The sequence below is a fragment of the Poromitra crassiceps genome (assembly GCF_964638095.1).
Source record: "Poromitra crassiceps genome assembly, chromosome: 11".
Taxonomy (NCBI): domain Eukaryota; kingdom Metazoa; phylum Chordata; class Actinopteri; order Beryciformes; family Melamphaidae; genus Poromitra; species Poromitra crassiceps.
The window spans coordinates 51,709,944-51,782,032 of NC_139643.1; the positions used below are offsets into that span (position 1 = coordinate 51,709,944).

The 72,089-nt window shown below is 45.5% G+C and overlaps 4 protein-coding genes and 1 pseudogene across 6 annotated transcripts in view; all 5 read left to right on the forward strand.

The window, feature by feature from the left end:
- The first annotated feature begins 19,803 nt into the window (after positions 1–19,803).
- tmem106bb (transmembrane protein 106Bb) lies at positions 19,804–29,440 on the forward strand. Its single transcript, XM_083646330.1, has 8 exons — positions 19,804–19,834; positions 20,748–20,962; positions 22,294–22,357; positions 22,775–22,934; positions 24,556–24,696; positions 24,793–24,842; positions 25,914–25,967; positions 26,078–29,440. Exons 2-8 carry the CDS (start codon positions 20,764–20,766, stop codon positions 26,217–26,219), a joined length of 810 nt encoding a protein of 269 aa, XP_083502456.1. The 5' UTR covers positions 19,804–19,834; positions 20,748–20,763; the 3' UTR covers positions 26,220–29,440.
- Positions 29,441–38,846: 9,406 nt separating this feature from the next.
- LOC310785106 (serologically defined colon cancer antigen 8 homolog pseudogene) lies at positions 38,847–40,698 on the forward strand (annotated as a pseudogene). Its single transcript has 2 exons — positions 38,847–38,864; positions 39,223–40,698. The product of its transcript is annotated as a serologically defined colon cancer antigen 8 homolog pseudogene (transcript).
- A 3,137-nt stretch (positions 40,699–43,835) lies between these two features.
- Positions 43,836–55,195, forward strand: LOC310784542 (eosinophil peroxidase-like). Of its 2 annotated transcripts, XM_083645530.1 has the most exons (17): positions 43,836–43,911; positions 44,155–44,223; positions 44,406–44,493; positions 45,830–46,005; positions 46,729–46,861; positions 48,757–48,886; positions 48,972–49,178; positions 50,018–50,396; positions 50,544–50,704; positions 50,808–51,069; positions 51,834–52,004; positions 52,405–52,642; positions 53,194–53,420; positions 53,545–53,579; positions 53,831–53,878; positions 54,431–54,475; positions 54,527–55,195. In XM_083645530.1, the coding sequence occupies exons 2-16, from the start codon at positions 44,157–44,159 to the stop codon at positions 54,443–54,445; spliced, it is 2,337 nt and encodes a 778-aa protein (XP_083501656.1). In that variant the 5' UTR covers positions 43,836–43,911; positions 44,155–44,156; the 3' UTR covers positions 54,446–54,475; positions 54,527–55,195. The 2 variants fall into 2 exon arrangements, with proteins under 2 accessions (XP_083501656.1, XP_083501655.1); XM_083645529.1 differs by having other exon boundaries at positions 54,431–55,195.
- Positions 55,196–56,698: 1,503 nt separating this feature from the next.
- On the forward strand, positions 56,699–58,798 carry LOC310785107 (uncharacterized protein; the record flags this gene model as incomplete). Its single annotated transcript, XM_083646092.1, has 1 exon — positions 56,699–58,798. One exon carries the CDS (start codon positions 56,699–56,701, stop codon positions 58,796–58,798), a length of 2,100 nt encoding a protein of 699 aa, XP_083502218.1.
- Positions 58,799–69,948: 11,150 nt separating this feature from the next.
- Positions 69,949–72,089, forward strand: part of nxph1 (neurexophilin 1) — a gene marked incomplete at both ends in the record, with an annotated part of 71,421 nt that continues 69,280 nt past the window's right edge. The window contains one exon of the mRNA XM_083646093.1: positions 69,949–70,005. Within this exon, the coding sequence (XP_083502219.1) occupies positions 69,949–70,005 (57 nt within the window). The remainder of the gene's footprint in view (positions 70,006–72,089) is intronic.

Below are 72,089 nucleotides of genomic sequence, written 5' to 3' on the forward strand. Positions count from 1 at the left end.
TTAGAACTACAATGGTAGGGTGAACAGGGTGGGTGAACGCGTGTGACAGAGTGGACTCATTTTCCTTATCTCATCTTCCACATGCTTGGCTTGATTGATTGATTCCTAATTGCACAAACAGCGCGGTCGGTCAGAGCGGAGCTCCGCCTTTTGTCCCGCCCTGCTGCACCCCCCCCCCCCCCCCCCCCCTCGCCTCCACTCCAGCTTCCATCAAAGCACTAATTCAATTCCTTCAGCAGCAAATTAATACCATTAGCGGGACGTTTGCAACTAAACACGTTGGCCCAGCGTGGCTCTCTGGTCCCCTGTGGACGTTGGAGAGATGCTGATGTTGTAAAGCCAGTCGGTCCTGGGCTGGGCTGCAAATCACCAGCTGTCAGCTCCCTGAGTCCCACACCCAAAGATCTGACTGCATTGATTTCTGATACAGCTCAGAGAGGAGTCCCACACCAACACATCTCACTCTATTGATTTCTGGGGATGGGTAAATGAAATTGACAAAGTAACAATAAATCTTTGCTTGACACAATCCAGAAAGTTGCAGTTTTTTTAAATATACGGTAATAATAATAATGATAATAATAATAATGATAATGATAATAATAATAATGATGATGATAATAATAATAATAATAATAATAATAATAATATATAGTATATTGCACTGGCTATGGGAAAATCTGTATAAATGCACATTTGGACCTGACACCATGTTGTAACTTGTATAGAAGTAGTAAAGCCTAGCAGTAAAGTGTTTTGAGGGCCGGGTCAGAGAAGTTTGAAGAAAGCCAAGGCTACAAAGTGTTAATTACAGTGGTCGTTAGATTAGCCCTAACGAGGTTGAAGGAACGAGGCGGACTTGTTTTTCATCTTCCCTCCATGCTTTCCCTACCCCTCCCTCTCCCCTCCCCCAACCAGCGCTGCACCCCAACCCCGCCCCCGCGACCCCCAGGATCTTCGGGGCTCTACCAATGAGAGCTCTACAGTGCTATTCCTTCCCAGAGACAAGAACCCCCCAGGTCTGCTGCCCCCCCCCCCCAGCTTGTCACGCTGCTTAACACCAATCACATGCTCGGCCCCTGAATGATTCCACATCACAGAGTTTGGCAAAGCCAATACCGTGTGTGTTTTCATGGCCATGCCCCCTGGGCATGAGCCAATACCGTGTGTGTTTTCATGGCCACGCCCCCTGGGCATGAGCCAATACCGTGTGTGTTTTCATGGCCACGCCCCCTGGGCATGAGCCAATACCGTGTGTGGGTTTTCATGGCCACGCCCCCTGGGCATGACCCCTGGGCATGGCAACATTCTGCCTGCTGAAGTCATGCCCGCAGACAACATTGAGACACCATATGCCAACACATCGCCATGTAGATGTTCTTCTGATACTATGGTGTGAGGTTCTACATCTTCTGATACTACGGTGTGAGGTTCTACATCTTCTGATACTACGCTGTGAGGTTCTACATCTTCTGATACTACGCTGTGAGGTTCTACATCTTCTGATACTACGGTGTGAGGTTCTACATCTTCTGATACTACGCTGTGAGGTTCTACATCTTCTGATACTACGCTGTGAGGTTCTACATCTTCTGATACTACGGTGTGAGGTTCTACATCTTCTGAGCTTTGATTCCATGTCAAACAGGAGGATCGAGGCCCAGTGGATGTGCAGACCAACCTGCTTTGGGATGAAATGAAATCAGTTCAGCATCATGTGAACTCAGATTACATGATATTCCTAGAGAGCAAATATGCTGATGAAACTATCTGCAGGGGGCTTTACGTTGTGAATTCATACTAGCTACGTGGAGATCAATGGAAACATACCAACACAGCGGTTCCTTCATGAAATGGTACACCCTGTACAATGAAGGAATGGATGTGAAGGAACAAATAGCAGATGGTTACGTGGCTTCTTCATCCCCACTGGGCTTCACAGCAACATGAACTAAATCAGGTCATGAAAAGGAAGATGGCTGACGTTCTGCCACCCCTGAGTATCATTTCTGCTCTGGAGTTACACCACTGGAGAGAGATGTGTGTGTGTGTGTGTGTGTGTGTGTGTGTGTGTGTGTGTGTGTGTGTGTGTGTGTGTGTGTGTGTGTGTGTGTGTGTGTATGTGTGTGTGTGCGTGTGCGTGTGTGTGTGTGTGTGTGCGTGTGTGTGTGTGTGGGATGGGGGGCGGGGTGAAAGAAGGCCAACTCCAACAGCAAAGCATCTTCTGCTGGAGGTTCCAGCCCACTCCTTCACTCCTTCACTCCTTCACTCCTTTCCTCTCTCGGCTACGAGCAAAGTTAGAAGGTGAAATCAATATAAAGTCATAGTAAAAATGATAGAAGGATCCAGATGCTTCACAACGTCAGACCCTATTCACACAGCAGTGTTGTGAAATCACACAAGATCAACTTGCTGAAATCACTGATGCAACTGGTACAGTACTGTACAGCTGTGTCAAATTAAAGTTGTACAGTTTGTCACCTCCTAAATTTAGCAAAGCAAAACTTGAAGACTGCATACAAATGTAATCCAAGTACAGAAACCTGGATTCATGCAGGATTGTGTCTGCAGCAGAATATAATGGCAGATTCATGGGATCAAAATCACCAACGATCTCCACAATTGTTATGATGGTGTGCAAGCAAACAGGACCAGAGGTAAACCTCCTCTCAGATCCTCTTCCACTGCTACATATCATCAGCTTGTCATGCTACAGCCTTGCCGGGGTTCTTTTGTGATAAGGGTTTGCAATTTACTTTTTCCCCTCCACCTGACTCGTCCACTTCCCCTCCACCTGACTTCCCCTCCACCTGACTCGTCCACTTCTATCAGTTGGCGATTTTCTACATTTCCCAGAATGACTTGAATCCCCAGACCAGGGCATGTTTATATCCTTTGTTGTTTGATTGTTTGTGTTGCTCCATGATTGATTGATTGATTGATTGATTGACCGATTATGATTTTATGATATCCCTGTTTATGTTTACTGTATATTTTACAGTCTTTTACTGTACTTTGCTTTTAACAGGTGCTTTTAATAACATCTAGGGACGGGCATTGCAAATTAGCCTAGGCTACAAATGCTGAGATACATGTGATCCGACGTTGGCAAATGTTATAGAATATATAGAATGATGAGGTTGACGTCGATAAGATGTTCATACTAAACGACAAAAGGAATGGTCATTTTCCACAGCGTGTGACTCCTGCCGGGCAGGAATTCCCACTCAATCAATCTCCGCAGAGGAGGCGTGGAAATGGGAAAGCGCTCGGACACATCCGGGTTAATAGGAGCCAGTTGTTCCTGCGTGTGGTAGGTACACACCGGTAATTGATGTCCACAGTTTGACCGCCTGTTGGATTGGAAACGTCACGCTTGTAACTGGCTCGCGCACTACAATCAGCGTCGTCTATGAAGCCTGACTGACGGGATATGAGAACGCCAGCGAGGGCGGGTGGCAGGGCGGGTGGCAGGGGACAAGAGGTGTTTACGAGAAAGGGAAGATGGCGGTAAAGTGGTGCTACGAGATGAGAGGGGACGATGTGAATTTCCATTCTGCCTCTGATCCGGTCCAGTGGTTTTTTCTATAGGTGGACTTGTGATCTAGTTCTACATGTGATGCACCAAGTGTCCCACGTGTGTTTGTGACAAAGTATGTATTATTCAGGTTCCTCACTGACGGCTGATATTCCCAGAATGTGGGTCAGCCATGTTTTTCAGCTGCAGCCAGGGCTGGAGAGCTGCAGACCCCTCCCACTCCTCTCTATACAGGCCATACAGAGGCAGGGGCACACATTCCCACCCACCAAGCACCAAATGTCGGAAGAAAATGGTCTAATAAATCAAACTTTTTAACTTTTTGAGACAGTAACAGGTAGGTGAGGCACTGATATCTCGGCCGTATATCGGTATCGGCCGATATTGGCCTTGTTGACTGCAATCGGGCATCGGCAACGACTTTCTTCTGTGACTGACAGCCATTCTTGTAACTTCCTGTGCAAAAACTCCCGTGGCTTCACTGGCTTGGCCATCAAAGTTGGGTGCTTGGTCTCAATATGACGCTGGAGTTGACATGGTCTCATACTGTCGTATGCTAGCCTAGCACCTCTTTGCAGAGCGCACACTGACAGGAGAGCATCTAGCACCTCTTTGCAGAGCGCACACTGACAGGCAGGAGAGCATCTAGCACCTCTTTGCAGAGCACACACTGACAGGCAGGAGAGCATCTAGCACCTCTTTGCAGAGCACACACTGACAGGCAGGAGAGCATCTAGCACCTCTTTGCAGAGCACACACTGACAGGCAGGAGAGCATCTAACACCTCTTTGCAGAGCACACACTGACAGGCAGGAGAGCATCTAGCACCTCTTTGCAGAGCACACACTGACAGGGAGGAGAGCATCTAGCACCTCTTTGCAGAGCGCACACTGACAGGCAGGAGAGCATCTAGCACCTCTTTGCAGAGCACACACTGACAGGGAGCATCTAACACCTCTTTGCAGAGCACACACTGACAGACAGGAGAGCATCTAACACCTCTTTGCAGAGCTCACACTGACAGACAGGAGAGCATCTAACACCTCTTTGCAGAGCTCACACTGACAGACAGGAGAGCATCTAACACCTCTTTGCAGAGCACACACTGACAGGCAGGGAGCATCTAGCACCTCTTTGCAGAGCACACACTGACAGGCAGGAGAGCATCTAGCACCTCTTTGCAGAGCACACACTGACAGGGAGCATCTAGCACCTCTTTGCAGAGCACACACTGACAGGGAGGAGAGCATCTAACACCTCTTTGCAGAGCACACACTGACAGGCAGGGAGCATCTAGCACCTCTTTGCAGAGCTCACACTGACAGGCAGGAGAGCATCTAGCACCTCTTTGCAGAGCACACACTGGCAGGGAGCATCTAGCACCTCTTTGCAGAGCACACACTGGCAGGGAGCATCTAGCACCTCTTTGCAGAGCACACACTGACAGGCAGGAGAGCATCTAACACCTCTTTGCAGAGCACACACTGACAGGGAGCATCTAACACCTCTTTGCAGAGCACACACTGGCAGGGAGCATCTAGCACCTCTTTGCAGAGCACACACTGACAGGCAGGGAGCATCTAGCACCTCTTTGCAGAGCACACACTGACAGGCAGGAGAGCATCTAACACCTCTTTGCAGAGCACACACTGACAGGGAGCATCTAGCACCTCTTTGCAGAGCACACACTGGCAGGGAGCATCTAGCACCTCTTTGCAGAGCACACACTGACAGGCAGGAGAGCATCTAGCACCTCTTTGCAGAGCACACACTGACAGGGAGCATCTAGCACCTCTTTGCAGAGCACACACTGGCAGGGAGCATCTAGCACCTCTTTGCAGAGCACACACTGACAGGCAGGGAGCATCTAGCACCTCTTTGCAGAGCACACACTGACAGGCAGGAGAGCATCTAACACCTCTTTGCAGAGCACACACTGACAGGGAGCATCTAACACCTCTTTGCAGAGCACACACTGACAGGCAGGAGAGCATCTAGCACCTCTTTGCAGAGCACACACTGACAGGCAGGGAGCATCTAGCACCTCTTTGCAGAGCTCACACTGACAGACAGGAGAGCATCTAACACCTCTTTGCAGAGCTCACACTGACAGGCAGGGAGCATCTAACACCTCTTTGCAGAGCTCACACTGACAGGCAGGAGAGCATCTAGCACCTCTTTGCAGAGCTCACACTGACAGGCAGGGAGCATCTAACACCTCTTTGCAGAGCTCACACTGACAGGCAGGGAGCATCTAACACCTCTTTGCAGAGCTCACACTGACAGGCAGGGAGCATCTAACACCTCTTTGCAGAGCTCACACTGACAGGCAGGAGAGCATCTAACACCTCTTTGCAGAGCTCACACTGACAGGCAGGGAGCATCTAACACCTCTTTGCAGAGCACACACTGACAGGCAGGAGAGCATCTAGCACCTCTTTGCAGAGCACACACTGACAGGGAGGAGAGCATCTAGCACCTCTTTGCAGAGCACACACTGACAGGCAGGAGAGCATCTAACACCTCTTTGCAGAGCACACACTGACAGGCAGGAGAGCATCTAGCACCTCTTTGCAGAGCACACACTGACAGACAGGAGAGCATCTAGCACCTCTTTGCAGAGCACACACTGACAGGCAGGAGAGCATCTAGCACCTCTTTGCAGAGCACACACTGACAGGGAGGAGAGCATCTAGCACCTCTTTGCAGAGCACACACTGACAGGCAGGAGAGCATCTAGCACCTCTTTGCAGAGCACACACTGACAGACAGGAGAGCATCTAGCACCTCTTTGCAGAGCACACACTGACAGGCAGGAGAGCATCTAGCACCTCTTTGCAGAGCACACACTGACAGGCAGGGAGCATCTAGCACCTCTTTGCAGAGCACACACTGACAGGCAGGAGAGCATCTAACACCTCTTTGCAGAGCACACACTGACAGGGAGCATCTAACACCTCTTTGCAGAGCACACACTGACAGGCAGGAGAGCATCTAGCACCTCTTTGCAGAGCACACACTGACAGGGAGCATCTAACACCTCTTTGCAGAGCTCACACACTGACAGGCAGGAGAGCATCTAGCACCTCTTTGCAGAGCACACACTGACAGGGAGCATCTAACACCTCTTTGCAGAGCTCACACACTGACAGGCAGGAGAGCATCTAGCACCTCTTTGCAGAGAGCACACTGACAGGGAGCATCTAACACCTCTTTGCAGAGCACACACTGACAGGGAGCATCTAACACCTCTTTGCAGAGCTCACACACTGACAGGCAGGAGAGCATCTAACACCTCTTTGCAGAGCACACACTGACAGGCAGGAGAGCATCTAACACCTCTTTGCAGAGCACACACTGACAGGCAGGGAGCATCTAACACCTCTTTGCAGAGCACACACTGACAGGCAGGAGAGCATCTAACACCTCTTTGCAGAGCACACACTGACAGGGAGCATCTAACACCTCTTTGCAGAGCTCACACACTGACAGGCAGGAGAGCATCTAGCACCTCTTTGCAGAGCACACACTGACAGGCAGGAGAGCATCTAACACCTCTTTGCAGAGCACACACTGACAGGGAGCATCTAACACCTCTTTGCAGAGCTCACACACTGACAGGCAGGAGAGCATCTAGCACCTCTTTGCAGAGAGCACACTGACAGGCAGGAGAGCATCTAGCACCTCTTTGCAGAGCTCACACTGACAGACAGGAGAGCATCTAGCACCTCTTTGCAGAGCGCACACTGACAGGCAGGAGAACATCTAACACCTCTTTGCAGAGCACACACTGACAGGCAGGAGAGCATCTAACACCTCTTTGCAGAGCACACACTGACAGGGAGCATCTAACACCTCTTTGCAGAGCTCACACACTGACAGGCAGGAGAGCATCTAGCACCTCTTTGCAGAGCACACACTGACAGGCAGGAGAGCATCTAACACCTCTTTGCAGAGCTCACACTGACAGGCAGGAGAGCATCTAGCACCTCTTTGCAGAGCACACACTGACAGGGAGGAGAGCATCTAGCACCTCTTTGCAGAGCACACACTGACAGGCAGGCAGGAGAGCATCTAGCACCTCTTTGCAGAGCACACACTGACAGGCAGGAGAGCATCTAGCACCTCTTTGCAGAGCACACACTGACAGGCAGGAGAGCATCTAGCACCTCTTTGCAGAGCACACACTGACAGGCAGGAGAGCATCTAGCACCTCTTTGCAGAGCACACACTGACAGGCAGGAGAGCATCTAGCACCTCTTTGCAGAGCACACACTGACAGGGAGGAGAGCATCTAGCACCTCTTTGCAGAGCACACACTGACAGGCAGGAGAGCATCTAGCACCTCTTTGCAGAGCACACACTGACAGGGAGGAGAGCATCTAGCACCTCTTTGCAGAGCACACACTGGCAGGGAGCATCTAGCACCTCTTTGCAGAGCACACACACTGGCAGGCAGGAGAGCATCTAGCACCTCTTTGCAGAGAGCACACTGGCAGGCAGGGGAGCATCGTCGGGCCCAAACGATGTGCCAAATCCAAATGCTAAATAATCAGGGTCATACTTCCTCCGTTTTCTGCTCACACCAGACGCTGTCTCCTCTCTCACTGTAGGTACAAAATATGAACATTTCAGTGACATTTTGCCCCACGGCTGAGGTTTGCTACCAGAGTTTTTCCCCTCTCTTTTCCTCTCCGATTCTTTTCACTGACGTTGTGCCTCCCCTGAAGCTCTCTCGCTCGTGCACTGTGCCTCCCCTGAAGCTCTCTCACTCGTGCACCCTGTGCCTCCCCTGAAGCTCTCTCACTCGTGCACCCTGTGCCTCCCCTGAAGCTCTCTCGCTCGTGCACCCTGTGCCTCCCCTGAAGCTCTCTCGCTCGTGCACTGTGCCTCCCCTGAAGCTCTCTCACTCGTGCACCCTGTGCCTCCCCTGAAGCTCTCTCGCTCGTGCACCCCAGGGGGAGGCACGCCTCACAGTTTGATAAGCGCTGAGCTAGCTTGTATCAGGCTGCGTGAGAGAGATGGTGCTTTGACTGTCATTAATGCTGAAATAATGGTTAAAATGTGTTATTCATACTGGCTACAGGCTCATCTTTTAGAGCACGGTGATGTCATCACACGGTGATGTCATCACATGGTGATGTCATCATAGTGGCTATAGGCTAGGGCTGCCCCCTCCAGGTCGATTGGTCGATTGTTTGGTCGACGTGCTCTTGGTCGACGAGATTCACGTTGGTCGAGCAATCGCTGTTGTTAATAATTTTGTAAAAAGAAAATATATATATATATACCGGTAATACGGTATATATACATGTATATATATATATTTATTTTTTTGCAGGCCATGCCAGGCCACCGGGCTACTATAAACTTTAGTTCCAAGGCCAGCAGTAAACACACGGTAGCATATTTTCATTTTGTTTTAACAGTAACACTTTTGTCATAACAGTAATTTACAAATTCCCCAGTTACTGAATGGGCTGCACAAGATGTTTTGTGCAAGTGAAGTGAAGTTGCATTGTTCAAAAACGACTAAAGTTTCGTTTTAGTATCGTATCGTGGGCATCTGGTGATTCCCACCCCTAGTAGTCAGTACACTGCACAAAATAAGAAAAAAAAGTACACTGCAAAAACTTTTTTTTTTTTTTTTTTTAGACCCCGTTTCGACCAATCGATTGGTCGGAGCTGTGGTCGATTTCTGGTCGACCAGGATAATCTTTGGTCGAGGGCAGCCCTACTATAGGCTCATCTTTTAGAGCATGGTGATGATGTCACCACAAATCCATTAGACAGATTAGAGTATGACTATCATAATGTTGGGAATACAGATGTAGAAATACAACTGGCTCCTCCTTCTAATCTACACTCTCCTAAACAATGGAATTGCATCACAGATGAAAGTGAATGAGCAGCAAAGGACCCTGGGAATAAAAGTCATTAATAATTGAGGTGGTGGCGTCTCCGCTGGGACGCGGGCTGACACCACAATTCCCAAGAGTTTGACGTCACAGCTGCAAATTGAGAAATCATTACTGTCCACAGGTCTGTAAACACGGCCTATGGAGAAGCACTGGAGCTTCCTGATGTGGTGTAAATCTAATTAACAACAGCGCCGCCCGCTGTACGTTTCCATTGATCGGCTTCCACTATTTGAAGAGTCGGCTAATTACTGCAATTTAGTTTTTGCTTTACTCTCTGTGTGACATTAGCAATTAATTCCCCTGCATAGTGAGTCTCCCGCCAGAGTCTCTGGATGCACGATATTATGTAAGAAAGTAAGCAAAGAAGTCTTCGTTATTTGTACAGCGCTTTTCAAAACAAAGTTACTTAAAGTGCTTTACAAAACATGATGAAAGATTATACATACTCGGTACAGTATGAAAATAAACCAAACATGAAGCAAAAACACCAGATAATAACAAAGTAAAAATAGGAGCAATACAATAATACTGATAAAATAAATAAAAACAGAGAGAAATGCTACCCTGCTACATATATATATATATATATATATATATATATAGTTATTTATTTTTTTATTTTTATTTTTCAGATTTCCCCCCATTTGTAGTTTGCCAATTTCCCCTTGCTGGAGAGCCGTAGACTAGCACCATGCTTCCTCCGACACATGCGCAGTTGCCAGCTGCTTCTTTTCAACTGACAGAGGGGAACTTCACCGGCAGGACGTAGCACGTGGGAGGATCACGCTATTCCCACCAGTTCCCTTCCGCCCCGAACAGGCACCACGACCGACCAGAAGAGGCGCTAGTGCAGCGACCAGGCATTTGCACTATATAGTGACATTAGTAATGTCACATAATGCAACGCTGTTTGATCTCACCTGCAATTACCACTCATTGCCATAGGTGTCACCAAAAGAACAAAACTGAAATCTTAGAGATTATCACTTTATACTCAGAACTAAAAAAAAATAAAAAAATCACACGACCCTATGATGTGGATGACGTGGCATCAGTTGACATGTTTGCTGACAACCAAAAAATAAGTGCACCCATGGTGCATCGTTGCACGCTTAATTTATAGTACTATATTATTATGTCTATTGTTTCTCTTTTTGTTTTTTTGCTTTTTCTTGTGAAATATTAAAGAGCTTTCATTGGAAGAACCTGAAAAAAAAGATTGGGGTCACATAGGCATCAAGTGGTTTTAAGGGGTCACAAGCCAAAAAGGTTGAGAACCACTCAATTAGACCAGAAGGTACCTCAATTAATTTGACAATGTAATAATGCTACACTCAGCACCTTTAACACATTTGCAAAATCAGTCAATCCAGTAAAAAAAAAAGCCTTCGAGAAACAATTTGAACAATTTTAAATCCTGGCTGTGTCAATGTGAGAGGTTAATGTAATAGGTGGAAATGGATAATAGTCCTTTCTCTCACTTCTTTTATTCGTAGACTGACATAATTAGGTGGAAGAAAAGACACCTCCTGCTGCTTCTATAGAAATCCCACTCCTTGTTCATTTTTCAATTGGCCCTGTGGAGTAGCCAGGCCTGATCTGGCCCATATCCATACAAATGAAACATGTTAAGCAGCACAGGGATCAGCCAGGCTGCCTGGACTGGCTCACAGTGCAAGATGGACCGGCTCATAGTGAAAGATGGACCGGCTCACAGTGAAAGATGGACCGGCTCACAGTGCAAGATGGACCGGCTCACAGTGAAAGATGGACCGGCTCACAGTGCAAGATGGACTGGCTCACAGTGAAAGATGGACCGGCTAACAGTGCAAGATGGACCGGCTAACAGTGCAAGATGGACCGGCTCATAGTGAAAGATGGACCGGCTCACAGTGAAAGATGGACCGGCTCACAGTGAAAGATGGACCGGCTCACAGTGAAAGATGGACCGGCTCACAGTGCAAGATGGACCGGCTCACAGTGAAAGATGGACCGGCTCACAGTGAAAGATGGACCGGCTCACAGTGAAAGATGGACCGGCTCACAGTGAAAGATGGACCGGCTCACAGTGAAAGATGGACTGGCTCACAGTGCAAGATGGACCGGCTCACAGTGCAAGATGGAGTTGTTTCATTTCAAATTGGAAACGGTGCGCTATCAGTAAATGACAATGACATCTAATGACATTAGATTGCTAAATGCACTGCTGATATTTCGTAGCGTTGTCCTGAAGGGGGCGATAACCCACAGCTCCACACGTACCACTGAGCATGAATCATCTCAGGCAGCACGTTGTCTGCTTTCTTTCTAGCCTACCTCGATGAGGTTAGTTTCTAGCCTACCTCGATGAGGTTAGTTTCTAGCCTACCTCGATGAGGTTAGTTTCTAGCCTACCTCGATGAGGTTAGTTTCTAGCCTACCTCGATGAGGTTAGGGGCGACAGGTGACTCGCCTAGCTGCTTTCTCATGGAGCCCTTGCGTGATCCCATGCATAATATCTCTTACACACTTATGTGGCTAGTAGCACCACGTTGTAATACTGAATAGGGGTGCACCGATCACGTTTTTTTTGCCACCGATGACCGATCGTCCTATTGGAAATATCTGCCCAACCGATCATCGACCGATCACCAATTACCGATCACCGATATATAAACTCCTCAAAAAAAGTTTGGAAACATTCTTTCTCCCCTTTAATAATACCAATTGGCATTGTATTTTATATAGTTGGAAAGCCTGATTAGTGATAGGGCTTTTTTTTTAATTAAAATCATCCGATTTTCAGCCGATCGCATATTTGAGGTCAAAATCGGCCGATACAGATTGCTTGCCGATCGATCGGTGCACCCCTAATACTGAATGTCCAATATATATGTATTCCTTCTTTTCTTTTCCTGTGTCTGAGCCTGTTCGTCTGTCCTGTTTGTGTGTTGTTAAAAAAAATGAAAATAAAATATTGGGAAAAAAAGTTTGGTTAGAGATATCCTCAATCTATCAGGGCAGACCACTTGCATATTACATAGAAAAGAGATTTTCACTTTTATCTTTTGTGTTTAGTGTTTACTTGATGGGCTCTATCTTCCCAAAAGCGCTAATTTAGCGTTTGCGCTCGTTTAACGCCGTTTAACGCCGTGCGCAATGCAAATTGGGGGCGGACACAAGCGCATGCCTGTGATAATTGTACTGGGCATTGGCTGCCCCATGCCAAAGCAGGCATTTCAGAGCTAAAATGTGGGATTGATGGCATTATGCTATCGTCAGCAGTGCGCAATTACTTTGCGCTAAGAGCTTTGAAAAGAACCTCTTACGCGCAAATACCTTGCGCTCTCGTCTAGCGCAACGCAGTGCAAAGTAGAATTCCTTTTTGAGATGTCATTACGCACAGCCTATACATCAAATTATGCTGCTAAAATTGGGTATTAGCAGATAATTCAGTTGGCACCACAGACGATCTGTCAATAAGCTCTCTCTGTCCTCGCACGAGTGAGTACACTCTATTACGCATGGAGAGAATTACAGCATATTGCATGCCTCGTGCAAACAGCCATTGCGAGACGGGAATCTGATTGGTTTTGATTGACGTAATGCCCAGCCTTGTCTGGCCACGCCTGTGAATAATTCTGGTAGTTAAGACCGGCCAAATCCCCTTTGTGCAGACATTTTGGGGCGCAGATGATTTTGGCACAGCTCTAATTTGCGCTTGTGACACGTGCCGTGAACCTTTCCGCATCCCAGCCAAGAATTGCATCCCCAACATATTTCGGGGCTGTTTTAACTTAGAAATCAGGGAGGTCACGTCTACCACACAATTATATCACTTTTAAACAGTTACATTTCTGTATAAATGATTACAAGTAGCTCCCGTGAGGTGGGGATGCTTTTTTTTGCTGCTCGGCGGGGGAGCAAAACTCGGCAGAACACCTGGCGGACGGCGCAAGGTGGAATGCTATCTTCCGTGCCTTAAGGCACGCGCAAACAGTGCGCAAAGCGCTATTAGGGGATAGCGCCTGTCGGAAGATAGAGCCCGTAGTGTTTTATGCAACATTATCAAGTCCAATTACTTCCCAAAACTCACCAGTCACTTTCAGTATTTTACACGTCAATGAGATTTTAAAAACAGTAAATGACTTCTAAATTATTTTTTTTGCATCCTTTTTATTGTCTGAATTTGTGTTGTTTTAGGTACGCATATCTTCTAGGCTATTTGTCATTTTTGGTTTTTTTTCACTTTATACATTTTTATTTATCCAGGAAAGAACTTGTTTTAATAAAGTGCTAATAAAAAAGCTAGAAATTAGCACACAAAGCTAGAAATGAGCTAGAAATATTTCTAATATTCATAATAGTTATTATGAATGATGGGTGAGTACAGGTACCTGCGAGTTTGGATGGCAGAGCAGACAAACCTGGCAGCCATTGCAAAACATTTACCCGCATCTTGGCTGCTGTTACTTTCTCTCCTTCCATAATACATGCAAATGCATGGATATACTGTAACAACGCCATACACTCCCAAGTCCCCCCCTACCCACACACACGCACACACGCACGCACACACACATGCACACACACACACACACGCACACACACACACACACACACACACACACACACACACACACACACACACACACACACACACACACACGTACACACACACACACACACACACACAGAGACACACACACACACACACACACACACACACACAGTCTTTGTGCTAAGGTGGGGGAGGGTACCCTGTCCCTGCACCTCCACGTGAAGGTGAGGAGATATCTGCTGTCACAGCACTTTCACAGAGAAACACGCTCAGACGAGGCTCTGCTCTCCAACACTGCCTCTCTTACAATCACAATCATCTCCTATGATGCTCAATGGAAATGACCAAGGACGGCAATTTCAGTATAAGGACCAATCAGTAGCTAATCACACTAAGCACCGCCTTTAACTTCTGATTGCAGCTCATCAAGGCCACTTGAGGGCGCTACACTTCTCGTCTTGCAGTGTAGAGGTCAAACAGAACATGGAGCTGTAGTATTGATGTGGTCAGAATGATACTTTGAAATAGCACAGCTGCTACTACTATTACTACTAATCTATGATTACAACTCCTTAGAGAGAGATGGAAAGGACTGGCAAGCAGATGTTTCAGTTACTACATTCATTCATGTACTGTTATCATGCTAATAATTACTCATTTGTGTCAATAGTTTGACTATTAATATTAATAACAGACTAGAAATGTTATGTAATTTGGGGGGGGAGGGAATCAAACGCCAATAATAAAGTATATCATGATATTTTGGTGGGACGACAGTCGACAGGTCTACCTATAAAATCTTGGATATTGCGCAAGCCTACCTATATGTCTCCTCCCTGCCTTAATGTATGTTGGGATATGACCCAGAATGAATGGATAGATGAATGGATGGATGAATGGATGGATGGATGAATGCTCATGTATTTTCACAACATGACTGGAGGTTCCAGCTCTGCTGCTACAGTCCACCGGTCTGCCAAACCCCTGGCGAGCACGAGCACAATGCGGCCACACAGCAATTAATCTCAGTCAGGCAGAATGTAGGCACGGACCAGCCAAGTGACCACATGAGTGATGTCAGGCAGAATGTAGGCACGGACCAGCCAAGTGACCACATGAGTGATGTCAGGCAGAATGTAGGCACGGACCAGCCAAGTGACCACATGAGTGATGTCAGGCAGAATGTAGACACGGACCAGCCAAGTGACCACATGAGTGATGTCAGGCAGAATGTAGGCACGGACCAGCCAAGTGACCACATGAGTGATGTCAGGCAGAATGTAGGCACGGACCAGCCAAGTGACCACATGAGTGATGTCAGGCAGAATGTAGGCACGGACCAGCCAAGTGACCACATGAGTGATGTCAGGCAGAATGTAGGCACGGACCAGCCAAGTGACCACATGAGTGATCACACTTGACCACCTCACCAAAACGTGAAGCGACAAAAACAACATGGTGGATTGACTGCTAGACTCTCACGGGCCACAGCTGCTCTTCAGCTGCTGACAAGTGCGCTCATGAAAGGTCCTTACCTCTGGGCTGATGTGATAAGGACTGAGCGCGCTGTCGCATGCTGTGCCACTATGAAATATGACAGCTTTTCACTGCACGACTCAACTAATACTTCCAACTGGTGCCCTGACTGCTCGCATGCTGCTGAAGCAATAACCCCAAAGGTCTTCTTCTGAATCCAGCTCAGCCAGCCATACCAGAGGAGACAGAAGCATCAGTCTGGATGCAAGCCTAGTAGACACACCACAAAAGACTAGAGTCAACAGTGCAGGACTCACCACAAAGACTAGAACCAACAGTGCAGGACTCACCACAAAGACTAGAACCAACAGTGCAGGACTCACCACAAAGACTAGAGTCAACAGTGCAGGACTCACCACAAAGACTAGAACCAACAGTGCAGGACTCACCACAAAGACTAGAACCAACAGTGCAGGTCACACCACAAAGACTAGAACCAACAGTGCAGGACTCACCACAAAGACTAGAACCAACAGTGCAGGTCACACCACAAAGACTAGAACCAACAGTGCAGGACTCACCACAAAGACTAGAACCAACAGTGCAGGACTCACCACAAAGACTAGAACCAACAGTGCAGGACTCACCACAAAGACTAGAACCAACAGTGCAGGACTCACCACAAAGACTAGAACCAACAGTGCAGGACACACCACAAAGACTAGAACCAACAGTGCAGGACTCACCACAAAGACTAGAACCAACAGTGCAGGACTCACCACAAAGACTAGAACCAACAGTGCAGGACTCACCACAAAGACTAGAGTCAACAGTGCAGGACTCACCACAAAGACTAGAACCAACAGTGCAGGACTCACCACAAAGACTAGAAACCAACTGTGCAGGACACACCACAAAGACTAGAGTCAACAGTGCAGGACTCACCACAAAGACTAGAACCAACAGTGCAGGACACACCACAAAGACTAGAGTCAACAGTGCAGGACTCACCACAAAGACTAGAGCCAACAGTGCAGGACTCGCCACAAAGACTAGAGCCAACAGTGCAGGACTCACCACAGAGACTAGAGCCAACAGTGCAGGACTAGCCACACAGACTAGAGTCAACAGTGCAGGACTCACCACAAAGACTAGAGTCAACAGTGCAGGACTCACCACAAAGACTAGAGCCAACAGTGCAGGACTCACCACAAAAACTAGAGTCAACAGTGCAGGACTCACCACAAAGACTAGAACCAACAGTGCAGGACTCACCACAAAGACTAGAACCAACAGTGCAGGACTCACCACAGAGACTAGAACCAACAGTGCAGGACTCACCACAAAGACTAGAACCAACAGTGCAGGACTCACCACAAAGACTAGAACCAACAGTGCAGGACTCACCACAGAGACTAGAACCAACAGTGCAGGACTCACCACAAAGACTAGAACCAACAGTGCAGGACTCACCACAAAGACTAGAGTCAACAGTGCAGGACACACCACAAAGACTAGAGTCAACAGTGCAGGACTCACCACAAAGACTAGAACCAACAGTGCAGGTCACACCACAAAGACTAGAACCAACAGTGCAGGACACACCACAAAGACTAGAACCAACAGTGCAGGACTCACCACAAAGACTAGAACCAACAGTGCAGGACTCACCACAAAGACTAGAACCAACAGTGCAGGACTCACCACAAAGACTAGAGTCAACAGTGCAGGACTCACCACAAAGACTAGAGTCAACAGTGCAGGACACACCACAGAGACTAGAACCAACAGTGCAGGACTCACCACAAAAACTAGAACCAACAGTGCAGGACTCACCACAAAGACTAGAACCAACAGTGCAGGACTCACCACAAAGACTAGAACCAACAGTGCAGGACTCACCACAGAGACTAGAACCAACAGTGCAGGACTCACCACAAAGACTAGAGTCAACAGTGCAGGACTCACCACAAAGACTAGAACCAACAGTGCAGGACTCACCACAGAGACTAGAACCAACAGTGCAGGACTCACCACAAAGACTAGAACCAACAGTGCAGGACTCACCACAGAGACTAGAACCAACAGTGCAGGACTCACCACAAAGACTAGAGTCAACAGTGCAGGACTTACCACAAAGACTAGAGTCAACAGTGCAGGACTCACCACAAAGACTAGAACCAACAGTGCAGGACTCACCACAAAGACTAGAACCAACAGTGCAGGACTTACCACAAAGACTAGAACCAACAGTGCAGGACTCACCACAAAGACTAGAACCAACAGTGCAGGACTCACCACAAAGACTAGAGTCAACAGTGCAGAACACACCAACTTTGCTATCGTCCTGAGTCAGGCGCAAAGCGGGTTTTTTTTGCGTTTAACGCCAGTTTAGCGCCTAAGGCCAGTGGGAAGATAGAGCCCTAGAGCTACAGACGCCCAGACATGGCTGACTGCCGGCTTGGTGTGTCTGGGACTTTACACCTACACTGACTCACACTTTTCTTGGTCTTGTCGGTCTTGGTCCTCCAGGTCTCCACTATTGCAGGTTGACTCAACCCCCCCCCCCCCCCCCCCCCTTCCCCCTCTCTCTGGTGATCCCCCAGTCCCACCCTCTTCCAAATGATTCAACTGATTTGACATCAGTCCCTCCCTCTTCCAAATGATTCAACTGATTTGACATCTGTTATCTGTTACAGAATATGACACCACTCTATATCAAACGGACATTGATTTGCTCTGGTGGGTTCATGGCAGAGGAATCTTCTGGCTCACCCAAGGGTGCAGAGACGGGGCTACAGCACTAATGAGCCCCCTGTCTCACAGTGGAGACATCCCCTCCATTAACAGCAGCAGTCCTACATTCCACACATACTGCATGTTTTTCTTCACTTTTAATCACATGTAATAATCACATGGATACTATTTGATTACTGTAACAGAATTAAACAAACTGAAAGGGTTATGACTCAACTGGCTCGATTATAAATTAATGTAAAGAGTTTTCTGTATTGGGCTGAAACTTTCAGGGGGTGTAAAGAGCACCCGTGCAGGTGACTAATGATGTGATGTCATCAGTGATGATGTCATTCTTCCTGGCTGAGGCTAATTAGTTCAGTGGTGATGTAATCAGTGATGATGTCATGTAAATGTCAGTCTTCTCCATTCCAACTGTTTTGGTTCTGTCTCCTGTAGGCTACCTGTAGTACCTGATAGAACTGCCCTCCACAGTTTGGGTTAGCTACTTAGCTACATAACATTGCATAACCTTTCATAACCGATTATGGGCAAATATAGCCTACTGTGCCGTCATGGTCTCTTTATTGCAGCAGCTGTTGATAAAATGCATGTGCAAAAGACACAATTAAGGAGGGATGACTGAGTGAGTGTGAGTAAATAATTAAGGCCCTACTGTGGCATGGTTTGAGGTGCTGGGGGAATACTGGTGTTTTTACCTGTTTTCCAACGTTGCGTCGCAAATGTGAAGATATTCCCATGGTCCTACGCCTACCGATGTCAGCAGTAAAAAACGGTTTAAATCCAGAACCCCTCCTCCGTCTGTGAGACTGCGCCATGTTGGGGCCCAGTTGGGTCCTTGAATTTGATGGAACTGGGCCTGAAAGATCCATGAAAAGTAATTGAATTAGATGTTTAAGTGTGTGAACGTGTGAACCTGATTAAACTGACGGGTTTTGTAGTCGCAGGATGGCCATGTTTCCCAAAGGGAGGAAACTTTATTCTTCTTCTTAATGGCTTTCTGGCCGACTGGATGCCTCGCGGCACTAGGCACGAGCCACCAGGAAGCACAACTTTGACTCAACACTGCCATCACGTGGACCATGTGGTTATCTGGTGATGCATTCAGGGCATACGGAAATAAAACGTCAAAACCACAACAACGTAACGTGGGATTTTTCAGCAAAAGACACACACATTGCAAATGTCAAAAACCAGAAAAAGACAGTTCAGCGAGTAGTTGTATGCTGTTATGAGAGCATGTCACCATGGTAATCACATGGTTTTGTGATGGAAATAACGGTTCGTTCATTCATTTGAAGTGAACGTAGGTACTTGAACAGTCAAGTCAGTAGAAATCACCCCAGACACTGCAGCGTCCATCACTAACCATGTTCCTAGCGTTACTAGCTGAGAGCAGATTTAAACCGTATTTTCTATTCGTATTTACCATCTGAAACCGTGATCGAGGTGAACTCATGGACTGGTGAACTCCATGAGAACTTCGTCTTTCCCATTGTACGTGAACTCAGCACATTCGCGCATGTCTGTTTGTTTTTAGAGGATAAACAAAACTGCATGACCCAGGCATTCACTGCGGTGTGGAAAACACAGAGCGCTCAGGTAATAATACAGAGTGACTATTTAACTCGAGCTAGTCCAAACCATATCATAGTGTTGACTGTTGTATGATATCGTTAGATACATTGGCTATCTGACGCAGTCTAGGTCTAAATAGTGTTACTGTTACCGTTCATCTGTTCACGTTAACGTTAGCTAACACATTCACAGGAGACTGTTAGCTAACAGGTTAGCCTGGTTAAATAACCGACATGCTCCCACGGCTCAAAATGACATTTTACATCTTGTCTGTTTACTTTGCTTCGCTGCATAACTTGTCGTCTGCTGTCAACGAATAGCCCATATATATTAGCAACTTGATGGTGGATACATGGTAAACTGGCTTGCTATGCTAGGCGACTAAAACAGCTTGCATTCTGTAGGCCTAAACTAGGTTAACGGTACAACATACTGCCTACACTGCAGGCAGCGATGCACACAATGAAGGCAAAATCAGCCTAATGAAGTCTAGTGAGTTATAGTTTTGTTTGATCAGAGCCTGTCTGTCCTGCAGACCCACAGGCGCTGTTGTAAACATCTGTGAATTCCAACCTATGGAAACGTCACCTGCCACTAAAACTTCTAAACCTGTTTACTCATTTTCAAACTGATTTATGGTATTCAGATCCCGATGCTCCTACATTTTCTTCTTATTTGTGTTTTAAGATATGGCTTTCAAGTTAATCTCTGACCATGTTTGCTTGATCTTTGCTTGATTGTCACAATGATGAAAGGTGTGGCTCATGTAGGGTTAAGGTATGGAGAGCACCACACCTTGCTTGCCATACCCATGCCATCTGCTAATGACTGCTGTTTGTGTGTGTGTGTGTGTGTGTGTGTGTGTGTGTGTGTGTGTGTGTGTGTGTGTGTGTGTGTGTGTGTGTGTGTGTGTGTGTGTGTGTGTGTGTGTGTACAGTATCTAGGTGTTGGCGATGGGGAAGTCACTGTCCCACCTCACTAAGCAGACATGCCATGATGGGAGTCAGGACAGCATGAGCTCTCCTCTGGGGGACGGCACCCAGCCTGAGGACGGGAAGGGAGGCGACGTCTCCCAGTTCCCCTATGTGGAGTTCACAGGACGGGACAGTGTAACATGTCCCACATGCCAGGGCACGGGGAGGATACCCAGAGGTAAACAGGGGACAAGGCTATCTACAGAGGCTTTCACAGGGCTTTCACATGACACAATGGCACCATTCAGGTCACCTAGACTGAGGTTAAGATAAGATAAGATAAGATAAACTTTATTGTCCCAAGAGGGAAATTTGTCTTGGGCAAAAGTGCTTGTACCAACATCGGTGTAACAGACACAGTAACACAGTCACAGCATTGCACTAAAACACAGGAAAGAGTGCCAGCTAAGGCACAAGATTGCACAGCCCTATTGCACGGTATGTTTAAATCATCCAATCCCTTAGTAAGGGAAGAATAAAATAAGCAATAAAACCATAAAAACAATAAAAAATAATAAAAATCGGCAGCGGATTAGATAAAAGAATAACAGAGTAAAAGAATAAACCATTAAAAATAGGATTAAGAGGTAAGAGAAATAAGACCAAAGTAAGAGCAGTTAAAAACAAAAACAAACATAGGGCTTTAAATACCGCTCCTACTTGGATACCTACCTAACCTTACTGGAGTGTCACACCTGGGGGAAGAGCAGGCTGTTTGTTCAACAGTGCAATAGAGGTGGGGAGAAAGGAGAGCTTATAGCGGTTGCTCCTATGTCTGCTTGCTCTGAACCTTCTCCCAGATGGTAGCAACTCATTCCGAAAATAAAATGTGAGAAGGGTCAGTCAAGACTTTATGAGCCAGGCTGATCACCTTTTTCTCAAAGATGGACTGGAGCGTCGCCGATTCATTCTTTCCAATCACTTGGTTAGGCTTGTGACTGGATGGTTGGCAGCTCAAATCACATGAATGGCAATTGTGGTGAGTGAAGTAAATTTGGAACCCCTCCACTGGATGCGCTCAGTGGTCACCAGTAGAAGATTGGCTGTACTGGACAACTCCCAGTATGAAGAACTACCAGTGTCGGACATTTAAAGAAATATTTGGGGGTCAACTTTTTCCCCGATTGTCTAAAACCTGGGGGCATGTGAAGCAGTGTAGTGCTGTGGGGGAAAACCATAGATAGTTTGCATTCATTTCCCTAGATAAATAATAGATGACCCAAAAAAATACATTTGACCTCCTAGAAAAGTTTAGCCAGTTTAGTTGTCTTGATTTGAAATGTGTCATCTAAGCTGGTGGGAATCAGTTTATCAGTGTATCAATGTGAACTTTGCACTTTGTAAACCTACCGTTAGGTGACATTCTTCCTTAAGGTTGCACAATATTCAGTGCTTAATAAATCAATATCTGTGTGTGATCAGTTGTATAGATAGATATACTTAGTTCCTCCCATAAAACAAAATCAATATAGTTGTTGACTAAACATTGATTGTTTCCTGTTTTTCCAGGCCAGGAAAATCAGCTTGTGGCATTGATTCCATATAGTGACCAAAGGCTCCGGCCCAGACGAACGTAAGTCAATAGAGAGGCAACGTGAACGTCACTTCCTGCTTCAGCACTGTACCAGAGATTTTCTTCCGCAATTTATTTTCCCATAGACATTTTGTAAAATGCTTATAAAAATAATTTTACTTGGTCAAACCAAACGGTTCAGCTATATTTACAATCGGGAGAGACCATAGAACATTTCACTCAGACCAAAACTTAAAAAAACAACAGGGAAAAAATATTTTCCTTAAACCCGCATTTTTTTTACGTTTTGGTCTGAGTGAAATGTTATGCGATCTCTCCTGGCAGGGAATCTACCGCTACACCCGCCGGACGCCCAAAAGGATGTTATTTTGAAATTGAAACTGTAGGAACCCTGCTAACAATCTAGTTTATGTTGTGTGTTTGGTAATGGACTCTGTTTCTCTCTGGCTTCATCAGGAAGTTGTATGTAACAGCGTCAGTCCTGGTCTGCTTGTTACTGTCCATCCTGGCTGTCTTCTTCCTGTTCCCTCGCACCATCGACGTGTCGTATGTGGGCGTGAAGTCAGTGTTCGTCAGCTACGACCAAGAGAGGCGCATTGTCTATCTTAACATCACGGTGAGCTCCTGATCCTCCTTTTGGCCAGTGGGCGTGGAAAGTTCATCAGTTTGAAGTTGGGCCATGACCTGCTTTTCTACAAAACTTTGTGTCAATCCGTTCAGAACTTTTTAGAGATATCCTGCTGAGAAAGACAGCCAGGTTGTGGTAACAGAACCTCCCGGGTAACTCCGTTGGCGGAGGTAATGCACGCATTTTTCGTAAGCAGGCACGCAATTTGACACCCAAGTACGCTGGTACGATGGGTCACTTGAAACTACGCCAAAAGCCGTTGACGCCTGTGAATTCAATTGTGCACGTGCAGTACTAAAGTCTAACAGCAGGTGACATCAGCTATGGGCAGCAGCGTCTTTACAGAGAAGCAAGCGAAGAAGAGCTCGACCAATCACAACGCCAGCTTAACGTTCCCCTTGCCTTCAAAGCGGAAGGAGGAAGATTGACAAATCCCTCTCCCTGTAGCTCTACCAGGAGAGATGGCCATGTCTCCCTGTAGCTCTACCAGGAGAGATGGCCATGTCTCCCTGTAGCTCTACCAGGAGAGATGGCCATGTCTCCCTGTAGCTCTACCAGGAGAGATGGCCATGTCTCCCTGTAGCTCTACCAGGAGAGATGGCCATGTCTCCCTGTAGCTCTACCAGGAGAGATGGCCATGTCTCCCTGTAGCTCTACCAGGAGACATGGCCATCTCTCCCTGTAGCTCTACCAGGAGAGATGGCCATCTCTCCCTGTAGCTCTACCAGGAGAGATGGCCATGTCTCCCTGTAGCTCTACCAGGAGAGATGGCCATGTCTCCCTGTAGCTCTACCAGGAGAGATGGCCATGTCTCCCTGTAGCTCTACCAGGAGAGATGGCCATGTCTCCCTGTAGCTCTACCAGGAGAGATGGCCATGTCTCCCTGTAGCTCTACCAGGAGACATGGCCATCTCTCCCTGTAGCTCTACCAGGAGAGATGGCCATCTCTCCCTGTAGCTCTCCACACTTCCCCACCATACATTTTGTACAGACTGTAATACTGATATTGAATGACATCAGTCATCAAGGAACAGCAGGTCATAATTGAACCTTGAATGATGCATTTTCACAGCAATGTTTATGTATTGGCCAGTGTTGTGACTTGAAAGGGATAAAATTCCAACAAAAATGGCAATTCATATTATTCTGTTATATCATCACATGGCCGTCTTGGTAGAACAATGACAGGTTATTACAATCAGAATGCATGTGACATGATGGTAATATTATGAATACCCGTACGAGCTATATTTGTATATCCCCAGAATGAAAAGTGCTAATGTTGGTGCTCATGTTGGCTGTGTTTTCTAGCAATGGCACTGGCCAGGCTTACTAGAATGTCAACAATTTAAAATTGTTCATACAACATTCATATATTTTTTTGTTGGAACCTGTGAAATTGTGACATGCAAGTCATAACATTTGTGATTACTGCAGCAGAATAAATGGAGCCAATATCGCAATTAATTTTCCTGCCCCACGATATGTATTGTCACCTTTTTTCTATAGCGATATATTGAATATTGATATATCGTCCCATCCCTACTGTATTCATAGCTGTATTCATAGTTGTACTAATCAACTTTTCCAACACCGGTTCTCCATCCAGAACACTCTAAACATCACCAATAATAACTACTACTCGGTGGAGGTGGCCAACATCACAGCCCAGGTGCAGTTCGCCAAGACGGTGATCGGTAAATCTCGCGTCAGCAACATCACAGCCATCAGTCCGCTGGACATGAAACAGGTATGTCTCTGAAATTGCTTCATCTACCAGTTACCATATCTCCATGTGGGTAGAAGTGAGACATTCTTCATTGTTGTTTTCTATTGTCTTTTCCAGATTGATTATACGGTTCCCACTGTCATAGCAGATGAGATGAGCTACATGTAGTAAGTACAGCCTTCAGCAGAGCAACATGCAACACTGGCTACATTTACAAGCTATAGATGCTGCTGGAATTAGACTCAGCCCTGGAAGTACCGGTATACTGATGATACATAGAACAGCTGGACTAGACTTAGCCCTGGAAATATAATGATGATACACAGAACAGCTGACTGAAGATATAGAACAGTTGACTGAAAATGTACTGAGGATACACAGAACAGCTGACTGAAAATATAGAACAGTTGACTGAAAATGTACTGAGGATACACAGAACAGCTGACTGAAAATATAGAACAGTTGACTGAAAATGTACTGAGGATAGACAGAACAGCTGACTGAAAATGTACTGAGGATACACACAACAGCTGACTGAAAATGTACTGAGGATACACAGAACAGCTGACTGAAAATGTACTGAGGATACACAGAACAGCTGACTGAAAATGTACTGAGGATACACACAACAGCTGACTGAAAATGTACTGAGGATACACACAACAGCTACTACTACTGTAGGTAACACACTGACTATCTCACACAACCCCAGGTCAAATAATCCTAACTAGAGGTAAAGAAGGGAATGGTCAGTGCATGGAAAGTGAGTGCTGGTTTTCCTGGGACACATTACACCAGTGATACTCAACTTGCGGCCCTGTGGCAGTGCACCTGAAGGCAACATGCAAGATACCCGCTGAATAAGTGTCCAAATGTTCATGTCATTCTGGCCAATACTCCACTTCTGTTATAGCATTTCAGTCTGGAATATGGAATATCTTTCAATAATCTATGATTTAGCTGCTAAATTGTCAAATACCGCTGTCTGCTCGCTACCCAGGCACTTATGTATGTACTTAACCTAACTAACTATCCGGTGTGCACAACATTGTCAGACTAAACTCCGGCTGACACCCCAAAAACCTACAATCCGCTACAGAAAAATGTATATTGTTTGTTTACTAACTGGCCCCTGGCCTTCTATCATTTCACGAAAGTGGCCCCCGGGCAAAGCAAGTTGAGTATCCCTTCATTACACAGTGCAGCATGCCAACTAAACCTGCTGTGTTGTTTTGCAGTGACTACTGCACTCTGCAGACCATCAAGGTGCACAACATTGTTGTCATGACACAGTGAGTATTAAACAGTTAAAGGGCCATGTTGCTGACTTTCAACCAGCTTGGTATCATTACAAAATCACTAGTATATTATGCAAATGAACAAAGTTGACCCCACCCTGCAGAGTGACCGTCACCACGGTGTACTTCGGCCACGCGGAGCAGGTGTCTCAGGAGATCTACCAGTATGTGGACTGTGGAGGCAACACCACCGCTCTGCGAGGGCTGACCAAGCCCTCCAACATCCTGCATCCTCCTCCCGAGTAATGCCCCACCCCACCCCTGCTCCTCCTCGGGTCCAGCCTGGGTCCCCCAAGCTAGCCCTGCTCCTCCTCGGGTCCAGCCTGGGTCCCCCAAGCTAGCCCACCCCACGCTGCTCCTCCTCGGGTCCAGCCTGGGTCCCCCAAGCTCGCCTGAGATGGTTCACTGTGTTCCCCCTCTTCCACCTACACTAACAAATGAGTGTTGTGACCATGCCAGAAAAAATCCATACTACCAAGATCCCACGGCGAGCAAGAACATCTAGCCTGATGTCAGACTGAATTGTCAACTCGTTGCACTCCATTTCCTTCTTCAGTCTGACATTGCCTCCACTCTAACCCATTTCCATGAGGGATTCAATTTCCCCTAACCAATCACTAGAGACCAAACAGCCCCTAACCAATCACTAGAGACCAAACAGCCCCTAAGCAATCACTAGAGACCAAACAGCCCTTAACCAATCACTAGAGACCAAACAGCCCCTAACCAATCACTAGAGACCAAACAGCCCCTAACCAATCACTAGAGACCAAACAGCGTCCTGGATATAATCCAGTGGATAGAATGCAAAAAAACAACAACAAAACATCTCCCATTTGAATAAATCTCTTCAAAGCAGAGTGCTGTTCAGATTTCAAAGTTAAGTGGGACTTCTCAATTTCAAACGGCCTCGACAGCAGCGTCTATCTTGTCTAGCGGTCGCCATTGTTGTTATTAAGTCCGGGCCGGCGCACCTGACATTCTTTGACTCTGTTCAAAACTCGCCTCCAATCCTTTCCCTTCGAACTATTCCAATCCACATGTTTACGCCCTCTAGAGGTGAAACTTCTCAAATTGAGTATTTCATTGAATCTTTCACAACAGTATCAAAGGTAGTATCACAGCTCTGGTTATGGTGACAACATTGTACCCAATAGATTCCACTCTCCTGCGTTTCTTTGTGTTAGTAAACAAGGTGTTGGATGTGAATGCAAAGTGTGCAGTGATGCTACAGTATATCATGCTTAAGCAAAGAAGTAAGGAGGAAAGACACAGGCTTTGGATCAAATATTCCACTCACATATTTGAAAACTTGATAGAAACCATAATGCACTTTATGAACTAATTTCAAAATGCACATTTCATTGACAAACAATCTTAACGTCGCCATGCCACAGCAGCGAGTTCTACTCGGTTAGCTAAAGGATATCCATACACTGGACAAAGAGAGAGATCTTGCACTAGCACCTCCTCTGGTTGGTTCGGGGCGCCTGTTCAGGGGGAAGTGAACTTGTGGGGAGTAGCATAAAGCTCCCCGCTGTCAGGTGAAAAGATGCGGCTGGCAACTGTACATGTATCAGAGGAAGCATGTGCGTGTGTGTGGCTCTCCCCAGATCGGCAGGAGGGCTCAGTGACCAGGGCAGCAGGGAGAATTGGCCAAATACAAATGGGGGGGAAATCAGAAAAAATAATAATAATAAAAAAAGAAAAGGAGAAATTTTAAATAGTTCTGAGATCAGTTAACTGTCTGACACAGAAAAGTGGATTATCGGAGCGTTAAGATGATGCACTGTGTACCTTGTATAAGCTTAGAGTTCTACAGCTGATCTGTTGAGTATCTCTTTAACTGGTATTGGGCTGTTGGGTGCACTGCTCACTGTAACAGTTTGTTTTCTGCTGTTAGACTTCAAAAGCATCTCTCACTGCAATAATATATATATATATTCCAGTATATATTAACTTATTAGGGATGGGAACATGCTTATCTCACAATACGTTTTGATGCGAGATGCGGGATTCACGATTCAATACAAGCATACGATGTCGTAAATAAAATCTTCAATGGCAACAAAGTCTGAGTGCAACATTAGGTTTATTTCTGAGTGACAAATCTTTCGAGCAATGGCATTGACTTGCTAAAATGTAAACTATTTCTAAATGGCGGAACAAATGCAAATAATATTTGGATGGAGAGCTTGTGAAATTGTGATGGTCAAGTGTCTCATTAGTGATTACTACAGCACAATGTTTTCTGCCCCCGCAAACATATATCACATTTTTCTATTGCGATATATCAAATTTCCATGTATTGTTCCATCCCTAATACTTGTTCCACCTTCCATTTAAAGATGCAAGAAGATCCAGTTCAGCCTTGGTGGGTTTTTAGTGCTCCAGCTCGCAAAATCAGGTGTTCTTCAATCTTCACCCAACATACTGTCAAATGTAGTTCCCCATCCAGCAGCTCATGTTACCGTCAATGATCCTGCGCCATGTTACATTTGATACATTTAGTTTGGGTCATTCCATTGTTTTTTTTCCCCCCCACTAGTAGGAAGTCCGAATTTCCAATTTCCCGACATCTCTGGAATGCAGGGTTAAATTGTGCCCCCCTGCTGAGAGGTGCTTCAGCTACATTATGAGAGACCCTGTGATGTCTACGGCCCAGAGTGAGTTTACATGTTAACCCATTGATACCCGATGCAGCATTTGCGTGTATATCTCTCATTTGTGTGCGTATCCCTTTAAGATGCGATTCGCGGTCTTAAAGGGATACGCACACAAATGCTGCATCAGGTATCAATGGGTTGAAGAATCAGCAGGTTGCTGTCGCTCTGTTGGCCTCTTAGCATGGTGTTCTCCTTTTCCTACCTAATAGCGTTTTGCTTTTACCCCCCTTTGACAAAACTGTTAAAATAAGCGTTTTAAAGGGAGCTTGTGTGTTTTTATCCCCTTTTACTGAAATCACATTGGCATATCAAACCTTGTTTGAGAACTTGGTAAACGTCTTTGATTAGAACTTTATTACCATTTTATATTTTGTACCTACACCAAACTACTGAAGATTTAGATGCAGTACACCGATCTATTTTTCCTTTTGTAAATACTTTGAAATCGTGTACGAAATATCGTCACTAGAACACTAAATTTGTCCTGAAACATCAGCTTCATAAGGTTATTCATACTACATATAACATATAACATTCACACTGTTTTTTCCCCAAGCACTTTATAGTCGTTTAGAGAGTACTGGGATTTAAAGAATACATTAGTGCATCACTTGATTTTTTTTTCTCTAAAAATCTACTTTCAGTGTTTGTTTACAATAACTCCCTACTAATATTTAACAGATGGAAAAGCTATTTTACACTATTATTACTTACTTTTTAACATTTTGTTTGTCATTATTCTGAGTGGTTAAATCACTATTTGTTGTGAGTGTAATGTTTCTGAAAGCATGAATAAAGTTTTTAAACCATGTGATTTATCTACAGAGTGATTTTATGGGTGACCAGATCGCCCTAACAATGAAAGGACATGTTCAGCTGAACTGGAGTGGAATCCAGACAGTGGAAATTTGCTCCTACCTATCAATCACTCTTACAACACTGAATCATAAAAGTAAATGTGTGAATGTTAAAATTGCAGTCATCAGGTTTTCCTCAGTACAGTAGCACTATGACCAGCAGTTATCTGTGTGTTGGTGAACTCTAAAGTAGGCTAGCCTATTCCCGGTGCAGATGGTCCTGCCAGGAGTCTCCAGAGCACATTGACATACCTAATGCCTGTGATACACTAGAAGACTTTGAAAATCTTCACAGATTATGAAAAGACTGGTTCATTCAGATTTGTTATCGCGACTGAAAAAACTGACTGAAATACACAACTGACTCAGACGAGGCAGTAGCCTAATACACTACAAGACTTTTCACTTAGAAATTCAAACATGTTTGATCATCTTTGTGGCTTCAACTGGTGGCAGTTTACACTTGAAGACTAGAAATCTGGAGGCAGTTTACACTAACAGATTAGAAATCTGTACCCAGTATACACTAACAGATTTTGCTGCTGACTGGCACAACAACTGCAGACTAGAGTCAACAAAGACAGACTGAGCCCAACTGGAAATCCTGTGTCAAATCGAGGGGGAAACTCTTGTAGTGTAAACCAGTCATTAGCTGCTGCATGGACCTGATTAAAGCATGGCTTTACCGACAATCAACCCACTTTGTATCATTAATCATCTGGGTAATATAGACAGTTTTAATTTGACAACAATAACAACCGTCACAACCCACCTGAATATCCGGTTTACTTCCTGTATACATAGCTGAGCGCAGGCTGATATTCGGCTCATATTAAATGTTAACGTTAGGCCGTGTCTCCGACAGACACATTAACAAGGTAGCCTATTTCGGTCTTTATGTCTTGTAGTAGTTAGTAGTAGTAGTTGTTGTTGTTGTTGATAGTTGCCATAACAACCACCCCTGTCGGAAAGACGGGGTCATCCCTATGTTCCCCGGGTTCTATATTCCCCGGGTTCTATATTCCCCGTTTTTCAGCAAAAGGGTTCTTTGTTCCCCAGGTTCTATGTTCCCCGTTTTTCAGAAAAAGGGCTCTATGTTCCCCGCTTTCAGAAAAAGGGCTCTATGTTCCCCGCTTTTCACTAAGAGGGTTCTATGTTCCCCGCTTTTCACTAAGAGGGTTCTATGTTCCCCTCTATGTTCCCCGCTATGTTCCCGGGTCCGATGTTTCCCCCGAAATGCCTTCGGTGACGATCGGCTTATACCAAAATTACTAAATGAACTAGCCTAATATAAACTATACACGTTTTAATGAGTGCAACACAAATTAACTTAAATACTTCAACTTAGCTACATGTCTCAGGGATGCATCCACACAGTAACCAAAAGTTATCAGTCTCTGTCTCTGAACCGCGGACAGCATACGCTCTCCTCCCTCAACTCTGACGCTCACCAGACAGCTATTTTCTGAACGTTAGAAATGTAGGCTACTCTCCTCACAAATAAATGTTTCAAGTCATAAAATGGTGTTGGTTTTCTTGTTTTATAGTCTCATAATGAAGTAGGCTACGGGAGGATGAGCTCACAGCAGTTCACAATGCCCTCTGAAAACCACATACAGTCAGTAGCGAACCCTGCCTCTCACACATGGGCCCTCTGACCCGCCCGCATGACAACCCCCCCCCCCCCCCCCATCGTGGAAAAAAAGCGAATTAGGCTACCACTTAATTCGCTTGCGTCCTATGACAATACCATCTCAAAACAACAATAATAATCATCAAATGGTCTCATTTGATGATTATGAATCTTATATGAATCTTATAATGAGCTAAGCCCGGGCGCCAGGATGAAATCAAATGACTCAGGGATTGATTTGAAATAAATAATAAATAGTTCATTTAGTGATTTGGGTATAAGCCGATCGTCACCGAAGGCATTTCGGGGGAAACATCGGACCCGGGAACATAGCGGGGAACATAGAGGGGAACATAGAACCCTCTTAGTGAAAAGCGGGGAACATAGAACCCTCTTAGTGAAAAGCGGGGAACATAGAACCTGGGGAACATAGAACCCTCTTAGTGAAAAGCGGGGAACATAGAACCTGGGGAACATAGAACCCTCTTAGTGAAAAACGGGGAATATAGAACCCGGGGAACATAGAACCCGGGGAACATAGACATGATCCCGGAAAGACGTGCACACGCTGGGTAGGAAGCGTTGTTGTCCCGGAGGCGCTATTTTTTTCCGGATGATGGCGAAGGCATAACCCGCCCCTCTCTGCCTTTGATTGGCCTAGCCTAGCGTCAAACTTCCATCCAAACACATTCGCTTGGCTATCCTGCATTACGTATTACATCTCTTTCTACAGTCAGACCGTCAGACTCAGTGGGTCAGACAGCAGTTACGCTTGCTAGCCTGCATGAAAGACGCCAGTGTGTTTATGTTTTTATAGTCATATCTATGGTTTATAACGCTGCCACTAATCAGAGGCAGAGAGGGCCAGGGGTGGGTTACGCCTTCGCCATCATCCGAAAAAAATATCGCTTCCGGTAAGCTAGCTAGCTAGCTAATGTTAGCTGCTGGTTGTTTGGCTAACTAGCGAATGTTAGCCGTTAGCTAACGTTCGTTAACTAGACAAACACAGACATGCAGAGCTCCAAAAACAGAGCAATTTGTGATTTTGTTACTGTAGTTTCTGCAGAGTAACGTCCATGTACCTTTATGGATTGCATAGGGATCTGACGGATAGTGCAGTAACAGTCAGCAGTTATCCAGGGGGAGGAAGTCGGGGGGAGGAAGTCCATATATGGTCCATCCGGTCATGGGCCACAGGACATTACGTCATCACAGGATAACGCGATTGGCTGGCTCAGATCTGTTCAAATCTGAGCCAGCCAATCGCGTTGTCCTGCGCCGTTTGGGATGTGTATAAAAGGGGGAGAGGAAGGGAGAAGAGGGGAGAGGAAGGGGGGAGGAGAGGGGGAGAAGAGGGGAGAGGAGAGGGGGGGAGAGGGGGAGAACAGGAGAGGGGGAGGGGAGAGGAGGGGAGAGGGGGAGAGGAGAGGAGGAGAGGAGAGGAGGAGAGGAGAGGGGGAGGGGAGAGGAGAGAGGGGGAGAGGAGGGGGGAGGGGAGAGGGGGAGAGGAGAGGAGAGGAGGGGAGAGAGGGAGAGGAGAGGAGGGGGAGGGGGAGAGGAAAGGAGAGGCGAGGAGAGGAGCGGGGAGGGGGAGAGGAGAGGAGAGGAGTGGAGAGGGGGAGAGGAGAGGAGGAGAGCGCCGCCCCGCTGGGCACAGACACCCAGGCTAGCCACCCCAACCTCCAGGCTGCCACCACCCAGGCTAAGTGCCCCTCTGCTGCAAACTCATGTTTCCCTCGTCACCAGTCATGCTGGACATCAGTACAAGACAAGTGTGAGATCCCTCTCATTCCCGCAAATATGTAACGTAGCCTACGTAAATACAGTGTTGTGTAGTGGACAGGTCCGCCCATAAGGGGGGGTAAAGGGGTAAGCTTCGAGGGGCGTCGCCACTAGGGGGGGGGGGGCAAACATTTTTTTTAACACTAAAATATATCTCCCATCCTGAAAATGCGGCAACTAATTTTTTTTTGCAAGGAGTCGAACAAATACACAAAACACAGCAGCAGTAACAAGGCATGCTTGGGCAGGAGTGCTCCTGTGGAAAATAGTGCCATTCTGATGTAATCCCCCATCCGACCAGTGCAGTGAGAGGCAGCAATGTGCCGCAAGGCATCTAGTCTGCCGGAAAGCCAAGAGAAGAAGAAGAAGAAGAACAAGGCAGGCTTGGGGCGGACCATTTTGCTTGGGGCAGCAGTGCAGGGACCATTTATGGTGTAACACACAACAGGTGCAGATAGCAAACAAAACAAGACCGGTGATGGCAAAATGCCAGGAGCAAAACAAAAGTCAGGGTGCCAAAATTGCAAGGCAAAAAAAAAGCAGGAGCAGGCAAGGGCTTTAGTTTAGACCCAAATAATAATCTGTTAACAAACTTTTTTCAGTCAGCTCCGAAAGCTGCAGCGTTGATATGAGTAAAGCGCGTGCTCCCACCCTTCCCCTCTCTTCCCTGTTCTGTGTTTCAGTAACCGCGGCGGCGTCACCACTCACCAGGCATTAATATAATAATATAGAAGTAGTTAGTACTACAATACCAAAGGATATATAGATCTAAATGGAATATAACCTTTTCCATGTGTATTGTTATTCAATTTGTGTGATATCACTTAAATTTGTGTATTTTATCGAGTTTGAATGATCGCTTTTATTCTGAGGGGGGGGGCATAGTGGCTGGACCCTTCCAGGGGCACTGCCATCTCTCTGGGCGGCCCTGGTAGTGGAAGCGATCATCTTGCTCTATAATGACCAGAATGGGTGTTGTTCAAACTGAACATTAATTTCTTCAACATGCTGCAGCAGAAAGGGAGATAAACAGCCGACACTATTTTCGTAGTTATGAAGTAGCCTACTTCCGCCCGCAGCATCGTGACATTGAATGAAAGTATAGGCTATAATGGCTCGTTTGAGATGACTTCTGGCTCGCCTGGGAAGCAGGCGGGAGCAGCCGAGTGCAGTCAGCCAATTAGAGGCAGAGAGGGGCGGGTCATGCCTTCGCCTAGCCTTCGCCATCATGGGAAAAAAAAGATTGCGTCCCGGAGCTAGCCTGAGAGGCTAATAAAAGCTACATGTTACAGAGTAAGCTGACTATCAGTACGTCATTGCACGCATAGGCCTATCTTTACATTTAAACGTTTACATAGCAAAAATAAAAAATAGAAATAGAAGTATATGGAAGCCCACAGTGTTTTCCCCTGAATAGCTGAGAAAGTGGACACTGTCAATAGTTAGCACTGTGAAGCTGATACAATTCAGGTGGCGGTAATGCAACATTTAAGGATGCCAACCGCCATAAAACACAGAAGAAGAAGCTGAGAAAAAGGAAGTGCTGTGGGGTTGCAGCTGGTGAAAACCGTCTATAAGCACATGGGCAGTGTTTACCTTCTCTCTCTGTTTACCTCACAAAAACCTCCTGCAGAAACTCCGCCCCTGCCAGCTGCAAGTCATTAAAGGGGCCATATTATGCATTTCTTAATTTTGTATCATATATATGTTGTTACAATCTTGGATGGTCATATTAAACATGGGCTAAGCTTCAAATAAATATGTGAAAGTGTTTTAATGTTACCCCCATGAACCACCCCTCGCGCCTATGAACTCTCGTAGACGAGATGACATGGATTTATGGCGATTTTGTGCGAGAACCATAATTTTTGTGACGTCAGTAAGGACTTGTTACCCTGGCAACAAAGCGTTGCCGCCGGCCGGCGCGCAGCGCGCGCACGCTAGCTCCCACCCTTCCCCTCTCTTCCCTGTTCTGTGTTTCAGTAACCGCGGCGGCGTCACCACTCACCAGGCATTAATATAATAATATAGAAGTAGTTAGTACTACAATACCAAAGGATATATAGATCTAAATGGAATATAACCTTTTCCATGTGTATTGTTATTCAATTTGTGTGATATCACTTAAATTTGTGTATTTTATCGAGTTTGAATGATCGCTTTTATTCTGAAAAATCCTGACCGGAAGTAAGAAATTCCTGCTCAGAAATTCCTGCTCATTTGACACTGGCTCACCAGGCTCTCTCTAGCCTGGCTGTCTGGGACTAACACAACAGTAGTAGTCTCATGGAATAACGGATTCCAGACCGCAAAAACAAGGAGACGACATGGAAGTGAGCCAGGATGTAGGACTGAAGTGGTAAGTTCTGAAAATATGTGTCTCATTCCAGCATCGGTCCAATGTGCTGCTAGGAAGCGCTAACGTTACTTACCGGCTGGGTAACGTTAGCACTTGCTATTTAGCCTAGCAGCACAGCTGCCTTATAGACATGAACAACCGATGAATGACGAAAGGCACATATTTTCAGAACTTGTAACGTTAGTCCAACTTGCTGACTTCTCCAAGTCCTCATTTTGGTTTGGTCCGTGTAGCCTTTGCTAGGAGAGGCACACTATAGTCACAAGCATTTGGGAAGTTAGCTAACTAGCTACATTAGCTAGTGTGAAGCTCCCGGTGTAACGTTATGGCAGGCCGTGGTAATAGAATCCCTGCTTGGCCAGCCACTGAAGGAAATGTCCGGGTGCAGCCCGGCCTAGCGGAGCTGTAGATAGCTAGGGGGATGTTGATAAATCAATTGATAGCTTGCTTTATGTCCAAGTCACGTTTTTCATCGATGGTCAAATTCGTTTTGACAATCAGTTGCTCGTTGATATAATTGTTTTACAACTACCAAATTTAGTAGCCATAGCAGAGATCGCCTGTCTGTTTCTGTTATGCATGACTATCTATCTATCTATCTATCTATCTATCTATCTATCTATCTATCTATCTATCTATCTATCTTATCTAGATAGATAGATAGATAGATAGATAGATAGATAGATAGATAGATAGTCAGACAGACAGACAGTCTCGCTTCTACAGCGATAGCTCTCTGGGCAGAAGTTTGCAAACGCAAAAACTCCTCGCGCTGCCCACCTGGAGTATTTTCCGGAGGGTGGGGGTTCAGGGACAGGACCTAAAAACAGAGCGTTTCAGACAGAGGGTGAACTGAAGGGGGCAGTGAGAGCCAGTACAAGATAAACAATGAGTTTTTTAAACTATGACTGATGCAATAAGTTACTCTACTGGAGGCCAACAATAAAATAATAATACTGTAACGAAGTAGGTATTCGTCCAAGGAACTGGAGACTTGAAGTTGGTACAGGCTCTTTATTCTTGTCTTCACAATACACGCTCCTAGCAGCTAGCTTCGCTGCTAGCTCTACAACCACCCGGTCAGCTCCCTCGCATAGCCTGACTGCTCCTAGCAGCTAGCTTCACAACGCTAGCTCTAGACGCAACAACCGGTCTGCTCGCCGCATGGCACTGACTGGCTTCCGCCCCGGCCGCTGGTCACATATATCCCCTTCCCCCTAGGAACACACCCACACACATCAGTTCCTAGCTGCGATCCAGACACTTAGGTTGCACATCACATTACACGTCAAACCCCGGATCGCTACATTATCCCCTCTCGACATAGCCAGCTCCCACGCTGGCACCCACAACCCACACATATCCCCCTGTACCAAAACACACCAACCCCATAACATTTTTCCCCCGTCACCACATCAAATTCTAATTCCCACAAACAATTCCTTCTTTCTTCCCAACACCCCCGTCATAATGTCCAGTTTGCATCAGGTACTCCGTAATGTCTAGTTTTCCATTAGGTACCCCCATAATGTCTAGTTTCCCATTAGGCACTCCAAAATGTCTAGTTTTTCATTATTGCCTTTCTTTTTCACACATTTCAATTCAACCCACATTTCCCTTAGCTTTTCTTTTTTAAACCCCATTTCCATCCCCCCTTTTCCCAGCTTCACCAATTCCCCTGAAGCACTCTTTTCGGTCCCCCCTTTTTGTTTGTTCCAATAGCAAATGCACGAACGAGCACCGGATCGACATCCTCGTCCTCCGGTCTCCACTCGCGCCCGTCGACTCTCCAGCTGACCCTGGCGTCGTCCTCCCGGCCTCGCACTCGCTCGTCCTCCCGTCCCGCTCCCCCAGGGGGCGGCGTGTTGAGGACAGCAGGGCGGACACCATCGGCGTCGATCTCCGCCTCGACTTTCTGCAGTGCAGCCGTGGGGGTTGTGTAGCGGCATGGTTGGGCCGGCTCCTCCAGCGTTGACCCCTCTCGCTCCCCCGGGGACACGAGCGCCGCTCCCCCGACTGTAACAGCATTGCAGGTGATGTCGCTCACTTCCCTCTGGCTGTTCAAAACGATCCCCGCTCCAGAGCAGCTAGCCTGGGCCGGCTCAACAGTCACTCTCCTGCCCAGCACAATCGGCTCTGTACTGCCCCGTTGCTCCGCTGCTTGTAGCTCAGGCTGCTCCCCTGGCTGTGTGTCTCTTCCAGCGTTCGCACTCTTAGTGCAGTCTCTAGCTAAATGTTCAGGCGACTGGCAAGCCCAACAAAGCCTCACCTGTCTGCCGCCTGCACGTCTCTCTTCTCCCGCTGTCCCCCGATCTCCGACAGCCTTTGGACACTCTCTGGCTAGATGTCCAGTCTCGCTACATGTCCAGCAGGCTCCCTGCTGTCCATGTCGTTGTCCCGCATACCCGGTCCGTCTCCCGGAACCGCATCGGCACCACCTCGCCACGTGGCCCGGCTCTCTGCAGGTCCAACACAGTCTCTTTCGTGGCTCTTCCGGCCGCTCTCCCCGCTGCATTACCTCCGCGCTCATCAAGTCCACCCGCTGCATGACTTCTCGCAGCGCCCGCATCACCTCCACTGCCCAGGCAGGAGTCTCTTGCACCAGCCGTCCGACCTCTCTCAACACACGGGCCTCCATGCCCGCCAGCATCGAGCTGATCCCCGCCGTCAGCTCTCCTTTCCTCCCGTTCACCGATGGCCATTCTCCGGAGATACTTGATTCTCCGCGCACCATCGCACGTGGTTGCAGCTAGCAGTTAGCAGTTAGCACCCCTGGTAGCTAACTTACTAGCGCCAGTTTGTAGAGCCAAAAAGCCGCACCACCCGTCTCTTTTGCCGTTCCTTCTCACCCTCTCCCCTCTCGGCCGAATCAGAGGCGTTACCGCTTTACTGTCTGGCACCAATGTAACGAAGTAGGTATTCGTCCAAGGAACTGGAGACTTGAAGTTGGTACAGGCTCTTTATTCTTGTCTTCACAATACACGCTCCTAGCAGCTAGCTTCGCTGCTAGCTCTACAACCACCCGGTCAGCTCCCTCGCATAGCCTGACTGCTCCTAGCAGCTAGCTTCACAACGCTAGCTCTAGACGCAACAACCGGTCTGCTCGCCGCATGGCACTGACTGGCTTCCGCCCCGGCCGCTGGTCACATATATCCCCTTCCCCCTAGGAACACACCCACACACATCAGTTCCTAGCTGCGATCCAGACACTTAGGTTGCACATCACATTACACGTCAAACCCCGGATCGCTACAATACATATTAGCAAAATATGGGCCCTTTAAGGCTCGTTAAGGCTCTTGATGCATGCAAAAAATAAAGATAAACAATAACAGCCGCCCTCGGAGCAGATTCTCCCTCTCGAGCAGAACTTCCGTTGTGACGCGTTGTGACGTAAAACGCATCACAACAGTGCACTTTGCCAGAGGAGGAAATGGGAGATCTCCATGAGCAAAACACAGAGAAGGTTAAACACTGGGCTTATATTACCAAGATTATTAATGATACAAAGTGAGTTGATTATCGGTAAAGCCATCCTTTAAGGCCAGCGTCTCCATGTTTGGTTCCATCTCAAAGATGGACTCAACCAATAAGGTAATAAATAATGTTAAAATGACATGTACGTAATACTTCACATTAAATAAGAATAAAGAAGAAAACAAGCAATGAGTTAGCATCTCTTTTATCAGTTATATCCTTGCACACATAAGTTATATCAGACTCAGCACCTCTGAGAGATACTGGATGGGTATGCAGATTTATGACATCACTGATGATGTCACAATTTCTATCTGTTTTAAGTCACTGATGATGTGAGCATCAGTAATGTCATCAGTGGGTGATGTCATTAGTGATGATGTCACCAGTGATGTCACTAGAGCAATTGCAATCTTCTGCTGCTATAGTAGGGCGGGGAAGCCGATAGACTGCAAACCCAACCAAACAAAATCAGAGTATCCGAGAGCTGCCTGGCACTCTGGAGACCTTGAGCTCTGATGGAGAGGAGGTGGAGGGGGGCAGGAGCAGCCCCCTCTCTGCCTCGGGTGTAGAGGACGAGGCGGTGTGGACCCACAGGACACACACTGAGAAGCAACGCAGAGAAATACCTACTCCTCTTTCTCCTTCAAAGAGACATCCTCCATCCAAGAGAGCGCAGGGGGTGGGAACCTCCAGCTTGTCTGACATTCAGACTTACAACCATCCAGAGCGCATCCAACACCTGGAAGCTGAGGTCGACCTCTGCTTGGAGGAGCTGCAGGTGATGAAACAGGAAGGAAGGAAGCAGCTGTCACTCTGTCAGAAGGAGTGCGCTGAGGTCGGAGGTCGTCTGAGACACATGGAGGTGCAGACAGCAGAGAGACTGAAGGCTGACGGAGCTCCCCGTGTGGCCAGACCGTGTCTGAAGTGTGCCCATCACGAAGCCGTCCTGACTGGGACTCACACAAACACGCACGCCCAGGCTATCGACAGGCTCACCAAGGAGCGCGATGAGTTGCTGGTGGCTGTGCGTGCGGTGCGGGCCAGCCAGCAGGAGGCGCAGCTGAGGGAGTGGTCAGCCTGTCAGCAGGTCAAGCAGGCGTTGGAAATGGCCGAGGAAGCAAACCTGCACAAGTCCATGATGGAGGTGCAATGTGAGAAGTTGACGCGGGAGCTGGGTCGCCTGAGGGAGCGGACGGAGCGGGAGGCGCAGGCCCTGCAGGAGAGACTGGCCCAGGCCAGAGAGGAGGCCCGAGGCCAGGCCCGCAAAGACCAGGAGGAGCTGGCACACACAGTGTCCAGTCTCTACCAGCAGGTGGCTGAGTTGGAAGGACAGCTGGACAGATCCAACAGAGAGAAGAGCTCACTGACCAATCGGCTGGAAGATACACTGCGTAAACTGACCAATCAGGAACAAGACAGCACCAAGGTGTGTGTGGATCTGCGTTACCAACTGAGCCAGGCCCGGCTGAAGGGAGAGGAGGCAGAGCGAGAGCTCCGAGAGCTCTGCAGCAAGACCACCAGACAGGCGGGAAAGTCTGCACAGGAAGTGGAGAGGCTGATCTCAGAGCTGTTTGGCTGTCGGCAGCATCTGGAGGCGGTCCAGAAGGACGGGAGCCAATGGCAGGCCAAAGCCCTGAGCCTAACAGAACACCTGTCAAATGCCCAGCGCCAAATGCACCTCACCAGACAGGAGAAGGAGAGTGCAGAGCGCGCTCGCGAGGACCACGTGGCAGCCGTGACCCTGGCGGACGGTCTGCTGAGTTCTCAGAATTCCCTGATCAGGAAGCTGAAGGAAGAGTGTTGCATGCTGGTAGCCAAGCTGGAAGAGCTGACAGGAAACAATAGGAGTGAGCTGAAGCAGCTGTCCCTGGAGAAAGACCACCTGCAGGGGGCAGTGGAGAGTCTGAGCGCTCACGGAAAGGATGCTTATTTCAGCGGTGCTTGGTGAGTTTCCCTCTCGTTTCCCGCCGGGGTGGTGTATGTTCACCCCGCCCACTTGGGAAGCTGAATTACACTGAGCGCACCTAGACACACACACACACACACACACAGCAACATGGATGTGAACCACGGATTAACTGCTCGTTTAACCCATTTATACCTGATGCAGCATTTGTGTGTGTATCCCTTTAAGACCGCGTTAACGCGTTCGCGGTCTTAAAGGGATACGCACACAAATGCTGCACCAGGTATCAACCCATTAGTAATACAGTTTAACTGCCGCTGTCCCTTTTTTACAGTAACAATGAACATGAGCTACATGATGCAGAGTAGTGGTGATCCATGCAGGACTGCAGTGAAGAAGCGCGTTACCTTAGAAGAGCGAGCGACTGATTATAAAGCCGTCCTCTCCCATCAAGTAAGTGACTGTGACTTCAAACTCCTTCAATTTCATCCTGGCCCACATCAGCATCATGGCTGCCATTAAAAGGCCGGTTGTAAATGTAACACGATATGTTTCTAGCCTACTTATCATATTACATAATTGGCTCTGATTCGATTATTATTGGTTTTAGTAACAATAACTTGATAATAATTAGCTCTGAAAGCACAATTATAGGAAAAACAAACAGCCTACAACTCATTAGAATTAGAATTGTATTGTGCAAATTGTATTCTTTGTTAGCTCTCGCGGGCCACATAGAAGGAGGTGCCGGGCCGGATTTGGCCCCCAGGCCTTGAGTTTGACACACGTGATCTAAATAAGCATAATTTCTGTCAATATTGATTCCACAAGAATCACTCGACAGTTCACTGGATTAATGTTGGATTAATGGCTTGAATCTGTTGGGGAAAGTTACTTTTGAAACTAACGAGTTACTTTACTTCATGACTTCTCCTAAATAGTAACTAGTTACTTTACTAAGTTAGTCTTTATTAAAACTAACTACTGGAGTACTTTCAAGTTACTCACTTAAAACCGTGACTTTAAAATACTTTATGCTTATGAGCTCACTCTTATTGTGCAGAACTGAGTCCACAATCGATTGTTATCAAAAGAACAGATGAACCTCTGAAAGGCGAGGGAGCTTCTGCTCACAGCTGATAAGATAAGATCATGAGCCAGAGCCTCAAAACAAACAGCAGAGAGCGCTCACAGTCACAACCAGGGTTGGGCAAGTTACTCAGGAAGTGTCATTAGTTACATAATGATTAATCAGTTAAACTTCATACTTTTTATTTGCCTACCTACCTAGGACAAAAACCCAATCATGTTCTGGCAACGCAGTCTTCTCATATAGCCAGACCTTGTATCACCACACAGTTTTTTTGGCACTGTGCCAGCGCTGAGAAAGTAATGCAGTAACTTGAAGTTGCTTGGATTAGTAACGGTAATATAATTACTTTTTGGGAAATGTAATCCCTTACATAACTAGTTACTGGGGAAAGTAACTAAGTTACTGTAACTAAGTTACTGCACAACACTGCTCACAACATACTGAAGTCCTTTCAATTCTCCAATGCACAGTTTACAGTTCATAATAATGTCCAATCCTTTTCTTCAATCACTTCAAAGTCATGTACATATGTCCAAGTTATGACATTCATCCATGTGTTGCTGGTAATGTAGTGCAATAATTAGTGGCCAGGCCAGCGGCAGGGCCACTGTTTGTATTTGCCAATATTCTTCTTCTATACTTCTTCTTCTTCTTTTTCTTCTTCTTCTGGGAAGTTGGACTTCCCATGCATGAAAATAAACCAAACTGCACAAAGGTCCAGTCCCACGCCAAACTTCGTCGACGCGAAATTTGGCGCCAATAGTCCTGATGTTGTCACTACTTAAAGTTTCAAACTTTGAAAATTCATAACAAAGCAGGCAACTTTCACCGAAATGTGGGCCCAAGTGAGGAGAAACTTTTGTACACTGCAACCTATCGCCAATTATGAAGTCCAAAGACCGCAAAACTGCAAAAACTGTCAAACTAATTAAACTCTACTCCTCCCACATTTTTTCTTCAAACGACACCAAACTTAAGCATCTTCATCGTTAGACTGTCCTACACAAAATATTCAAACAGATTTCCGATTGATCACAAATTGAGCCCACAGCGCATCAAAATGTTCTACTGTAAACTGTACTGTAAACAGCTACTGAAAATTCTTGCTAAATAAAGCTCGATTCTTCACGGAAAAAATTGACAAGATTTTGCTCTCACAGTAGTTGAAGCAATTGTGCATTGTGACATCACTGATGATGTCAGCAGTGGCGGGCCATGACCCATTGCTGCGCGGCAGCTCAAATTTGTGTTGTAATTTTGCCTGAAAATGTAAACATCTTCACATAGCAGGACATAGCACGTGGGAGGATGACGCTATTCCAACGAGTTCCCCTCCCTCCAAACAGGCGCCCCTAACGACCAGAGGAGGCACCACTTCAGCAACCAGGATATTGCATGTTTTGGTGTGGGGATCCTATATGAAGGAAACCCCCAGGGGGCACGGGGACAACATACAAACTCCACACATAAGGCCCTTTTGATGACCCCACCCGGGCGGCGGGCACTCAAGGACATGCGGTCGGGCACGCACTCCTTCAGCGCTCACAGCGTCCCAGGTGGGAATCGAACCCAGGACCTTCTAGCTGTGAGGCGACAGCGCTTACCACTGCACCACCATGCCCCCTGAAAATGTAAAGATCTTATAGGAAAATAAAAGTAATGAAATGCAAGTTTTAGAAGGTAACTCATATATTGCATAAATTTAAAAATGAACGCATCAAGTTACCCGTTACTACAATAATGTAATCTGAGTAGTGTAGGAAATGTAACGCACTGTCCCCAACACACAGTTCATGACTGAGAGTCGGTGAGGCTGAGTGGTGCTTAGCATCAGAGGAAGTATTAGTGCAATGTCTTAACCTGTTGGGCCACACACCACAGAAGATGTGAACATTTCCCTCGGCTTTCTCAAGTCAAGTTTCCAAATCTTTCATTTGCATTTAGATAAAGAACTCGTCTCGGAGCCTCCAACACCCCTTTTGTCCACTAGCTGCCTGCCCAGTATGGTGATGGAATCGAGGAACCACATGGGGGGGGGCAGGAACCGATACTGGGGGCGAGGCCTTAGGCTGTCTATACAGTATGCTATATAACCTGCATCACTCACAGCACGCACAGCCCCAACCTGAAGTTCAGAGGATCTTCAATCTTCAAAGACACAGGTAAGAACATTTTCATATTTCTCTTCTTTTTATCCTATCTCAGTCTCTGGTATACTGTAGTACTTATAGGATAGATCAGTCTCTGGTATACTGTAGTACTTATAGGATAGATCAGTCTCTGGTATACTGTAGTACTTATAGGATAGATCAGTCTCTGGTATACTGTAGTACTTATAGGATAGATCGATCATACCTCCTTGTGAATGGATTTCTCATGTGGAACTCTCTTCCGTGATGTCTCAGAGATGAAGCTGCTGGTCGGTGTCCTCACTCTGGCCACCTGCCTGGTGTCCAGTCACTGCAACCCAACAGGTACATCCTTTATGCAATTACACCTTTCTCAAACTGTTATTCCCAATCATGCCTGAATTTGTAAAGTTATATCACTGCTTCAACATCGACCTACTCTGGTCTCGACCCGACATGGCCTGACTAAAACTTGCTTCAAATCTGTCATATCAACTTCACATATCTCTGTTTCTTTTCATTTGCAGGGGAATCTCTTGGCGGTCCTTTTCTCCAAAGTTGTTTTGAGGAAGCAAAGCAACTTGTGGACGATGCGTACAAGTACTCCAGAGACGTGTGAGTCAACCTTTTACTTTTCTTCATCCTACAGAGTCAACTATTGGATTGTCGTTCTTAAAAAACGTTCTGAAAGCGTACACTGAAAACCTATTTCATGTCGTAGCTACTCTGTAATGTTGCATTCAAACTATTCAGTAGCCTATAATATAATTCCATAGTTTTAGACATTTTAAGAATAAGAAATGGAACTCTTTGAAATGACTTGCAATTTTCACCCATTCACCGCCAATTGATTTGTGAATCCTAATCTTTCACTATCACGAGTCACACACAGTCCTCACGACACGAGAGTAAGTAAGAGTAAAAAAAAGTAGCGTACTTAAAAGTACTCAAAGTACTCGAGTAAAAGTACATTCATGTTCGTTTTGAAATGTTTTATATGTTAATTATTCGGCCAAATACATTTCACACATCCAGCAGATGATGTTAGCAGTGTTAGCTAAGCTGTCTCTGTCTTGTCTTTCATACTGAACAGCTGGTTCAGATGCAGCAGGGATGCTGCTCAGTTTGGAGATTCTCTCCAGACGAGCTGAGCTGCTAGCAGCAACATCACAATCACACACATCCATTTAGCTCTGGCTGCTATCATCAGTGTCACATGAAACTGATGTTTCTGAACTAATGTGACGATGCGGATCATTACAATTTGATCGTCTCTCCACCTGTGTGTAATTCACTTGGCCCGTGTTGAAGCACCACCTGTGTGTAATTCACTTGGCCCGTGTTGAAGCACGACTACAGTTTGGGCGCCCTAAATGCAGAAGTGATTCTGAACCTGTTAGCGAGCAGTCCCAATGCTACTGTGCTGTTCTCATAGTGCGGTGTGCAAAACAAACATTTGAATTTACTCAGTGTACATTTAAAAGTACTCAAGTAGAATACCTATTATTAAAATGACTCAAGTAAGAGTAAAAGTATAGCATTATAAAAATACTTAAAAAGTACAAATCCTTAAAAAAAACCCATCATAAGTACTACATGAGTACTTTCCACCTCTGCTGTCTACTAACTCATCTTGATTGCTTTTTGTTTATTTTTTGTTTCTTTGTTGTCGTCATTCTTTTTGTCTTTTTTTACCGTTGATTTTCTTTTCTTTGCCTTCTTCTTTCTGTTCTGTTTTATACTTTGTACAGATTATTGATCATATTTGGTTTTCTGAGGTGGAGAGACACTTAATAAGCTCTTCCAGGGTTTCTCGTCTCGACCTGCACTTTACTTTCTTGTTTGAATTGTTTTATCCGTTTGATGTTTATGTGTGCAAATAAATAAATAAATGCAAATAAATAGACCTAAAACTCTTTGTGTGTCCACTATGTACCTGTTGCTCTGTCAGGAGTGTGAAAAGAGTGCTCCAGCAGGATGTGAGGCCTCATGACATCCTGCGTCTGATGAAGCAGCCCCGCGGAGAGACGCGCACCGCCGTCAGGTCTGCAGACTACATGATTCAGACGCTCCGCCTGCTGCACGACCGGGTCCACCACGTGTACAAGCGCTCCATCAACGCCACAGGTCAGGATACACCAGACTAGACACAGACTACAGACTAGACTAAACATCATGCAGACACACTCAAGAGGCAGACACACACACACACGCACGCACACACACACACGCACACGCACACACACACACACATTTTTGTTGCCTCCATGCAGAACTAGTCTATTTCAGAGAACAGTTTATTACAGAGCAATGGTGGCATGGAATTCATTACCACATTTTTTGATTTCACAAAGTAATAAAACATGCTTTAACAAAAAACTAAAATTATATCTGTTTACACAAGAACTGTAAAATATAACATGACCTTTGTTTTTGAGCTTTTCATTCATTGTTATAAAGGAATTTATTTTCTCACTTATTCAATTAATTACATATTCAATTATTATATAGAGCAATTGTATGTATTAGATAAGTTTTGAGCTAGTGTTTGTGGTTATGTGTTTTGTTGGTTTTTGCCTTGTGTGTCTAAGTGGTTGTAGTAGCATGTATGAGTAAGAATGATACAGATATGTATATTTGTAAATAATGTTTGTATGTGAATATAATGTATTTTCATAATTGAAGTATTGTAAAATATTAATGTGGACCCCAGGAAGAGTAGCTACTGTTTTTTACAGTAGCTATTGGGGATCTAAATAAACAAACAAACAAACACGCGCGCCCGCACACACACAAACACACACAAACACGCACATAGCCAACTAAAAAAAAATCTGTCACATTCCTCAGATTTACTCACACGGGAGCAGCTAGCTGAACTTCGCAAGATCACTGGATGTGCAATTCAGGCCATGGAGCCAAACTGCCGCATAATCCAAAACCTGGACAAATATCGTCCAATCACCAGCATCTGCAACAACCGGTAAGAGCGACAATGTTATTATGACACCATGAGACAAAGTTATTATGACATCATGAGACAGGCTCATATTAATATCGTCTAATCACCAGCATCTGCAACAACCTGTAAGAGCAACAATGTTATTATGACATCATGAGACATGCTGACATTATAGGCTTACATTTTTAGTACAGAGGAATGAGTAAAACTTTTAATGACTTTTTATAGGCCCTTTTTACAGCAACCGTTTTGAGGTGGGAAAGCAGGACATAAAGCAGATGTAACCAAGAACATTAATGAGGGCCCTGGCACTGGATCACCTAAATGGAGTGGAACCATCATTAATGTATTGGTTACTTACTTTGGCTTTACCTCCTGCTTTACGACCTCAAACGGTTGCTGTGAAAAGGGTCTATATACAGTATGAAATCTAAGGTGCTCTTTTTCTCAGAAGAAGCACACATTGAAAAAGCGCATTTTTAAACAGGCAGTGTTGTTATTATCATTCATGTTGGATCAATGGCTAGAATCTGTTTATTTCAGGATCACCACTGTTGGGGAAAGTTACTTTTGAAACTAACTAGTTACTTTACTTCATTACTTCTGCTAAATAGTAACTAGTTAATTTTCTAAGTTAGTCTTTATTAAAACTAACTTAACTTAACTTAACAATCGATTGTTATCAAAAGAACAGATGAACCTCTGAAAGGCGAGGGAGCTTTCTGCTCACCTCTGATAAGATAAGATCATGAGCCAGAGCCTCAAAGCCAACAGCAGATAGCGCTCACAACCAGTGTTGGGCAAGTTACTCAGGAAGTGTCATTAGTTACATATGACTGATTACTCATTTAAAAAGTAATACAATTACTTTACTTATTACTTGGTATCAAAAGTAATTAGTTACATTACTCGTTACTTTACTATATTACTTTCGCTACCCCCCCCCCCCCCCCCCCATCCATAAAAGTGACATACAAGCAGATCATTTTAGAACTGAATCCACTTTAGTGTCAACAATCAGTTAAACTGAATACTTTTTATTTCCCTAAGAGAAAAACCTAATCATGTTCTGGCAACGCAGTCGTCTCATATAGCCAGACCTAACTGTATCTCCACACTGTGCCAGCGCTGAGAAAGTAATGCAGTAACTTGAAGTTACTTGTAGTAACTAAGTTACTGTAACTAAGTTACTGCGCGACTGCTCACAACATATTGAAGTCCTTTCAATTCTCCAATGTACAGTTTACACTTAATAATAATGTCCAATAATTTTCTTCAATCAGTTCAAAGTCAGTTATGACATTTATCCATGTGTTGCTGGTAATGTAGTGCAATATTTTTGTCTTTGTAATTTTGCCTGAAAATGTAATCAGAATCAGAATCAGAATTATTTTATTTGCCAAGGTATGTTTCCAGATACTAGGAAATTGTCTTGGTGTGATTGGTGCTCATGTAACATTGATAAGAACAAATATACAAGACATAAACAAATAAGATATAAAGAATGTAAAGAGATAACATATTATAAAAGGATTCGTGACAGCTACAGTAGGTGAGGTAAGTTTACAAAATATGTACAGTCAGGGTGTGTCAAAGGCAGCAGCAAAACACAAAATAAAATAAATGTAATGAAATGCAAGTTTTAGAAGGTAACTCATAACTGATTGCATAAATTGAAAAATGAACGCATCGAGTTACCCGTTACCACAAGAATGTAATCTGAGTAGTGTATGAAATGTAACGCACTGTCCCCAACACACAGTTCATGACTGAGAGTCGGTGAGGCTGAGTGGTGCTTAGCATCAGAGGAAGTATTTGTGCAATGTCTTAACCTGTTGGGCCACACACCACAGAAGATGTGAACATTTCCCTCGGCTTTCTCAAGTCAAGTTTCCAAATCTTTGGTTTGCGTTTAGAAAAAGACCTCGTCTCGGAGCCTCCAACACCGCTTTCGTCCGCTGGCTGCCTGCCCAGTATGATAATGGAATCGGGGAGCCACAAGGGTGGGACAAGAACCGGAAGGTCAACAACTTCGTGCTCCCCCTGGTACGCTTGAAATACCTGACTGTTTATCGCCTTGGGTAAAATACATTTTGACTATCGAGAATATAACCAACCAATCCTCCTCCAGGTCAGAGCGGTCTCCAACAACATCCTTAGGACAGTGGATAACAACGTGGTCAGCGACAGAGACTTCACTCACATGTTGGTCATGTTCGGCCAGTGGAACGACCACGATCTCAGCTTCACGCCCTTCTCACCCAGCATCCGCTCCTTCGCAAACGGCATTGACTGTGAGGAGGACTGCGAGCGCACGGAGCCTTGCTTCCCCATCGAGGTTGGTGATGTGACTCGAACCCAAGCTGAGATACTTTCCATGACGTTCCCCCCCCAACTACTGTGTTTTCACTCAAACATCCTGCGCCATCTTATGTTCAAAATGAACAAAATCAACTATCACAGAGCCAGGCTACACTTGCCAATACTGCAATATTCTTCAACAAGGTCTATTTAAACATTTAAGAACAAAATGAAATAAAATTTCACTAAATCAACTGCAACTGCACTGGCACAACTTAACCCAGGCCTTTTGGCACAAATCACCCCATCCCCACCATTTTAACAAACTTGTATCATATAGCTGGTTTGGAGCTAACATCATGCTAACAGTATAGCCTCATATTGTAGCTTACTAAAACACTAACACATGTGTGAAATGTTTTCAAGCTTGTCTATAATTGTTCAGACACAACAATCAATAAACCTTGATCATAAAAATTTTACTTTGAGAGGCAAAAAACAGTTTTTTGAACTTAAATGTGCTTAGCTCTTGTGCCATCTGCCTCCCCTCTTTGCAGAGTGAGTAAAATGGATGCCTCTTCAAAAATGTGTGGTCACATGACCAATTTCTTCTATGGTTTTCTAGATACAAGGGGTGGACAACTTCCCCGCTGGCACAACTCACCCCACTCTCCCCTATAGAATGTATAGTTTTTGAGATATGAACGTTTGTTTGGCACAACTCATACTATGAACTGCCGCGGGGTTCCGCATTTCTGGGTGGCAAGTGACGTCACGCTGATTCGTCCTCTAATGCGTGGCCTTGCACTTGCACTGGGCATAAGAAATGGCCTCTTGTCTCTAACCTATTCATTTATTTATTTTAAATCCAAACAGATTCCTCAAGGCGACCCCAGCAGGCGCCCTGGGCCCGACAGCTGCATCCCCACGTTCAGATCAGCACCCGTCTGTGGAACAGGAGTGTCGGCCTTTAACTTTGGTGGAGAGCCCAACAAGAGGGAGCAGATCAACGCGCTCACATCCTTCCTGGATCTTAGCCAGACGTACGGCTCCGTCGACGCTTTAGCGCAGAATCTTCGCAATCTCAGCAGCGATGAAGGCCTGCTGCGTGTCAACACCAACTTCACTGACTCTGGGCGAGAGCTGCTGCCTTTCTCCATTGGCCAATTTCCGGGCCCGAAGCCGCAAATGTGCTTCACACGCCGAAGAACCACCAATGACATGAATGCGAGAGAGGTGCCCTGTACCCTCTCAGGTTAGTGTGAGCTCTGCCTGTGCCTGAGATTGAAAATAAATCCTTTTAATCGGAAGAAGGAATGAACACCTACAAATAAAGTATGCACGTAGACTGGTTGACTTGATGGCAGGATGTAAATGGGTTGTGTGCCATGGTTTGTTTCAGGTGATGTCCGCGTGGATGAGAACATCGCCCTAACGTCTCTGCACATACTCTTTCTGCGCGAGCACAACCGCTTGGCCCGGGAACTGAAAACAATCAACCCACAGTGGGACAGTGAGACCCTCTACCAGGAGGCTCGCAAGATCCTGGGTGCTCACTCGCAGGTACCAGAACCAGAACCAGCGCTATCAGCACTCATATATTTACATCTCAAATCTCCGATGTGTGTGTCTGCTGCTTACACCCCAAACTTCTCTCTTCCCCCAGGTGGTCGTGTACCAGAACTATCTGCCGGGTATTGTGGGCGACGAAGTGTTCCGCACGCTGGCACCGGGCCGGTACCCCGGCTATGATCCCGACATTGACCCCCGCATTTCCAACGTGTTTGCAACAGCAGCGTACCGCTTTGCCCACGTGGCCATCCAGCCTTTCTTGAGCCGTCTGGATGAAGACCTCAGAGAGCACAAACAGTTCCCCAGTGTCCCCCTGTTCAAGGCCTACTTCTCCCCATGGAGGATCTACTTTGAGGGTGCGTGGTGGTAAACTGACAACTGCCTGACTTTCTGTGTGACTCAGTATAAAAGTACAGTTAACATTCAGTAACACAGATCCATATACAGTACACACAAACATACACACCAGGGATATTGCCTCATACACCAAAGTATTGCACAAATGCCTTGCACAAAGATGTTGCACATTTCCCCCAAAGAAAGCTGTAACAAGTTACGTTCAATATTGCACAGATGCCACAACAACATACTGCACATTTCTCCCACGAAAATACTTTAAATAATAATAATAATGGGTCATACTGTCACACTACCAATAAGATCATAAAGGATCATACTGTCACACAACACATTTCCCGTTATGTTACAGAGGTGCCATACACTATGGAACACCTATCAAACACTGCCAAACATGCATAATCTCTTAACTCATTTACTGTAAATCCAAGTTTAAACTCTCTCTGATGAGTCACATACATCACACCTACACATCACATCACATCAGATCACATCACATCAGATCACATCACATCAGATCACATCACATCAGATCACATCAGATCAGATCACATCACATCAGATCACATCACATCGACATTTTTCATTTGAATTTGGATCGCTCTTAAGTTTTCTTTCTCATTCTTTTTTCTTCTTCTACTGTTGTTTTGTTTCCTCTCTTTTGTTTCTACTATGATACTTTGTACAGATTCTTCTTCTTATTGGTTTTCCGAGGTAGCGGACAAAAAACAAAAACGCTGCTCTTCTGTGTCTCCATGTGTAGGTGGCATTGACCCTCTGATCCGTGGTTTATTTGCTCGTCGAGCTAAACTGCAAACTGCGGACGCCATGCTGGTGGATGCTCTGAGGGACCGCCTCTTCCAATTCGTCCAGGAGCTGGCTTTGGACCTGGGCTCTCTCAACATGCAGAGGGGACGCGATCACGGCCTGCCTGGTACACGCCTCCTCACTCACACTTTGACCAGTGCAGAAACATCTGTTCATCCTGCCTAACTGATTACATGTAATCCAGCTAATGTAATCAGGATACAAAAACGGTAACTGTAATCCCTTACAGTTACAAAAAAAAACATGTGGTCAAGATTACAGTTCCGTTTAATTAAAAAAAAAAAATTACTAGCAGGATTATAATTTAATACATTTATTGTTTGTCATTTGGGGAAATGTCCTCCTGAGGAGCATGCAACCGGGATCTAGCAGTCAAATGGAGGAAAGTTGTTCACAAGTAATCCAAAAGTAATGTCGGAAAGTAATCTGTTACATTACTTTTATATTGTGATACTTGGATTATGTTATGCTAACCCTAACCCTCCCAACCCTGTTTACTCCACTAGGCTACAATGCATGGCGCAAGTTCTGCAAGCTGTCAGAGCCTAGTAATGAGAAGGAGCTGGCCGCGGTGCTGAACAACGTGGACTTGGCCCGTCGGCTGCTGAAGCTGTACGGCACGCCGGCCAACATCGACGCCTGGATGGGGGGCATAGCCGAGCCGTTCGTCAGGGGCGGCCGCGTCGGGCCTCTGTTCGCCTGCCTTATCGGAACCCAGTTCCAGAGGATCCGCGATGGTGACAGGTGATTACACCTGTGTGCTCTGTGTGTGCATGTGCGTGTGTGTGTGTGTGTGTGTGTCACAAGTCATTTTTTGCAAGTCCAAGTCAAGTCTCAAGTCTTTGACCTAGAGTCCAAGTGCAGTCTCTTATCTGAGGAGGGGCAGAGAAGACATATTCAAGCATAATATATGCATTTTATCAGTCCTACACTATATAGAATAAAATTCATTTTTGTGACTCACTCTTCTCTGCAGCCCAGTACACTACCTACCTAGGACACAATTTGTAGCATTTTGTTTGTCACCAAGTGAGGAGAAAATAAGATTCACTGATTGGCTGAGGAGACGAGCCAACCACAGCGCCACGTGGTGGCACTGTGGTTGTGGTTGGCTAAGTGAGCAGTGTGTACTGGCCGTGTGTCTCCGAAAGCAGAATCTGAACTGAGAAAACTGAAATTAAAAATGAGGAATCTGAATTTGAAATCAATTTGTTTAGAAAGTTAAATTCAGTAAAAGCCGCCTTCAATTTCTAATTGTGACAATACATGACACTGCTCTTCTTTGCACTTTGAAGGATGTGGTATCAGAACCCCGGCGTCTTCACCCCCCAACAGAGGGCAGCTCTGCAGTTCAGCAGCCTGTCCACCATGATCTGTGACAACACTGGAATCACCAGCGTCCCCCAAGACGTCTTCCGTGTCATGTCCTCGCGCAACAGGCTCATCCGCTGTAGAGACGTCCGCCGCGTCAACCTGTCGGCCTGGAGAGAGAGACCCAGCCGCTGCACAGAGGACCCTCAAGGTGAAACAGCACTGTGGATGATGACACGTTCACTCGCTCAATGTTTCACTGAGTTTGTCAAGTGCTTTCTTTACTGACCACGTGTATGAAGATTATAATTTATACGTGCTGTTTGCTCTTGCAGGCCCAGGCTGCCGGGTTGAAGGAAGTGGAAATGAGGTCAGATTCAGTGGCGTTTTCTCTGCATTATAATATGGTCCAATGCTATGATCAATCTTAATCATAATATAATGTTGAAATCACACCTACTGCTAATTATTGCCATGTACTGTATATGGAGCAAATTCCTCGTCTTGGTGGAAGGTGTCTTTGCTCCAAATAATAAATTCATTCCAGCACATTTTTTTAAACATAATTCCCTAAAGTATGATGTTAAATAACCTAAATTTCTGCATCCTCTTGCTATGCAGAATCAGAACATACCCATGGACGAGCAGGACCCCTTGGAGAATAATGAGGTAGTCAATTCAAATATGTTATGTTGCGTTTTTATTTGTGTTAGTATTTATTTATCTATTTAAAAGATGTATGTGTACTGTGCATATACTGATTGTTTTTTAATTGCATCCAAATAATACAAATAATTATTAATAATTATAATGGGTTATATGGGTACCCACAAGTCTCCCCTTCACAGACATTCCCACTTGATGCTAATCCCATGCAGTTTTTGCAGTTATTTTCACCTATTCTTTTTACAAATGTCTGTGTACCAGGGGGCCCTAAGCACCAAATCACAGCATTCATTTTTGTATGGTGTTCCTCAAGGTCTTCGTGTAATAATATGGGATTTTGGAGTGATTTTTGACCCTTTAAAATTTTTTATTCTCAAGTTAAATCTTGCACGAAGTCTGTATAACAAATGGCATCAACCCAAAATGGCTGCAATGATTTATGAGACATAATTGAACGTGGCCATAGTAGGCGGTGCCTCCAGGTGTTTGTGCTTAGTGGGCTCTACATTTTTAATCCGTCCTTGAATGTGACATTGCCTGTGTGCTTCTCCCCAGGTGATCGAGGAGTGAGAGCCCCTCCCCCCATGTGCTTCTCGCCAGGTGACCCAGGAATGAGAGCCCCCCCCCCCCCTCCTGTGTGGTTCTCCCCAGGTGACCCAGGAGTGAGAGCACCAACCCCCCCCCCCCCCCCCCCCCCCCGGACCAGCAGCCGCCAGCGTCAACGCGACACAGCTACACTCTCCCTTTTCTGCTTGTTTTTCTCGCGGTATCTGGCAACACGGTCTGTGTGCACTAACTCTACCTCTCTGGAACGCCCCGCCTCCCTCCAGCAACACAGTAGTGGCCTGTCTGCTTTAGGATCTGTAAACGAGTTCATCTTCAGTGAATCAGCTCATATGAGATATACATTTTTATGCATTTGCTATGATGTAATTTACCACAAAACTGTACATTACACACATTACATTTTTTATGTTTTACTTTTTTTACATACATTTTCCTGGAATATGAACATAATCATGGAATGTCATGGTAGCAAACATGCAATATTAATTATTGGATGTTGTTACATCACGCAGTCTGAACCAACATTTCATCAAGTAAAAGAAATGGCCTACTGATGGCCTTTACCTGTGTTATTATGAAATAGTTGATCAGACTTGATTGTTTTGAACAAATGTTTTATGCATTGATGACATTTTTAGGCATGCCTTGAATATGTTGTGCCTTGTGCTTTGTGTGGCTTATTTGACTGTAACTTTCTAAATCTGTTTTATTTTTGCACTATGTGGCCTAATTAAAAAGAAAATAAGAAGCAACGTTTTTTTGTTTGATTTCTTTTGTTCACAGGGCTTTGTGAATTGGCTGGTTGACATCATATCCACCCTGAAATAGAAAAAGAGAGGGGAGGAGTGTGTGAAGAAGGAATGAGAAGCAAACATGAAGATAGTGTAAAATGTTGCTTTATAAGCAGATCACCAAGCTAAGTGGGTGCTTCAGCTTTATACCTTTCTCCATCCTCTCGGTCTGAAGCTCTGGACTCAAGTGGATCTATTCTAGATGCTTTGATTTGCGGAAACATTTGGACTCAAACTAGAGGGAGAACCTGCTCAATTGGCTTTGCTTTGACTCGGCTCTCAGTAATCTGAATGGAGCAACATTAGCAAACGTGTAATCTTCTGTATAAAACACTATTTGAACGTATACCTCCTGTAGATGGAGCCATTGTTCTGTTTTAAACGATGACATTTATGAACTACTGTAATGACATCAACAGGTTAAAAACATTTTACAACAACTAGGTCTCATATTTACATCAAATGTACAGTTGCAGTCGAGTTGTAGAGCCGCTGTTTGGTGGAAAACATGTCAGCTTTGCAGGATATAAGAATGAACAGCCTAATGTACTTGTTGATGAACATTACGGTATTTGTTCATTTTCTTTGCCTTTCTATATTGTTATACAGTACAGGGTTCCAGGGGACTGGAGCCAATCCCAGCATGCACTGGACAGAAGGTAAAGGACCCTGGACAGGTTGTCAGTCAATCACAGACTCACTCTTTCCTTCACACCTATGGGCAGTTTAGAGTCTCTAAGGCAGTAGCCATACACTGTCCATACTCTCATTGGGGAAAAAAACTTTGCAAAAGCCACAATCCCCCCAAAATTCCCCCCTTTTTGTAGATTTGTATTTTTATTTATCTTATGTAGGATTTAAAAGAGCCACAACTATACCCATAAAGGAGCCATATGTGGCTCTAGAGCAGGGATTCTCAACTTGCTTTGCCCGGGGGCCACTTTCGTGAAATGATAGAAGGCCAGGGGCCAGTTAATAAACAAACAATATACATTTTTCTGTAGCGGATTGTAGGTTTTTGGGGTGTCAGCCAGAGTTTAGTCTGACAATGTTGTACACATCGGATAGTTAGTTAGGTTAAGTTAGTTAGGTTAAGTACATACATAAGTGCCTGGGAATCTTAACCTTAAGGTGCTTTGTGCAACTGGGCCGTGACCTGCATGTTTTTGGACAGTGAGAAGAAGCCCAGGCGAACATGCAAAATCCACACATGAAACTCAACTACCAGCCACAGGCACAATATCAAAGTGTCTTTGCTGATCAATTGAAGTCAAAACCCCCAAAATCTGTTATAATCACAGATTCAAGCCTTCCACTTAACAACAGTGTCCCACACCTGTATTCGGTTATTGCTCTGTGCATAAGTGGCATCATCAGTGATTGTGACATCATCAGTGATGTCATAGACACTTGCAGATGCTATAGGTAGGTCCAGTAGCTTATAATGTCACTGACATCAATCAGCATGGAGGCCATAGACCAGCTGAAGGAGTTAGACATGACATCATCGGAACAGTTGAAGGAGTTAGACATGACAGCGGATGAAATTAGCAGATTGTCAAACGCCTTCAGAGATGAGAAGTTCATGGAAATGCTGTTGGATTACACAACATCATTATCAGACCCAGAGAACAGGAGAAGGTATGAAGAGGAGATAAGACTGCTGGAGGAGGAGAGGGGAAACTGCATTGACTTCATCCACCCAGAACCCTTCAGAGCTCTCGGGACGAGTTTGGATGGCAAGCAAGAGTGCTTCATCAACATCTGTGCCAACAACAAGGTTGATAAGCCTAAATTGAATTGGGGAACATCAGAGAATGGCAACAGGGGGCAGTATTGGTCCCTGCCTCACACTCTGTCCCCTGGGAGAGAAGACAGAGACCCCAAAGGAAAGGTCATGATCTATGATGTGGTTTTCCACCCTGACACTCTTCACATGGCAACCGAAAACCAGGGATTAATGGATATGGTGGAGAACATAGCCATTAAGGGAATCCAGGATGGTTTCAAAGTGACTCTGGACAAAGAGAACGTGAGAGCGCTGAGCATCAAGTATAAAGGGACTCCGCATCCTTGTGTGATCAAGAAGCCGATCCCTGGATACAAAGCCAAGGAGCCTGCGGCACAGCCCGACCCACTTGCCTTCCCGTACCCGGATGAAAAAACACCTACCATGGCCACAACTCGGAAAAGAACCGACAACGGCGCCGCCAAACCCAAGACCTTCCAGACCCACCCACAGAAACTCAAAGAGCCGACGGTGCCAAACTACAGGCTGAAATACCGGTCTTTCATGGACCTGCAGGCCCAGAGCCCCAGGCCCAAAGAGATCATGGTCACTGTCGACATGCCGCTTCTGAAGTCGGTCTCCGACACCAGCCTAGAAGTCAACGGGAGAACCCTGCTGCTGGAGTCTAACAACCCAGCCTACAGACTGGAGCTGCCCTTAGCGTATCCTGTGGACGAGGAGAAAGCAGAGGCCAAGTTCAACATACAGACAAGACAGCTGACCGTCACACTGCCTGTTCTCCCCTCTAAAGAGACGTTTGATTTGGCTGTAGGGCCCGCGCAGATGGTTGCTGACGACGGGAGACAAGAGGAGGAGGGAAGTGGAGTCGAGCAAGAGGAGAAATGTAAGAAGCAGACCAGGGATATAGTGACATGTGACGAGGAGGAGGACAGAGGAGTTGAAGAGGACGAGGAGAGATGGAAGAAGAGGGAAAGAGCGAACAGCGAGAATGAGGAGAGAAATGAACGAGGGGAAACTGAGAAAAGCAAAGAGAGAGATGAGAGATGTGACACGACACAGATGGAGGATTGCTGTGTGGAAAAGAACACCGCGCCTGTTGCCGATACGCAAGTCGCATCGCCTGAACCAGAACAGCAGCCCATGTCAACCTTTGTTGAACAGTGCAGCGACATTGAAGAAGAGGGAGGAGTAGGTTTGGACTGTTTTGAGTCAAGGGCCCAGATGAAGACGCAAGAGAGCCTGGATTCAAATCTGAGTAATACGGTGGAAGCAGAGTCCTCATTTCTGAACCCAATATCCAACGAGAAATCCCAAAATACTGCTGCAATGTCCACCACACCTGACATGTCACCCGTTCCAAACCAGGATAACAATGTGTGTAGAGACTGCAGCATTACCCAGGGGACTGAAGAGATCAGAGGTGCCGCCGCAAATTCATCCAAGAAGAGAGTCCGCTTCGCCGAGGAACTTACTCTGGTCTCAGTGAAGCATGTGGAGGGAGAGGATATGGATGAAGATGACTTGACGACAGAGCAGACCTTCCCAGACCAGGGTACCATGATGACAGACCAGACCTTCCCAGACCAGGGTACCAAGCCAGACCAGACCTTCCCAGACCAGGGTACCAAGCCAGACCAGACCTTCCCAGACCAGGGTACCAAGCCAGACCAGACCTTCCCAGACCAGGGTACCAAGCGGTGGCCAACAGTGTTGTTGAGGGAAATCCATAAGGGTGGAAATGATGTAGTTATCAGTGATCATTCCACATCTGCTGGGTTCGTCTTCCAAAACTCACTGCTGTTTGAACTGGACTGAGTTACTTATAGCAGCAACATTTATTCAAACTAAAGTATTACAGTACTACAGTCCTACTATAGGACGGATCAGTGTGACATCACATTTACATTACATTATGTCATTTAGCAGACGCTTTTGTCCAAAGCGACTTACAATATCACATTTTGTCAACAGTACAGAAAACAACTATGCAACATAATCCATGACAGCTAAGACATTTTGAGGGACTAGAGTAGCACTTTGTAGAAAGTAGTTTGAGAAAGACTAAGTCACATTAGTATTTTTTTTAATGAAAAGATGTTAGTTCAAGAACCCTAGGAATCGAGCGCGGGTAGCGCACGAGATGCTTATTAACATACACTTACTGCTGTCACATTGGGATGTCACTGTTGTCATCAGGGACATCACTGATGATGTCATAAGCCCTTCAGAATAAAAGTCCAACACGCTTCACACAGCCCTTTACAATAACATTTTTCAAAATGCTGACATTTCCCAAATATCACAATATTTCCCAAAATCGGCCCAAGCCTACTCCTCAGGGTTAATGTGCATAATGTAAAATCTGTTGTCTGTTAAAAAAAAAGGAGAAAAATAATTTGAATAATAAGCTGTTGTGGCAAGTCGTACACAAACCTTACGGTGAAGGAGGTCCCCTGAGGTTTATCACTTCATCACACAAGTCCAAATGTGTTGTAATATGATTTTGTACCACAAGATGTCGCCAAGAGACTATTAATGTGCAGGCTGTGTGTAGCTGGATGCAGGCATCCTTTTAGAAGAGTGGTACATCCAGAGAGTCTTCATTGCTGCCCTAACAGTTGTATTGTCACAAAGCTTAAAAAAAAGACAAAAAATTAACGAAAAACAACAACAACAATATTTAAAAAGAATGTGAAATCTAGATGTAACTCTTGACATCTAAGAATATTAGACATTTGTCTATTTTCTGTCTATCTAGAAAGAGGAGTCATAGAGTTGGAGAGGTTTGGGTCAGTTAACCTTTGCCAGAAGAACCCGACACATGGCTGAAGGTGAAGGGTCAAACAGCTGATCCTGGATCAGAAGACGGAGATCATTCGGGTGACAAAGCTTTCCTAACATTTGCATTGTTCTGCAATTTATTTATTTATTTATTAGTTTATTTATTTATCTATCTATCTATCTATCTATTATTTTATTTATATGGTATCTATATATAGATATATATATCTATATATAGATATATCTATATATATATACTGTATCTATATATATATACGGTATATATATATATATATATATATATATATCTGTCTGTCTATATAGTTTGTTAGTTTATTCTCCCATGGGTGGGTCCAGAAGGCACCGATACTATCCTAATGCAGCAATGTGGATAGACGATTACTGTCAGTCAAATTATTATATTCCTCCAATGGTTCAGTCACTTGTCCTCTGCTTGTTGAAGTCATGTAATTGCCTTTATTGTCAGAAGCCATCCTGATGAGGTAGTTTGGGAACTAACGTGGAGACCGTCTAAATGGTCCTGGTCCTCTCATTTAATCAGCACTTCTCATAATCATGTCTCTGTCTTCCAATTAAACCCCCCCTGCCAAGAGAAGGAAGTCCTACAGGCGGGCCTAATCAATTAAGTCGTGTTGTGAAAACCCACTTCAAACGGGTGACTTTGCGGCGACCTCAGAGACATCAAGATGTGCTGAAGATTTGATGAAGAGAGGAAGTGAAGCAGCAAAGAGCACGGACACAGCCATGTCTGTTATTAAGTTCTATTCCCCTATAAGCCCAAAGATGTCTCTTCTCATCTCCTGCTGATCCAATAAAGCACTACCTCGATCAAGAAAACTGGCAGATCTGTTTAGAAAAGACTGCCAATGCAACTCCTCTATACACCAATCTGTCTACACAAAAGCTGTGGCGACTCGAGTGTTAGAGAAAAGCAGACTGGGGGGAAAAAGTGATTGTTGTCTGTCGCACCATTTTGATGGCACATAAAAATAATGGGGTAGCAATTGGCAACTTTGCTCTTTGGCGGCCCCACATGGTAGCGAGAGGAGCGTACCCAGAAGTCCAGTAAGGCTGCTCTCTCTAAAGCCGTTTTCACACATGCGTACAGGAACATTGGCTGTAAATCAATAATGGCTATTTCCCGGAATTTCCCTTCACACCTGAGGGATCACATGTGTGAAAATACCCGTGAAAGGACCTGTAGGGGCGGCAAAACTCTGATGGTGAAATAAGTTTGCTTGTCACACAATAAATCACAGTTGTTTGACTTAAGAGGGCATGTATGTTGTATCCTTCACATTCGCTAACCAGTCTTTGAACTGAAATCTTTGAAGAAGTTGGGATCCCTGTCGGAGAGAAATAGCCTGGTTTATCCGTTCACCTGCGTCGCGTTGAAGCACTTTTTACAGACTGGCTTCGTTTGAAGTGTCCAGGGGCTTGCCTTCGCTGTCGGCAACGTAAGCAAAATACTTCCACATTTCGCTTCGTGCATCTGCTTTCTCTACAAGCGTTGGGCAGCTTGCAAGACTCTCAGAACAAGCCGCTGTGTCTGTCCTGTGTGTCGGGCTGCTGAGGACTGAAGGACTGGCCAGAGAGCGAGCAGAGAGGGGAGGGGGGGAAATCGGCACGCCCACACATGAAGCACACATACCGCTCTTATCACAAGGTTAGAAGTGGTGAAATGTCCGCGATGACAGGGGCGCGCTTATACCGAAAAACAACTTTCACACGTGAAGGCATTACACCGCTTTCTGGTCATTTCCCGGTATAAAGCGCATGTGTGAAAAGGGCTTAATACTACATGGTATATATACTACTATATGTAAGGGATAATGTATTGTGAGCCGGTGATTACTGGCGAAATAATGACCGACAGGTGAATGATTGAGCCCGACGCGCAGCGGAGGGCTTAATCATTCACCTGAAGGTCATTATTTCCAGTAATCACCGGCTCACTATACATTATCCCGCTTAGAACACGGCCTACAACTAAATCATTCAATAATCTGACAAAAATAATTATTCAAATAGATTTTTTAATAGCGTTTTCAACGACAAAGCGGTTTCATTCGTAATTGGCACACAAGACACCACAGCTGCAACTGGTTGGCCTAATTAGTAGTGTTTGCAGAGAAAATGCTCTTATCAACTGATTAATCCAGGTGTGGCAGAGCAGCGGTCGGTTGTCGAGAAATAATGACCGGTGAATCTTGTTGATTGACCAATCAGAATCGAGTATTCAAGAGAGCCGTGTTCTAAATATATATATATAATACTACATGTACCAAAGAGGAGAGAGGCAACAGAATGTTGGTGAGACAGAATGCTGCACACAGCTATTTAGAAGACATTTGATTTCACTCTTAAGTTTTGGTTGATCACTTTAGAACTCCATGTGGGCAAATGTTTAAAATCAATACCATTGAACATGCTGATGGTTTGGATTGTTGATACATCCTGATCAAACTGGTTTTCATCAAAGGAGCCACTCATCTGAGTAACATCACAGTCCATGTTTTATACAGTCTATGCTACTAACATGCACAAACTATTCAATTTAAGGTCGCTCATATGTCACTCTAGGAGGAATTGGAAATAGACCTATTCTGTCCTTTCTGTATGAGGACATGTTGGGGGACCAAGCTAAGATGGCCTCTCCCTCCCTCCCTCCCTCCCTCTCTCCCTCCCTCTCTCCCTATTCACCATTTCCATGGAGCCTCTATCAGCTGCAATCTGTCAAAATGCACTCCAGTATCGACATCCCCTCTCACAGGAAACAAGACTAGTTTGGGAAGTTTCTGACAAAGAAAGTCTCTTTTCACTTTGAAGACTCGCAATGCACTCAAGTCTCTCTTTTCACTCAGAAGACTCGTGATGCACTCAAGTCTCTCTTTTCACTCAGAAGACTCGTGATGCACTCAAGTCTCTCTTTTCACTTTGAAGACTTGTGACGCACTCAAGTCTCTTTTCACTCAGAAGACTCATGATGCACACAAGTCTCTCTTTTCACGTTGAAAACTTGCGATGCACTCAAGTCTCTCTTTTCACTTGGAAGACTCGTGATGCACTCAAGTCTCTCTTTTCACTTGGAAGACTCGTGATGCACTCAAGTCTCTCTTTTCACTCAGAAGACTCGTGATGCACTCAAGTCTCTCTTTTCCCTCAGAAGACTCGTGATGCACTCAAGTCTCTCTTTTCACTCAGAAGACTCGTGATGCACTCAAGTCTCTCTTTTCACTTTGAAGACTCACAATGCACTCAAGTCTCTCTTTTCACTCGAAAGACTTGTGACGCACGCAAGTCTCTGTTTTCACTCAAAAGACTCGTGATGCACTCAAGTCTCTCTTTTCACTCGAAAGACTTGTGACGCACGCAAGTCTCTGTTTTCACTCAAAAGACTTGTGATGCACTCAAGTCTCTCTTTTCACTCGAAAGACTTGTGACGCACTCAAGTCTCTCTTTTCACTCGGAAGACTCGTGATGCACTCAAGTCTCTCTTTTCACTCAGAAGACTCGTGATGCACTCAAGTCTCTCTTTTCACTCAGAAGACTCGTGATGCACTCAAGTCTCTCTTTTCACTCAGAAGACTCGTGATGCACTCAAGTCTCTCTTTTCACTCAAAAGACTCACAATGCACTCAAGTCTCTCTTTTCACTTGGAAGACTCGTGATGCACTCAAGTCTCTCTTTTCACTCAGAAGACTCATGATGCACTCAAGTCTCTCTTTTCACTCAGAAGACTCGTGATGCACTCAAGTCTCTCTTTTCAATCGGAAGACTCGTGATGCACTCAAGTCTCTCTTTTCACTCAGAAGACCCGCGATGCACTCAAGTCTCTCTTTTCACTCGGAAGACTCGCGATGCACTCAAGTCTCTCTTTTCACTCGGAAGACTTGTGACGCACGCAAGTCTCTGTTTTCACTCAAAAGACTCGTGATGCACTCAAACATCAAGTTTTCGACCCTCCTCCTCCTCCGTCGTGCGGCCGGCAGTCATTGTAATTGTGATGAGGAAGTGGTTGATGTGCGGCAGCTGCATCCTGTGACCGAGGCTCTGCTCATCCATTTGTCTCTGTCACCCCCCCCCCCCTCCCTCCCCCCCCCCCCCTCCCTCCCGGCACGCCCACTCCCCCATCACCATGAAAGGCATTGGCAGCCTCCACCGTGCCTGCAGAAGCCCGGGGTGTGTGTGTGGTGTGTGTGTGTGGGGTGTGTGTGTGGTGTGTGTGTGTGTGTGTGTGCGTGCGTGTGTGTGTGGTGTGTGTGTGTGTGTGGTGTGTGTGTGTGTGTGTGTGTGTGTGTGTGTGTGCGGTCCAGGCCGGTTTGAGCCGCGGATGTGGAGTGACACTTCACATGGCATCTGGCTGGGCTCGGCAGAGATGGGGAAAAGTACACGCATTCTTTACTTTTAGCCCAAGTAGAAGTAGCTACAGTTACTTGTGTAAACATAGAGTGGTAAAAGTACAAGTACTGATTCAACTTGTTTACTCAAGTAAAAGTAAAAAAAAAAAAAAAAAAGTACAGGCTCTGAAATGTAATCATGCAAGTATGAAAGTAAAAAGTATTTCTACTGGCTTTTTCTGTGCAATGTTTCCTGAACCTCATGTCATATTAATATAATAATAATAATATAATCAAAGACTATTCAACTTAAAAGATTGCCTCCAAACATGTTTTAAGATGTATAAAAACTCTACTTTCAATAACAATTTAGGTTTTTCCACAAATAAGTTCAATTATTTAATTAAAATACTTAAAATGACATCTACTCCTCCCTCATTAAGCTACATTGTTGATGTGATGTGATGAACTACACTAAGAGAGAGAGAGAGAGAGAGACTGTCGAGCGAGCTACACTGTGCATGAAGAGAGGAAGCGATAGTAGCTGGGAGAGATGAGAGAGACCCACATACGTTTGTTTTTGTCTGTCGTGCATCAAAGCTAAAGTAACACGCCTGTTTTGGAAATGTAAGGAGTAGAAGTACAGATATGTGTTAAAATGTAGGGAGTAAAAGTAAAAAGTTGGGAGAATAGTAAATACTCAGTAAAGTATACTGTAGGCCTACAGATACCTGAAAATTCTACTTAAGTACAAATACTTGCTTCCTTCCCGTCTCTGCACTTGATGGCATCTGGCTGGGCTCAGGCCATGTAAAGCTGCCACATGCCTGAGGGCCCGCGCTAACATCTGCCCTCACAATCCAGCATGGAGCAGCGCCAGGCCAGCAGATCCACGCCACCGGAGGCAGCGTCACTCAGCTGGGCAATCATCCTCTTCCTCTCTCCTATCTTTATATCCTGGCCCTCCTCCCTGCAGGCCTGTAGTGCGCTATTAGGAAGAGACTATACCATGTAATTTCCTCCCCAACGCCGCCCCCATCCCAGGCAGGATGCAGCCATCAATGGGCACCAAAAGGTGCACTTGGAAAATGAGCGACTTGACCTCCCTGATTAGACTCTAACGAGGCAATCTGACGATGGAGAAGACAAGCAGGTGTTTGATTGACAAGTAAGAAATGGTTACTTTCTTTCCTTTTTGTTTCTTTTTTTTTAAATCAAATTGTTTCAACAACAGCGGGACGTGGCGTGTGGGAGGATCACACTATTCCTCCCAGTTCTGCACAACTCAGTGCTCATCCTCTGACACATCCTGACAAAGAGCCCATTGGTCGAAACGTTGATCTTTTAATAAATGTTATATTTTTGTTTGTGTGTGTGTGTGTGATGTGTGATGTGTGTGTGTGTGTGTGTGTGTGTGTGTGTGTGATGTTTGTGTGTGTGTGTGTGTGTGTGTGTCTCGGGGGTGATGTAGGTGCAACAGGTAAAGTGATTCAAGGTAAAGTGATGAAGTGATGAAGTGTCCAGGGAAGTGTTTGAATGAAGTGATGAAGTGAAGTGTTAAGTGTTCATCAGAGTGACAGCCTGTGAAGAAACACTTCTTATGTCTGCTTGTTTTGGTGCACGGTAGCCTGACCGCCTACCAGAGGGGAGGAGTTCAAACAGGTCATGTCCAGTGTGAGGGGAGGAGTTCAAAAAGGTCATGTCCAGGGTGAGGGGAGGAGTTCAAACAGGTCATGTCCAGGGTGAGGGGAGGAGTTCAAACAGGTCATGTCCAGGGTGAGGGGAGGAGTTCAAACAGGTCATGTCCAGGGTGAGGGGAGGAGTTCAAACAGGTCATGTCTAGGGTGAGGGGAGGAGTTCAAACAGGTCATGTCCAGGGTGAGGGGAGGAGTTCAAACAGGTCATGTCCAGGGTGAGGGGAGGAGTTCAAACAGGTCATGTCCAGGGTGAGGGGAGGAGTTCAAACAGGTCATGTCTAGGGTGAGGGGAGGAGTTCAAACAGGTCATGTCCAGGGTGAGGGGAGGAGTTCAAACAGGTCATGTCCAGGGTGAGGGGAGGAGTTCAAACAGGTCATGTCCAGGGTGAGGGGAGGAGTTCAAACAGGTCATGTCCAGGGTGAGGGGAGGAGTTCAAACAGGTCATGTCCAGGGTGAGATTGGTCTTTGATGATTTTCCTGCCCGTCTTTTTGACTGGAGCTACAAGTTCTGGATGGAGGGCAGGTTTGCACCAATTATTTTTTCTGCAGTCCTGACCATCTGTTACAGTCTGTGCTTGTTCTGTTGATGGCAGTCCTGACCGTCTTGCAGTCTGTGCTTGTTCTGTTGATGGCAGTCCTGACCGTCTGTTGCAGTCTGTGCTTGTTCTGTTGATGGCAGTCCTGAACCAGACAGTGGTGGAGTTGCAGAGGGCTGACTGGATGATAGTGGTGTAGACAATGAGCCTACAACAGACAACACCATGCTGAACATTATTCTCGCGTGTCTTTCACAGCGGAGAGCCGTGTGTTCGATCCCCAGTCATGGTCACAGCATTTCCAAAGTCTACATTTCAACCGTGACTCACACAACATTTTAATGATTTAAGGTGAACCCAAACCATAATCCAAACCTTAACCAAGTTCTTTTACTTGTGTAAACATAACCAGAGTTGTTTTATTAAGCTTTTAACGTTGGGAAGGCAGCGAGAATTTAAAATTAATCGCTGTTTTGTTTCAAATTTACACTGAGATTGTAGGTTGCAGAAAGGTAAAAGTCAATGCTTTGATTCACGTGTAAATTGAGATTGTATCGTGGATTGCAGAAAGGTACAATGTAGACATGTGATTGTGGTGATTGGGTTGTGGTTTTGAAGGTCTGCAGCAGCAGTGATGGATGTGAGGCTGCTCTGCCTGCATGGCATGCTGGGCCCGTGAAGGCTATCTGGGCCATTCAGAGCAGGAACCCATCGCCCTGCTGGCTGACTTATGGTGACAATAGCAGGCGGCTGCAATGTTGTAGCAATGAGACCGCCCAGGATTTAACTGTTCCCTCCCCCCCCCCCCGCCCCGCCCCGCCCTGCCCTGCCCTCTCTGTTTGTCAGGAGAAAGGATTCTATCTAGAAACCACACACTCAGCAGCATCTGACCAGCCTCCATTCACCTTGGCCTGCCCCCTACTGGAGACGTGGAGAATAGTTTGATGTGGCTCATAAAATACACACAGGCGCGCGCGCACGCACACACACACACACAGACGCACGCACGCACACACACACACAGACGCACGCACACATGCACGCACACACGCATGCGCACACACACACACACACACACATGACACAATGTGTGATGAGGCCATTTCTCTGTGATGTCTGGTAGAGATCTGCGCTCTACTGCACTTTTCTAGTCTTGTTTTTGGAGTTGCAGGGAACATCATTGCTCTGATCGCCTCCAAAATTAGCTAAAAAACACAGTTCAGGGCTCTGGCATGAAAAGTCCCAAAATAAGTGCGCCCATAGCAATATTTTATTTGATGTATATTCTACCTTCACACAGCCCTTCAGAATAAAAGTCCAACACAGACTACACACACAGCCCTTCATTATAAAAGTCCAACACACACTTCACACACAAGCCTTCAGAATAAAAGTCTGACACAGTTCACACACAGCCCTTCAGAATAAGTCTAACACACACTTCACACATAGCCCTTCAAAATAAAAGTCCAAAAGACACTTCACACAGCCCTTCACAATAAAGGTCCAACACACACTATCACACAGTCCTTCAGAATAAAAGTCCAACACATACTTCACACAGGCCAATTTTGCGTTCCAATTTTGAGCAAGTGAAGACAGTGAGCGGGTGTCCATTATTAAGTGATTCTACTCCACCTATACGCACCTGCCACAAGACTCCTCAGGTGTGCAGGAGACTTTGGTAGATGTTTTATTACAGAAAGTGTGGCCATGACCAAATTAGTCCTACATTCTGTCATTGTCTTACTTATTAGGGATGACATTTTAGTGAAAATAAACTATTCTCCTCTGATGGAGGAGAGCTTAATTGAGTAGAAATTAGGTCAGGCATAATATAAGCATTTTGCTTCTGCCTGAGCCTGTTCAGTCTCTGGTTGATTTGTCTTTGTTTATACTGTGATTTTGTTATTTAAGATGACTGAATAAAAAATTACATTAAAAATTAAATCACAGTACATTACATTACATTAATTCACCTTTTTGCTGGGGACCACCTGGAACCGGGGTCCCCGGACCCCACTTTGAGGACCACTGGTCTAGTCAATAGAATCAGGGATGGTCTTACCATCAGGCAGAGGAGGGCGGCTGCCCTGGGCCCCTGCAGCCAGAAGGGCCCACAAAAGACAAGGTCCCTCTGTTATAACATGTTTTTTTTCAAGCTTGAGTCATCACCACTAGTCTGCCAGTCTATACACATTCTAGTGATGTTTAAAGGAACACTCCGCCCATTTTCAACCAGCTTTGTATCATTAGAACATCAGTAGTATATCAGATAAACTGTAAACTGTTCTGAAGTCTGTCATTTAATTTGACAGTTATTGAGAGTTGATTTGAGTTAATGAGTTATTACTTTGAGTTAGTGTGGACCAGTGATGTCACTGGTCCACACTTTAACACTCAATAACTGTCAAATTAAATTACAGACTTCAAAACAGTTTACAGTTTTCTGATATACTACTGATGTTCTAATGATACAAAGCTGGTTGGAAATTGGCAGAGTGTTCCTTTAAGTGCATTCTCCTTGTTTCTGAGAGAGAAGTAAAAAAATAAATAAGCACAACTATATAACAATATAACAAATATATATAATACAAATATACCCACATTTATGTGTCATTGAGAAAGGATGGATTAAAAAGCAATCGAATTGGGATTCAGGGGGGTCATGTTTGCCTTTGAGGGCCCCCGAAATAACTATAGTCTGCCCCTGAATAGATTGGAAATAACATCATAAACAGCTTGTCCACAGATTTGTAAAAATCTGAACTCTGACTGAAATTCACAGCCTGTCTGTTATTGTGTGTTTGAATCATCCCTGGTTGGGTTTGCTGGGAAGGAGTATTATGGTGGGAGGTGTGGGGGGTCCTGCCTGGAGTTATTGGTAACGTAGTTCTGAATGTCAGCTCATTCATCTATATCAAGCGCGCAAAGCGGCAGCCAAGGTGAAACGCTGCCCCCCCCCCCCCACACACACACACACACACACACACTCCGCTTTCTCGAGCATTGCTGCGTCTTGAACCAATCTCCTCCAGTCTTTTATTCGTCGTCGCCCCCCCCCCCCCCTACCCACCCCCCCACACGCACTGTGTGTGTTGTACGCGCGCGTTATAAAGCGGAAAGCCGTCCACTGTTCCCTTTCAGACTGGAGCGCTCCGACCGCACCGCTGCAGCGCACACGCGGCAAGCCAGAGACAATCAACCCGGGCAGGAGACGCCACAACACAACTAGCCTCTCCGCCCTGAGCCACGCCACTGCTGCTTCCCTCTGCCTGGATTTACTCTCATGTAACCGCTATTGGTTGTTCCCCTCTACCCCCCTACCCCTCCTCCACCTCCTCGCCCCCCACCCCCCTCTTCACCTGACCGTCCGACATCGCCTCGCTCTCGCTCTCTCTCGCTCTCGCACTCTCCATCTCCAAACATGGGTACCGTGCGCGTCATGTCATTTTCGCCTTGGCTGCTGAGGGGCTCGGCCGTGCTGTGAGGCGGATACCGGGGTGGATTTATGGTGGTTGTGAAGCTGCGCGCAGCAGGCAGGCAGACCGCAGGGACATCAGAGGAAGTTTGAGCACCGGGGGGGAGGATGCCGCCTGTGACGCGCTGCTGCGCCGTGTTCCTCCTGGCGCCCGCGCTCTATCTGGTGAGTCCTCCGCTTCTCATGCGCATCTCGACTTCACCTGAATCACCTGCTGCTATTACTGACTTGTTTGTTTTGTATAAATCTATTGTTGAATACAGCCGTTGCGTCTACTGCAGTAAAATGACTGTTTTTTAGCCTAGGCTACAAAGTTATTGTCCGCCAAAAAGTGATTCAGAATTCAGACAATTTAAACTGGTAAAAAGGACCGGATTGGTTATTATCTAATAGGTAACAGAGCAGGTAAAATAATGCAGTCATAAAAGGATAATTCCAAAAGAGATAATTTCTTTATACCACCCGTAAATCATGTTTATTATTGTTTTTAGTTAGCCTACCAATATAGGCCTAATAACAAGGATAGACCAAACATGTAAACATATAGGAAACAAGATTATAGTAGGCTATTGCCATCATCTTAAATGTAATGCCTCGCTACGTTGTAAACGGCAAACGCATGGCCACAATGATTCCGTTACAAGAGACAAAGTTTCCACAAAGACATATTGATATTACCACAGTCATAAAGTGACATGCAGATCAAATCAGCTGTATAAACTGGGCGGCACATAGTGTCAATCACTTTTTGGTAGCCAGAGCGTTTCCAAATGTACTGCGGAGCGGCTGCGACGGGGTTTTATTTATTTATTTTTCAGTATGGCATAGGCCTGTATGAACCAAATGCCAGTAGGATGAATGTATCATCCCATACCCACTTTTCCATCAATTGTTTGAAGCGCAAAACTTGCACCGCGGGGTACCCTGTGCGCAATCCCGCTGCGCGTAAAATCCAATAGATGGACCGTCCGTCTGTCTCCTTGTTTCACTGGAGGATATCACGTTTGCGCTTGAGCAGCGTGTGGGGATGGATGCACGTCAGGGTTTTGTGTCAGAGACACCTTGACGCTTCAGATCCAAACGCAGCGGTCACCAAACGGGACAGCAGCAGGCGGAGAACACGTCTCATGGGGGCGCCCTAGGATACTCCATGTCAATGTCACAGGCTGCCTGCCATGCTGCCTGCCGGACATTCACAGTGATCTGAGCACATCATGTTATTCTTGATTGACAATCAGCAGGGTTCATACACTTTTTCTCCAATTATTTTCAATGACTTTTCTATGACCTTTAACGTCATTTTCATGACCAAAATTGCTCGTTTATTTAATTATTTATTTGCAATAAAAAAAAAGACAGAAACAAAGAAAGGAAAACAACACAAAGCATGTGCCGGTCAAGAGACATAAACGTAAACCCCGGGTTTATTCTGGGTCTCTACCTCAGAAATTATTTATGGAATGAGTCTGACTGAAAACTGTATATAAGCAACATTAGGTCTGTATTTCAAACAGAAGAACTCCAGACATTGGTCATATTTTAATTTTGTCACTGTCAGAAATATAGTGTTATCTGATTCCTCCGCTCACATCACGTCTTGCTGCAATGGCTTTTCTCGTTCTAAGACAAAATCCTCATTATAGATATGATTTATGAATAATCTTTCCATTTGCCCCAGTTCACTTCAGTCGTTAACCGACAGTTTAAGCAGCCTCCACAGATTGAGCTGTTTCTTCTATAATCAGAATTTCTATTCAAAAAGTGACCAAAAAACCACAGCTTCCATTCCGCGGGCTGTGTGCATTTTTGTCATCGCTGTTTATTTTTGCTACAGCCTATTATTCTTCTGCTGACTTCACTTCTCTCCCTAACACACGCACACGCGTCCACGCACGCACGCACGCACACACACACACACACACACGCACGCACACACACACACACGCATGCAAATAAATACAAATAAAAAACAATTTAATTCCTACCAGCTTTAAAATTTACATTCAAGCAATTATGCATTTTCCTCGCCATCAATAAAATATCAGGCATAAAAACTAGATAAACACTCATTCTTACTCTCCCTCAATTCACAACATACAGAAAGAAAACAACAACAGTGAATATAAGTTTTTAGTTTTTATTTGCTGGTTCGACTCCTTTTATAAAACAGAACCATAATAAATTTAATTATGCCTGCCCACAAACTTTAAACTGTAACAGCTGATAAATATCGAGTTTATTTATTTAAT

Coding starts and splice junctions, on each gene's coding strand:
- tmem106bb (XM_083646330.1), top strand. CDS start 20,764: ATGGGGAAGTCACTGTCCCACCTCACTAAGCAGACATGCCATGATGGG. Junction 20,963..22,293: donor CACGGGGAGGATACCCAGAG/GTAAACAGGGGA, acceptor CTGTTTTTCCAG/GCCAGGAAAATCAGCTTGTG. Junction 22,358..22,774: donor AGGCTCCGGCCCAGACGAAC/GTAAGTCAATAG, acceptor TGGCTTCATCAG/GAAGTTGTATGTAACAGCGT.
- LOC310784542 (XM_083645529.1), top strand. CDS start 44,157: ATGAAGCTGCTGGTCGGTGTCCTCACTCTGGCCACCTGCCTGGTGTCC. Junction 51,070..51,833: donor ATGGAGGATCTACTTTGAGG/GTGCGTGGTGGT, acceptor CTCCATGTGTAG/GTGGCATTGACCCTCTGATC. Junction 53,580..53,830: donor TTGAAGGAAGTGGAAATGAG/GTCAGATTCAGT, acceptor CTTGCTATGCAG/AATCAGAACATACCCATGGA.